This window comes from Chlorocebus sabaeus, chromosome 21 (assembly GCF_047675955.1).
Source record: "Chlorocebus sabaeus isolate Y175 chromosome 21, mChlSab1.0.hap1, whole genome shotgun sequence".
Taxonomy (NCBI): Eukaryota; Metazoa; Chordata; class Mammalia; order Primates; family Cercopithecidae; genus Chlorocebus; species Chlorocebus sabaeus.
Window position 1 is genome coordinate 58922195 of NC_132924.1, and position 72089 is coordinate 58994283.

General features: G+C 36.5%; 3 protein-coding genes across 4 annotated transcripts in view; 1 reads left to right on the forward strand and 2 right to left on the reverse strand.

Annotated features, from left to right (window-relative positions):
- GNG11 (G protein subunit gamma 11) overlaps positions 1–2568 on the reverse strand; it is a 4833-nt gene extending 2265 nt beyond the window's left edge. The window contains exon 1 of the mRNA XM_007982141.3: positions 2030–2568. Coding sequence (XP_007980332.1) covers positions 2030–2125 — 96 coding nt within the window. The 5' untranslated portion in view covers positions 2126–2568. The remainder of the gene's footprint in view (positions 1–2029) is intronic.
- Positions 2569–12926: 10358 nt separating this feature from the next.
- GNGT1 (G protein subunit gamma transducin 1) lies at positions 12927–17724 on the reverse strand. 2 transcript variants are annotated; one of them, XM_073008657.1, is made up of 3 exons: positions 17647–17724; positions 17449–17552; positions 12927–13398 (listed from the first exon to the last, which is right to left on the reverse strand). In XM_073008657.1, exons 2-3 carry the CDS (start codon positions 17542–17544, stop codon positions 13270–13272), a joined length of 225 nt encoding a protein of 74 aa, XP_072864758.1. In that variant the 5' UTR covers positions 17545–17552; positions 17647–17724; the 3' UTR covers positions 12927–13269. The 2 variants fall into 2 exon arrangements, with proteins under 2 accessions (XP_072864758.1, XP_072864757.1); XM_073008656.1 differs by having other exon boundaries at positions 17449–17555.
- A 16819-nt stretch (positions 17725–34543) lies between these two features.
- Positions 34544–39294, forward strand: TFPI2 (tissue factor pathway inhibitor 2). Its single transcript, XM_007982142.3, has 5 exons — positions 34544–34746; positions 35018–35200; positions 36128–36316; positions 37822–37992; positions 38357–39294. The coding sequence occupies exons 1-5, from the start codon at positions 34659–34661 to the stop codon at positions 38431–38433; spliced, it is 708 nt and encodes a 235-aa protein (XP_007980333.3). The 5' UTR covers positions 34544–34658; the 3' UTR covers positions 38434–39294.
- The last annotated feature ends 32795 nt before the right edge of the window (positions 39295–72089 follow it).

Sequence of the window (72089 nt, forward strand, 5' to 3'; positions counted from 1 at the left end):
GATAAACATTTAACTACAGCCAGAATGGAACCTGCAAGTTTTGTCTGGGCCTGAGTTAAGGACTGAACACGTAGCCTAGATGTTAACTATTTATTGACTGAATAATGGACTGGGCATGAGAAGAAGAATGTTTTAGTACCTGCCCTATCACTATCTATCTCTGTGGTCTTAAATGAGGAGCTCGTTAGCCTTTGTGGGACTCAAGTTTTCTTTAATCCTTAAAGTGAGGGAGATGAATGATCTCTAAGCATTCCAATGCTAGTCTAGCAGTAACAATGTATAATTCCAAGTGTATAATCAAATGTCTTAATATTATTTTTGAGATTTAGATGCCTCTTTCTGTATTTCCTAAGGATACACATGTACCCAAAGTTTTTTCTCCCTCTGGCATACACTTGAGGTTTCTGGAGGTGGGAAGTTGATGCCACAGGCCGTGTCCTAAAGGGTCAGGCTGGCTAGCAGGGAGAAATTGCTAATGAATGATACAGTCAATTTTTACATAGTCAGTTGCATCCACATCCCTGTTCAATAGTTAACTTAAAACTCTGAATAAGTAGAAGACACTTGTCTTTTTTCCTAAGTTCTGCACAGTGATACCAAATATTAAGATATTAGAACCTTGCATAGGCAATGCTGTACTTCAGCATATGAAACTCTGTTTAATATGTAACTCCTAAGGTTTATTGTGTGAACATATCTAAGTGGCCAACACTTGCTGTACCGGGAACTTTGCCATCCATAAAATGGGTCCCTTAGGGTTTCAAGAAGCATGCTTATTGAGTGGGTAGTGTAACTTCCTTCTTTTCCCCTTTAAACACATTGGTATTTTTAAAGTTACAAACCATTAACATGATAGAGGGGACATCTCATTATAAAAGCTAGGAAGAGCAGGGATTTGGATGTGAAAGGTTAAATTTGAGAAAAGAAATATGTAAAAAGTAAAACACAAAAATGCCTGCATCTTCTAATCATCACTCAAGAGTAAAGACTCTTGCCCTTACCAGATTCATTACAACTAGAACAGGAAGGCAAGTGAGCATATTATAATGCTTCATTTCCATTGTTTTTCTTAATTTTTTTCTAGTGCTAAACTATAATAAATAAGATCAGTTCAAAATTTTCTTGCTGAAAAGGAAAGGTTAATTATCTTTAAACAATATCTATTCAAAGACTTTTCCTAGTCTACAGGATGCCTGACTGAGTTAAAACAGGAAGAGGGATTAGTGTCTAAAGGAAGGTCCTGATGACCGGTAAGAAATTGAAGTAAAACTTACAAAACTTATAAAACCAAGACGTTTCAGTGGAGAATATTGAATACTGGGTCATATGTTCTCATTGAAATGGCAATCTCAATCAATAGTCTCTAAAACTTTTAAATTGTGATCACTAAAAAATTTTTCATATACACCTCAGTATATGTATAATTCTGTATAAATAAGTACAGATACTACTGTATTAATCGCATACTTATAAAACATAAAGTGAAAATTATAAAGGGATGAGATTTACAAATAAATAAAGATAGAAATTCTAATATTTTACTCCCAAGTTTCGGTGGACTGTTCTTTGCATATCACTGAAGGCCACTGGTGAAATTCAAAATTAAATAATGTACTTGTAAGACTTTAAAATATGGTTTTAGAAAATTTCTTTCAAATATCATCCTTTCTAGTAGTGTAAAAGATGAAAGAACCAAGTAGCTATCCACTTTTTTCCTACAAGTGAGTTTTGAAAAACAGCTGTCTAATGGAAAGCAAGATTTCTTGTCTATTTTCCCCTTCCTAGGCATCTTAAAAAGTTAGGACATTTGGCCTTAAATTCCTTATCGGATCCTAGACCTCTGCTCTACCTCCTACGATTTCCCCACATCAGCTGGCAGTCCCCAGGCACTGTCAAAGGGGTGGTGAGAAGAGAAGCTACAAAGAGGGGGAAAAACTAAGCTAAACTATTTGCTTTACTGTTACTAAGCAGGACAAACCGGACCCTGCTTCATTTCAGAGAAGGAAATATTCCGGAACAGCCAACTTACTTGTTGTCTCTGCAACTTCACTTCTTTGCGAAGCTGCTCAACTTCCATTTTCAGTTTTTCCTTTTCTGGCAAATCTTCGATGTGAAGGGCAGGCATTTTCGACCCAGAACTGGGCCCGGGCTAGCTCGGGCAGCGGAACCCCTGGAAGAGCTGCGAAGCTCGGCGCGTGTGGAAACAACTGCCGGGCCTGGCCCGCCGCTCACTCGCACAGGATGTGACTGCAGCCCTGCTGCGGTCCCCAGCTCCCCGAGGGCTCCGCTTCCTCCGGGACCCCGTCACGCCAGCGCGCCCCAGCGTCCTAGGACATGAGAACTCTGCCTTTTCTCAAGTCCCCGCAACCTAGGAGGCCTGCTTGGGTGCTAGGTTAGGGTTAACTTTGAGACTGGTTCAAAAGCAGCTTCCCGCCGCTCAATCGCCCAGCAGGGATGCTGGCCCCGGACAGGCCCTGACTCAGGACTGCCACGCCCGCGGGGGGCGGCTGGGCTAGGGCTGCCTTACTGGGCACGGCAGAACTTTTACTTTTTTTACTCCGCGCCCCCCCGCCCCCTGCACTCCCCCCCCCCTTTTTTTTCCGTTTCCAAGTCACATCCGGGTTTTGTTTGTGAAGCAAGGAAAAGGAGTACACTACCCAGCAGGAAATAACTACCCTTCACCTCTCAAAAGAGTTTTAAAAATATGCTAGATATAGCTTTTCCCTAATTACATACATAGGTTGGTGCAAAAGTAATTACTTTTCCCTAATTACATATATAGGTTGGTGCAATTAGTTTTGCATCAACCTAATAAATGCATAGTGGGCAATGTGGACGCTTAAGAAAAGGCTCAAAAGAAAATGAAGCTCAGTCTTAATCCCAGAAATGCCCACCAGTGCTCTGTTGATTTGTGTAGATCAAGGCCTAATATGGGTTTACACATTTTGGGCGAGGAGGGGGCAACAGGGTGTGAATATCGTTTACAAGTTGCACGGACATTTTTTGTCGTTAAATAATCATCTGCATCCTCAGCAGCAGAGTTTTTACTTTTTTACTTTTTTCGGGGGAATGTTTTGTAGAGTGGCGCATCAAAGGATGATATAATAGAAGACATAAGCAGGAATCTTAAAGTTCTTACCAGAAAGCCTTTCTCCACTCCCCAGCCCCAAGGTTTGGGTGACACTTGACACCAAGGATTTTGAATTCCTGACTCCTGAACCTTCCTGGATGTAGGCAGTGGATTCATTTAGTATTAGTTTCTTAACTTTCTGGAAAGCAATATTTATCGCGCTGATGCTCTGGGAAGCTAGGAAAAGTGTCAGATGCGAAAAATGTTTACATGTAATAAAACTTTCCCTTTAACTATAACTAAAGTCTTGTTAATAGTGCTCAAAAGAATAGAAGAAAAATCGAACATGAATGTTAGAAACCTCCCTAGCAGTTGGATATTTCTCTTTCTTTCCAGAGATAACCTTCTGTCTCACAGAGTCAAATGCAAGTGAAGAGTGGAGGCATTAACTGAGTATTTCGAAGTAGCTGACCCTAGACACCCATGACCATTCTCTGTTTAGGAAGCAGGAGTTTTTGTTCGTTCCTAGTTTCTTACCATTCTCCGCTCATCCTCAATGAATGAATTAGAATGAAAAGAACAATGAACCACTTAATGAATACTCCTGACTTGTAGTCCCAGCTCTGCCACAGGCCGTCACTGAAAAAGTCACTTAATTTTTCTGAGTTTTGGTTGTCTAATTTGCAAAATGTACAGTAAGGCAGTGAAGGTGGTGAATCAGCTAAACTATGTTGTGTCTCTAATTGTATTTGTATGTCTATATATGATAAATCATTTTCACAAAGCAGATGTTTAAGAGCTTCACTTTCAATATTTGAAATACCAGCGTTTCCCAGGCTCAAAGTAGTTAGATCATCAGCTGAAATTTACGTGTGAATAAGCAGGGAGACAAATATCCATATCTGTCTTCTGCACTAATTCATTTTTAAAATTTTCTATTAAATTTAAAAAGTTGGTTTAAAATATCTTAAATAAATTAGTGAAAGTAATCAATGTGAATGTGACCAAAAATTAAATAGGTTCAGCCCCTAAGTTAAATAAATTGGTTAAATAAATTAATGTGTGCTTGTTCTAAGTCATAAATATAGAATTATTTTGGCTTAGAAATTTCTTTTCCATGAAATCATCTAGTTGCATAGAGGGATAAATATTTATAAGCCCCATATTGGTTCTTTGACTCTTCCCACCGTATTATGAGACATATTAGAAACAAAATACTTATTAGTCTTCTTTTTTTAATCATTCAATAGTTCCTATTCTAATATCTTAAGTAAATTGCTTAAACTGAAGTGAATTGCAAAATGTTGCAATTGCATGATCACACAGCATTCTGAAAAAGCTTTTTTTTTAAAATTTAATTTTTATTTTTTGAGACAGTCTTGCTCTGTCGCTCAGGCTGGAGTGCAGTGGCATGATCTGGGCTCTCTGCAAGCTCTGCCTCCTGGGCTCATGCCATTCTCCTGCCTCAGTCTCCTGAGTAGCTGGGACTACAGGCGCCCACCACAACGCCTAGCTAATTTTTTTGTATTTTACTAGAGACAGGGTTTCACCATGCTAGCCAGGATGGTCTTGATCTCTTGACCCCTTGATCCACCCACCTCGGCCTCCCAAAGTGCTGGGATTACAGGCTTGAGTCATCGCGCCTGGCTCTGTTTGGTTTTAAATAGTAAAACGATGATAACAGTTTTTTTTTTTTTTTTTTTTTTTTAACAAAAGGACGTGTAGTCTTCTATGCCTAGACACTGAATTTACTTCCCAGAGAAGAACCATGTTAAGCAATTTCTCATGTATACTTGCAGAAATAATTTATCAGCAACATTCAAAAATTTTGAATAAATATATTTTAAAATTTGTTTAGTTATGTTCTAATATTTCCTTAAGTTTTTACTTATATTTTACGTATTACCCCAGTAAAAGTTATTTTACAAGTAGTATGAGTAGAAATCACTCTTTAGTAAAAATGACAGGTGCAACCAGCAAATAACATTGATTAGTTAGCCCACTGTCTTTTCACAAATGTTTTATAGAAATTAGTTAATAAAAATGAAAGTAACCATTTTCACTTTTAAATTACAAAAGAGTAACAACCATGAAATTTTTACTTTGGTATGCAAAAATAGGAAAAACAAGGTTTTGACAATTTTTCTGATTTATTATGTTGTTAAAAATCTGTATAAAGAAAAATAAAACATTGAAAGCAGTTAAACTGGAATTGAGCTAATACTAACTTGAACTCAAAACAGATCAGGATTCTAGTCTTATTTTATCTTTATGATTTTTGCAAGAAACACATTATTTCAGCCTTTTTATTTGGTATGTGAACTAGGTTACCTTTCAAATTCTGCTCTTCTAAAATTTATGGAGTGACTTTGAGAAACTGTGGCAGGAGGATCACATGAGACCAAAGGTTCAGGAGTTTGAGACCAGCCTAGGCAACATACCGAGACCTCCGTCTCTAAAAATAAATAAATAAATAAATAAATAAATAAATAAATAAATAAATAAAATTAAACAGTGCATGGTAACTGTTTAGGTCATTGAAATTATGGTTTCTTTAAAGAAAGTATATTTTACATGCTCTTGGTTCATTTCATATTTGTTTTCCTCTGTTAAAACAATCATGAAGCAGTTTTCAGGAGCTCATTTGTTTCCTGTAACTACTTACCTAAGATTCCTTTTCTTTTTTCTTTTTCTTTTTTTTGGGGGGAGAGGCGGGGAGAGGGAGTTTCGCTCTTGTTGCCCAGGCTGGAGTGCAATGGCACGATCTCCACTAACTGCAACCGTCGCCTCCCAGGTTCAAGTGATTCTGCTGTCAGCCTCCCGAATAGCTGGGATTACAGGCACGTGCCACCATGCCCAGCTAATTTTTTTTTTTTTTTTTTTTGTGTGTGTGTGTGTGTGTGTATATATATATATATATATTTTTTTTTTTTTTTTCAGTAGAGACGGGGTTTCACCGTGTTGGCCAGGCTGGTCTCGCTCCTGACCTCAGGTGATCCTCCCACCTAGGCTTCCCAAAGTGCTGGTATTATGGGTGTGAGCCACTGCATCTGGCCCTAAGATTCCTTTTCTAGGTGAAGAGAATGCCAAGTCAAAGGATGATCTGTGTCTGATGCTCTGAATATCTTAGCAACTACTTATAATTCATGATATCAAAATGATTTCTCTGGCTGAGAGTGGTGGCTCTCACCTGTAATCCCGGCACTTTGTGAGGCTGAAGCAGGAGGATCACTTGAGGTCAAGAGTTTGAGACCAGCCTGGCCAAAATGGTGAAATCACTTTTCTACTAAAAAGACAGGGAAAAAAAAAAAAAAAAAAAAAAAAAAAAAAAGCCAGTCGTCGTGACACAAAATTGCTTCAACCCAGGAGGCAGAGTTTGCAGTGAGCCAATATCATGCCACTACACTCTAGCCTGGGCGAGACAGTGACACTCCATCTCAAAAAAAAAATAAAGTAAAATCAAATAAAAATTTAAAAAATGATTTCTCTTACCAATTTTTTTCTATATTACTTTAACTCCAATCATACATAACTGATCATTCTCATTACTTAGTTTACTATTTTCCTCATGTAAACACATTATTTAGGCATTTAGGAAGTTTGATCCAATATAAACATTTTATAAGCACCAATCTTGCCTGCTTTTTAAGTCAATTACATTATCCAGACAATTTGTTTGTTGATATGACAGTTTCAAAGATGAATAGTGCTTCTGATTTGGGAAATTTCCAATACAGCACTGGAATTAAGACAACTGTAGAAACTGTAATGAGAAAAAGTAAAGTAATGCTAAATGACTTAAGAGACACACAAAATACTCCTGAGGTAGAATGGGAGAGAGAGTCTCATAAGAAGAGTAGGATTTTGAAATGCCGAAACGGGGTGGAGTGGAGGGAGATTTCAGGTGGAGAGATCAGTATGATCAAATTCCAGATGGTGGGAAAATGTTCACAGGCAGTATAATAATAGAGGACATTTATTAGGCTTCTTTCTACATACCCATTTCTGATCTAAGGGATTATAAGTATTCAGATAATCTAGCCTAATCACTAATTTTATATATGGAAAAAAAAAAAAAAAACCATGTTCAAAGAGTTGAAGTCATTTTTCTAAAGTTCTCAACTACAAGGTGGAAGAGTCGGGGTTATAATTTTGAATTGTTGGGCTTCAAAATTTGTCTCCAACGGTAAACTGAAAGCTAGAGATGTTGGTTAGGACCATCTTCTACGTGTTACTGAATGCCATAGCATGTACTTACTTTGTATTTGTTTCAGTCAGAGAAAAGGGGATACACTGAACACTTCACTAAATAAATACTAACTTGCAGATGGAAAACTTCTAGAGACAAACCACAATTCAATAAACAAATAAATTGTAGTATGCCAGACAGTGACGGTGCTATGGAGGAAAATCGAGTGGGAGAGAGAGACAGAAAGCGCTTGGTGGAGGTTGGGAAGGCTGTATGGAGAGGGTTTTGTAAACTTAAATAAGAGGATAAAAAGCTTTTCTTGAGGAAAAATAGAAAAGACATTCAGTAACGAATCCTGGAATCCCTTAATATTCAAAGCATATTTGATGAAGACACATGGTGGGGTATGATGCTGACCGTTCAGCCAGAAGCCCAGAGTCTTGACTGAAGAAATTTGTCAGGTGACTTCTCTGAAACTTTATTTTCTCCATTTCACAATGAAGGGGTTAGACAAGAGTCAACAGATATTTGTTGAGCATTTATGATGGTCAGAGTGGGAGGGCATGGTGCTAGGAGCCAAACTTTGGTACAACTTTCAGACTCCCTTCCAGACCAAACAATAGATAATTTTAATGTTTGCTTTTTTTTTTAATGGATGACAGTCAATTAGTATTTCTGAGTATTCTGTTCACTGAAGTATACAAAATAGCACTGTAAATGTGAGACAGCAACAAGAAAAACACTGACAACAAAAGTGATTTCTGATTTGGGTAATTACAACTTGTCATTTTGTTACAGAAGCAGAGGCAAGTTATCTCTTAGTCATTAACACAATGGTAATGAAATGTGACTCATGCATACTCAGTAGAATGCCAGAAGGACCTGATGTAGGTGATGGAGATTTCTCCCTCATGTGTGCTCACCTTATTAAAGACTGTGTTGTTGACAGTCTTCATGAGGATAGGGTAAAATAGCATATATCTTAAAGGATTTTGGAAATTTTGTCTAGATCCTTTCTAAGTAAGTAATAGTACTAGTTAACCCTTATTGTATCTTACCATGGGTCAGGTAATATGCTGAGTGTTATAGTTGGATTGCTGTATTACTTAACCCCCATACAAAACAGAAGAGAGAACCATTATTATCTTCATCCTATGCTAGAAGGAACAAATTTAGAAAGAATTAAGTAGCTTATCCAAAGTGAGGTAGGCAGTACAGTGGCAAAGCCAGAACTGTCTGGCTCCTAAGTGTATGCTTATAACTGTGAATCTGGTGCTGGTTAAATTCACTGTGCTCCATGACCACAGACTGAACCCTCAACCCAGTTGGCATTCTGGGGAAAAGTCACAAGATAGGTGAAGTGCATATCAGAAAAATAAGCTTCCTAATTCCATAAACAAGAGAAAGTTTGGGAAGGAAAATAGAAACTTAACCATAAAATTTCTGGGTAGAAAACTGTACATGTTGAAAGGGAAGTGAAAAGACATAAAACAGTAAATATATACTGACAACTCAGAATAATATAGAATCATTTATAAAACACAGTTATTTTTAAATAACTTTAAACAATATTTATTGGCAATTATTGTTGAACAGTGTGCCAGATATGTTAAGAAAGACATAGAATGATGGGTTACTACATCCCAATTTTTATTAAAAGTTTACATCTATAATTTTAAAAATTCATGTACATGCTTAGTAGTACTATTATGTATGAGAAAAATCCATATTGTTATTAACATTTGAGATATTCCCTACAATTTAATTTTTTTTTTCTGTATTTTGAAATCACACAGCCTCCTTTGAGCTCCTTGAAGGGATTTTTGTCCTCTGGGATGCCCTTTACCAGTGGATCCTCGCCAGATTATTCTTCTACGTAATCTCTTCTTCACAACATTTGGATACCTTAAGGGGAAGGAAAAGGGATGACTCATTTGGTTTAAAACAGAATACTCCAGGTGCCAATAATTTATTTATTGCACTAAATTTTCAGGTTGTATATTTTCAGTTTAATTCTCTCTGTTTTCCACCAAAGCATATGTACTTTGTAGGAAAGAAGAAAGTTGCACCATCCCACTCCTTCTACATATATCTCCAGACAAAGGAAAAACAGCTGGTCATGCTCCAGCTAAAGATTCCCAGCAGACACTGCCTCCAGCATTGAAGGAGACAAGACCCAGGAGTCAGAACACAGCTGGCAACAGAAGTCAAAGGTGTCATCAGATTTCATATTGATTAAATCTTTTTCCTCATTCCAAAAATGTGACTCGTAAAGGTGGAAGAGAATGAATAATTATTAAATTCCAGGCTTATCACCATCCCTGAATTCTCAGAAGTATAGACATGGCGTGATCTCTGCTCACTGCAACCTCCGCCTTCTGGGTTCAAGTGATTCTTCCGCCTCAGTCTCCCGAGTAGCTGGAATTATAGGCACGTGCCACCACGCCCAGCTAATTTTGTGTATTTAATTTATTTCTTGTTTTCGCAGTGACACGGTTCACCAGGTTGGCCAGGCTGGTCTCGAACTCCTGACCTCAGGTGATCCTCCCATCTAGGCCTCCCAAGGTGCTGGGATTACAGACATGAGCCACTGCACCCGGCCCTAAGGTTCCTTTTCTAAATGAAGAGAATGTTAAGTCAAAAGATGATCTGTGTCTGATGCTCTGAGTGTCTTAGCAACTACTTATAATTCATGATATGAAAATGATTTCTCTGGTCAGGATGGTAACTCAGGCCTGCAATACCAGTACTTTGAGAAGCCAAGGCGGGAGGATCATTTGAGATTAGGAGTTTGAGACCAGCCTGGCCAACATGGCAAAACCCCTTCTTTACTAAAAATACAAAAAAATTAGCCGGGCGTGGTGGGACGGAATTACTTGAACCATGGAGGCAGAGGTTGCAGTGAGTCGAGATCACGCCACTGCACTCCAGCCTGGGCGAGAGAGTGAGACTCTGTTTCAAAAAAATAAAATAAAATAAAATAAAAAATAAAGATTTCCCTTACCAATTTTTTTTTCTATAAGACTTTAACTCCCATCATACAAAATTGATCATTCTCATTCTCAGTTTACTATTTTCCTCATGTTTACTCACATTTTAGGAATTTAGGAAGATTGATATTAGCTTGGTTTTAAAATTTGGCTAAAATAAAACCAGTACAAATTAAAATAACAGTGAGATGTTTTCCTTTTTTTTTTTTTTTCTTACTAAAGCTTACACTCACCTATGTGTGCAAAATACCTTTGAAGTCCAAGTAGCTCATATGATATATTGTAGTCTCTATAATAACTCATTCTCATTAATGACATCAGAAAATTTTGTTAAAAAGTCACATGTTAAGTTTGTGTTGGGAGTGGTTTTTGTTGCCTTGTAGTCTTACTTCATTCTCTTTAACCTGGTTATCCCAGTCCTGAAATAAAAAAATTCTGAACAAACCAAAGTCACTGACAGTTACAGCTCTGTAGCCTGTGGGACAGTCATGATTTCATTTCCTTCTTCCTGGACCATCTTTCTCTATACTTCCTTCCTGTGATTTCTCTCTTACTCAAAACCTGCTGACAATCTGTGTTTTAAGCAACAGGAATTGTCCCCTACTGGTGATTTAATCATTAATTAAATCAATACGAACTCTGAATTATCCAATATAAACATTTTATAAGCACCACTCTTGCCTGCTTTTAAAGTCAATTACATTGTCCAGACAATTTGTTAGTTGATATGACAGTTTCAAAGACGAACAGTGCTTCTCGTTTGGGAAATTTCCAATACAGCACTGAAATTAAGACAACCATAGACATTATAATAAGAGAAAGGAAAGTAATGTTAAATGACTTAGGATATACACAAAATACTCTTGAGGTAGAATAGGAGAGATAGTCTCATAAGAAGAGTAGGATTTCAAAGGGCTGAAATGGGGTAGAGTGGAGGGAGATTTCAGGTGGTGGGATCAGTATGACTAAATTCCAGATGGTGGGAAAATGTTATCCACAGGAAGTATAATAATAGAGGACATTTATTAGGCTTCTTCTTATATACCCATTTGTGATCTAAGGGATTACAAGTATTCAGATAATCTATCCTAATCACTAGTTTTATAAAAAAACAAAACAAAACAAAACAAAAAAAACCAAAACAACAAAAAAAACATGTTCAAAGAGTTGAAATCATTTGGTCATTTGTCCAAAGTTCTCAATGACAAGGAGGAAGAGTCGGGGTTTTAACTTCGAATTGTTGGGCTTCAAAATCTGTCTCCAATGGTAAACTGAATGTCATAGCAAATACTTACTTCGTATTTATTTTAATCAGAGAAAAGGGGATATACTGAACACTTCACTAAATAAATACTAACTTGCAGATGGAAAACTTCTAGAGACAAACCACAATTCAATAAACAAATAAATTGTAGTATGCCAGACAGTGACGGTGCTATGGAGGAAAATAGAGTGGGAGAGAGAGACAGAAAGCGCTTGGTGGAGGTTGGGAGGGCTGTATGAAGAGGGTTTTGTAAACTTAAATAAGAGGATAAAAAGCTTTTCTTGAGGAAAAATAGATAAGAGATTCAGTAACTAATCCTGAAATCCCTTAATATTCAAAGCATATTTGATGAAGACACATGGTGGGGTATGATGCTGACCGTTCAGCCAGAAGCCCAGAGTCTTGACTGAAGAAATTTGTCAGGTGACTTCTCTGAAACTTTATTTTCTCCATTTCACAATGAAGGGGTTAGACAAGAGTCAACAGATATTTGTTGAGCATTTATGATGGTCAGAGTGGGAGGGCATGGTGCTAGGAGCCAAACTTTGGTACAACTTTCAGACTCCCTTCCAGACCAAACAATAGATAATTTTAATGTTTGTTTTTTTTTTTTTAATGGATGACAGTCAATTAGTATTTCTGAGTATTCTGTTCACTGAAGTATACAAAATAGCACTGTAAATGTGAGACAGCAACAAGAATAACACTGACAACAAAAGTGATTTCTGATTTGGGTAATTACAACTTGTCATTTTGTTACAGAAGCAGAGGCAAGTTATCTCTTAGTCATTAACACAATGGTAATGAAATGTGACTCATGCACACTCAGTAGGATGCCAGAAGGACCTGATGTAGGTGATAGAGATTTCTCCCTCATGTGTGCTCACCTTATTAAAGAAAAGACTGTGTTGTTGACAGTCTTCATGAGGATAGGGTAAAATAGCATGTATCTTAAAGGATTTTGGAAATTTTGTCTAGATCTTTTTTAAGTAAGTAATAGTACTAGTTAACCCTTATTGTATCTTACCATGGGTCAGGTAATATGCTGAGTGTTATAGTTGGATTGCTGTATTACTTAACCCCTATACAAAACAGAAGAGATAACCATTATTATCTTCATCCTATGCTAGAAGAAACAAATTTAGAAAGAATTAAGTAGCTTATCCAAAGTGAGGTAGGCAGTATAGTGGCAAAGCCAGAACTGTCTAGCTCCTAAGTGTATGCTTATAACCGTGAATCTGGTGCTGGTTAAATTCACTGTGCTCCGTGACCACAGACTGAACCCTCAACCCAGTTGGCATTCTGGGGAAAAGTCACAAAATAGGTGAAGTGCATATCAGAAAAATAAGCTTCCTAATTCCATAAGCAAGAGAAAGTTTGGGAAAGAAAATAGAAACTTAACCATAAAATTTCTGGGTGGAAAACTATAAGTGTTGAAAGGGAAGTGAAAAAAGCATAAAACATTTAGTATATGCTGATGACTCAGAAAGCTATAGAATCATTAAAAAACAGTTCTTTTTAAAGAACTTCAAGCAATATTTATTGGCAATTATGTGTTAAATTGTGTGCCAGATATGTTAAGAAAAAACATAGAATGATGGGTTACAACACTCAATTTTTATTAAAAGTTTACATTTATAAATTTAAAAATTCACGTATGCGCTTAGTAGTACTATTATGTATGAGAAAAATCCATATTGTTATTAACATTTGAGATATCCTCCATGATTTTTTTTTTTTTTTTTTTTTTTTTGTATTATGAAATCACACAGCCTCCTTTGAGCTCCTTGAAGGGATTTTTGTCCTCTGGGATGCCCTTTACCAGTGGATCCTCGCCAGATCGTTCTTCGACGTAATCTCTTACTTCTTCACAACATTTGGAAACCTTAAGGGGAAGGAAAAAGGGATGACTCATTTGGTTTAAAACTGAATACTCCAAATGCCAAGAATTATTTATTACAATAAATTTTCAGGTTGTATATTTTCAGTATGATTCTCTCTGCTTTCTGCCAATGCATATGTACTTTGTAGGAAAGAAGAAAGTTGCAGCCTTCCCAATCCTTCTGGATATATCTCCAGACAAAGGAAAAACAGCTGGTCATGCTCCAGCTAAAGATTCCCAGCAGATATTGCCTCCAGCATTGAAGGAAACAAGACCCAGGAATCAGAACACAGCTGGCAACAGAAGTCAAGGGTGTCATCAGATTTCATATTGATTAAACCTTTTTCCTCATTCCAAAACTGTGACTCGTAAAGGTGGAAGAGAATGAATAATTATTAAATTCCAGGCTTATCACCATCCCTGAATTCTCAGAAGTATACACATGTAATTTTCCTTTACACTCATCTACAGTGATTGAGCATGGTGGTGCACTAGGTGAGCTCCAAGGGGTTAGGGACCTCTGGCTGATTTGTCCAATGTATCCCAGCCATCTAGAATAGAGGCTGGGTTCTTTAGTGGTCAGTGAATAATTTGCTGGACTGAATTATTCATGTTGATTTTGATTTTGCTCTTCACTTATCTGCAACATTATAGTAATGATTTAGTAAAAAATCAGGCCTTTCAGCTACAGTCTGTTGGGTACCACTTAACGTGCCTTGTAGAGAGAGGTGATGTTCTATACATATGTAAATATACATATATATATGCACACACATGAAATCTAATTATTTAAACTCTCTTACCTTCAACTTGTTTGTTTTCAATTAGTGTATCTTTCATGATAGTAACACCAAGCTACTTTATTTTTGTCAGTCTAATAAGTGGCCATACCATAAGTTATTTAACCAATTTACTGTTTTGTTTTGTTTTTTTAAATGAAATCTTTGGGCCACTTTTATGGAAATTGCAAGGAACATTTGATAGAAGACTTAAGATTAGTTCACAACTATGCAGACTCATTCATTACATATTAGAACCAATTCTTTTCAGCTGGGGCCAGGACGCATTTGTCAGGTTAGGTTCTTCCTTCAAAGGATGATACTTGCAGATTTACACAACTTTTGAAATATGCACTAATTTAGATTCATTTTTTTCCCTCTTGCTCAGTGGTCCCACACTCTCCCCCTAAAAGTCACTACTTTTGCCTTCACCAGATGACAGGAACAGAGGTGTAAATTGTTCTCCTTAATTCAGTAGTCCATAAGGGGTTGGTTTTGAAGGTGTCTGGCTGGGATCTGCGTATGTGAGAATGAAAGGAACAATAAATTACCTAAAATTATATATGTGTATAGGTTTAAAAATTATTTCAGTGAGGCTTAATATAAATATATGTAGTTTACATAGGATTGCAAGGCTCTTCTCATTTACTAGCTATTTAGTCTTAGTTAAGGTAATTCATCTAAGGTTCATTTACTACATAAAATACTACAAAATTACTACATAAATTAGTTTTGCTACATAAATTTACTACATAAATTACTGTAAAATAGGAATAGCTACATTGGTTGCCTTAAATGCCTAACAGGTGCCTGGCATAAGAAGATGCACAATCAAATGATAACTATTTTTAGCTATTACTACAATGATTGTCTTTAGTCATTGCCTATTACATTGACTTATAGTCATTGCAAATCTGTCAGCTTTAGAAACTGGAGGCAAAGACTTGTATTACTAAAAAAAAAATCAGTATAATGTGAATCAGTCTGGTTCATAGAATCAATAATAATTTTAAGGTAATAATAACATAATGACATAAAGCACTTGCTATTACCAGGCATTGTTCTCAGAGCTTTGCGTATATTACCTTGTTTATTCCTCCCAATTATCCTCTGAATTAGATGCTATTACTATCGCTGTTTTGAAGAAACAGAGGCACAGGTAAGTTAGTTAACATAGATGAGGATTACACAGGCAGAAAGTTGTTGTGGAGAAAGAATCTGAGCTGGGAATATGGTTTCAGAGTATATCCACTTAACCATACTGTACTGATTACACATCAGAGCTGGGGCCTCAGGACCTGGAAGTTCCATTTTATGTATAATATATGTATTATTATCTATTATATAGAGAAATTATATTTCTATATATTACATATATATTTCTATATATTATATATATAATATGTGTGTGTGTGTATATACATATCATATATATGTATCAGGCTGAACAATTGTGTCCCCTAAAAACTCATTTGTTGAACTCCTAACCCCCAAGGTGGGGTTTTTGGTAGGTGATTAGGTCATGACGACAGAACTCTCATAAATAGGATTACTGTCCTTATAAAAGAGACCCGAGAGAGCTTCCTCACCCCTATCACCAGGTAAGGACAAAATGAAAAGACAGGCATTCATGAAGGAGGGAGCAGGCCCTCACCAGACACTGAATCTGCTGGTTCCTTAATCTTGGATGCCCCAGCTTCTAGAACTGTGAGAAATACATTTCTATTGGTTGTAACTCACCAGTCTATGGTATTCTGGTACATCACCCTGAGAAGACTAAGAGAGTACATGTATATGTATGTGTATCTATATGCATGTGTGTTTGTGTGTGTACGTATATGGAGTTTTTGCAGTCTGATATTAAATTGGTTTGACTTCCAAGAGCAGAGAGACATTGAATAATGGGGAAAAGGAACCCCAAAGCCTTATTATTGATGATGTAAGTGATGTTTACCCAAAATAAAAAGTCCAAGGTGAACTTACCACAAGTGAATAATAAACATGAAGACAACCACCTTGCCTACAAGACAATAATCCTGAGTACATAAATAATAAAACAGTTTTTGGATACTTCAACTTAAGAAGATAAAACTTTCCTTTATCCCAAAAGTTCATTTTATTTACCCTGAATTGTAAAAATAAGGACTTTAACTTGTTTGGTGTATGTTCTAAGCCTTAGTACTGATTTAATTTTATCTTTACAGCAAAACGTTTGCCTATATGGAAAGGGCAACAGGGTAGTTTGAGATTATTATAAACATAGAAGAAGCCAAAAATCCCAGTTTTGACTGGGAGTAGGCATTTTGAACCAAGTATGAAGATAACACAAACTCCTTTTTTACTTTGTCCTGATAAAATGAGATGTTTCGAAAATATAAGGTTATTGTTACCACTTGTGGAGGTTTTGTTCTACTATTAATAATTTTCCTAAAATGAAGGGACCTAAAATACATATCTACATCCTCCAAGCTTTCATCACTGTTTGTTTGGTGGTTTAGTCCTTTGCCATTTCTTCTCCTTCTAATGGCAGTGAACTGTTGGTAACCCTTTCTAAGATTTGTCAGATGTTTTTAGGAGGAACCAGTGAGTTCTTATGTTTGAACTCATCTTTATTTGCCAAAGAAGAGTAGAATGTACTCACTTATTACTGACCATGACAGTGCAAGAGGGCATGACATCATAGCTTAAAGTATTGCAGCAATATCAAAATATTGTATCAAAATATCAATATCAAAATATTGCATTATAAAGAGAAGTTTAGAAAAGTAAAAGCAAAATGTCTATATTATTGTATGCACATATTTACTTTATTGTTTATCTAAAATATGGTTTTTGTCTCATACTCTCCTGCTTTCTTTTTCTCTCTTTCTCTCTCTCTCTTTCTTTCTTTCTTTCTCTTTCTTTCTTTCTTTCTTTCTTTCTTTCTTTCTTTCTTTCTTTCTTTCTTTCTTTCTTTCTTTCTTTCTTTCTTTCTTTCTCTTTTTTCTTTCTTTTTCTCTTTAAAAACGTAAAAGCATTCTTATCTTAGTGGTCATACAAAAAGAGACTAAGGATTGGGCTTGGCCAGAGGAAAATGGTTTGCCAACCTCCTCGATTTAGAATCTAAATCAAGAGATAGTTGTGATTGATTATCAATTTTCTTAATCTTTGATACATTTTTAGATGAACAATTTATTTGTAACTACATTTAGCCTTACCAGCCAATGTTTTCTAACCTGGTACCACCACAGTATCTCTAGCTTAAAATAAAATTCTAAAGAAAGCAGCAACTTACTAGCATTCTTTCCAGTGTCACTTCTTTCTTGAGCTGGTCAACTTCCATCTTCAATTTGTCCTTTTCTGTCAGGTCCTCAATATTGATTACTGGCATCTTTTTGCCTGCTGAAGGTGTAGAAGGTTAGCACCTACACATGAATTGCTGCAGTTATTTCAAATCAGTCTTAGCCAACAATTCCCTCAGCTCTTAACTTACAAAGTAAACTCTTCTTTGTTGTATTTTAAATATCCCACGATAACCAATTTCACATGAGCTCTCTCTCTTAACAATTCTAGCAATGCACACTAGTCTTGGGATTTTAAAGCGTCTTCCTAATCTTCACTAATACGATTAAGTCAAGCATTTGACCCTAAACACCTGTCAACAGGTTTGTTGGGAGGGGTGAGTTTAGTCAGTATATAATCTAAATACTTAAAGCTGCTTCTTGCCCCTGGTCTTTCGTACAGTGTAAAATTTGGGGTTTCCAATCCTTACTGTCAATTCCAAAACCCTCCACTACATGTTTTATGTCATCTAACTTAGTTTGAGGTCATTTGGAGGACGGGCCATTAATTCCCTAAATCTCTAGAGTATTTAACCTGGTATTAAAAGGGAACCATATAAAAAGTATCACTATAAGTTCATTATATATAATGGATTGTTTAAATGGGTACCTAGTAAACAGTGTTTGTTTTTTTTTTGTTTTTTTGTTTTGTTTTGTTTTGTTTGAGATGGAGTCTCACTCTGTCACCCAGGCTGGAGTGCAGTGGCCTGATCTCAGCTCACTGCAAGCTCCGCCTCCTGGGTTTATGTCATTCTCCTGCCTCAGCCTCCCGAGTAGCTGGGACTACAGGAGACTGCCACCTCACCCGGCTAGTTTTTTGTATTTTTTAGTAGAGACGGGGTTTCACCGTGTTAGCCAGTATGGTCTCGATCTCCTGAACTCGTGAGCCACCAGTCTCAGCCTCTCAAAGTGCTGGGATTACAGGCTTGAGCCACCGTGCCCCGCCGTAAACAGTCTTCTTAATCAAAAATAAACTAGTGTATTACTTGTAAGTGTTTTTCCAACAACACCTGGAATTTGCCTGTAACTGTCACAATGAATCTGGTAACAATGATGACCAAATTTAGCAGGTTAAGGGGACATGGCAGGTCTGATCTACCAATAAACATCCTACTAGAACAGACTTTTTCTTCTGCCCTCTTCGCAATTCCTTTTCTCCCCAATTAGACCAGTGAGTAATGGGGAAGAAGGCTCAACAGCTGGTGATAATGCTATGAAATTGAATAATGGGGAAAAGGAACCCCAAAGCCTTATTAATGATGATGTAAGTGATGTTTACCCAAAATAAAAAGTCCAAGGTGAACTTACCACAAGTGAATAATAAACATGAAGACAACCACCTTGCCTACAAGACAATAATCCTGAGTACATAAATAATAAAACAGCTTTTGGATACTTCAACTTAAGAAGATAAAACTTTCCTTTATCCCAAGTGGCCCAGTGGCATTGTGCCTATAGTGTCTCCTCCTTCTCCCTAGTCCAATTTTTGTAATGAAGTATTATTATAAAAGTAAGTGTATTCATATTTCAGAGAACCACATAACATTGTACATCTACATGAAAATACTCTGCTAATAATATATCAGCAATTAACCTATTTCCTTGTATTTAAATGATGTTTTCATTTCCAAAACCTTTGAAGAAAGACTGTTTCCCTTCCCAGTCTTAAAATATCCCGTTCTTCTCTGGATAAGTAGTAGTTTAAGATTTTTTTTTTTTTTTTTTAGATGGAGTTTCACTGTGTCACCAGGCTGGAGTGAAGTGGCCCAATCTCGGCTCACTGCAACCTCCGCCTCCTGGGTTCTAGTGATTCTTCTGCCTCAGCCTACCGAGAGCTGGGACTACAGTTACATGCCGCCACGCCCAGCTAACTTGTATTTTTAGTAGAGACGGAGTTTCACCATGTTGGCCAGGATGGTCTCGAGTTTAAGATAATTTTAAGGGAAAAATGTCTACCTAGACCAACATAGAGGTAGAAAATAACACACTATGGGTACCTGAGCCCCGTGATTCCTATGTTTTTATTTTTGCTATTCCATTCTTTAAGAAACAATATAATTATACAAAGGTTATTTCTTCCTGTATAATCCTGTTTTGTATTTGAGAGCCCAAATTTTATTCTCATCTTCCTTCCCACTCTTTTAGACTAAATATAAAACTTCATTAAGTATTTTTGATGATCATTTTTACATTTTGACAATGTTCTTTGCACAACTTTTCTTCATTTTGGAAAACTTTTCATTCCTCTAGGCAATGGCTCTACACACTTCAGTGTGTGCAGGAATCACTTTAGGAAACTTGTTACAGTTATGAGTCCAACCTTGGAGATTCTAATTTAGTAGATCTTGGGTTGGGTTTAGAATTTCATTTTCTCTGTTCCAGGAAGCCCTCTCACATACTTATCAACAAAATAATCATTTACTGGTACTTGCTAGCTGTGTGACCCTGACCAAATTACTTGACCTGCCTGTGCCTTAGTTTACAGGGAAAGAGGGGCAATAATATTACCTACCTTGTAGATTTGTTGAGAGGATTAAATGTGGATAACGTAGGTAAGGACTTTGTAACGGCGTGTAGAACAGAGCAAGCACTTGCACGTGTTAGCTGGTGTTATTAACTCTGTTGTACTTCCAGAATTTCAAACTGTACTTTCTTATATGGCCCTTGCCATATAATATAGGGGAACTTATAGGTACGCTAAAGGACATAGGTGATATTACCGATACACTTATAGCAGATCATGTGTACATCATTTGGCTCCTTTAATATCATGCATTCCAGATGCTACTGCCCAGCTCTCTTTTTTTTCCAGGGTAAGGTACTGAGTCCGCAGCAGCTGCGGGTGTTGACTGTCAAGAGCAAACCTCTTGCACAGGTTGGCTGTTGTCTGATGGGCAACACTTTTCCTGATGATGCCTGGGAGATTATGCTCCCATCTGACTCCTGAGGTTGACTTGGAGCAAAAGGCTGGCTAATGTGGGGTTCTATCAGCCTAGCCCCCTTGCTTCTGGGCTGAAAAACTTTGTTGTAACTGGGAAACTTTCAGAGCTTTCCATGGGTTTAGAATGATGCTAGACTTCCGAAACCACTTTTTACTAACTTCTCCTCTTGCCCCAGCCTTACTCCTTTAGCAGTTTCTCCTGAGAGCTTGCCCTGGAAAAATGTCTTACACAAGAATTCCTGTCTTAGGCTTTGCTTCTAGCAAACCCAACCGAAGACACAGTGGAGTTTTAGAGGCTTTACAAGACAGGTCATACCTTGCATAACTTTTATGTCCTCATTACTTTCTATTGTTCTGTATAGTGTTTGGTGTATAGAAGAGATCAGGAAGTATTGACAAAGTCACCTAACCTATGTCATATGCATTTACCTAAACATAGAAAAACATGCAATTTTTCTAACTTCATTTATCGGTAAATGATTTCTTAACTCTAAAATGCTGTGATACACCATACTCAATAATATTAAACATTTAAAACACTTTATTTAGAGCAAATATATTATTGGCAGATTCTAGAATTCTTACCAAATTTGATGGCACAGGTCTTATATATATTAAAAAAAAAGGACGAAAATTTTCACTTATTTCAAGGACACAAAGAAGAACAGTGAATATTGTCTGCATGGAGATTCCAAATGTTTAGTGTCATATTGAAGTCAATGGTTCAAATAATTCAAATTTAATATCATCTACTTTACTCCCTATTCCATTTTGCAGATGAGGCAAAAGCATTCCAGGGAGTTTGAATGCCCTAAATTAAACTGTGAGAGGCTGTGGAACTGAGGTTACAACATAGGTGTTTTTCATTCCAGCACGTCTGAACCGACGTATTTTTCATTGCAGCACATATTCTCAAACTAGTGTAAAGGAGTGGATTTGTTTCTTCATACCCCAGAATTACATAGAAAGTCCAGAGTTGATGACAAATAGCACTAAAGCTGCCACTCATATTCTAAGCTTTCAGGTTGGTCCGCCTCTCCACAAAAAAAGTCCTAAGAGACTAGATCAGATTATTGAACCTATTGCCAACCATCCCCACCCCACCTTTAGTCAAAATTTAAGGGGAAGACTGAAGACCTATAGACAAACAAGCTAAGATTGCTGTTACAGCCAGCCTGGGGGAAAGCATACCCTAGATAAGGAGATGTTTGCCCTTTCACGTCTTCCTCCATCCTGCCCTACCATCAGAATATCTAAGGTCCAATAAAAGGCAAGAGGAGGGCAGGAGTGGGGGAAGTATTTCTGAGTTGTATCCCATCCATAGATCCCTGGTTCTCAATGGGGGCAATACTGCCCCCTAGGGGTCCTTATGAAAATACATCAGCTTGTTTGTAACAGTATTCCATAATTTTTGTGGGTATGGATAAGGAGTATCAGGTATCTTGCATTTTCTGGGATCTTGCAGCATAAGATGAAATGTGACACATTCAGCATGACTGTCAGATATGCCAGACTTCCACATGGGCAAAAGCCATATTTATGGTTATTTGAACCTTGAAACTCACTTCATTTTACATAGAAACAAAATATTTTTTCCTGGCTATTATGTACACTTTTTACAATAATGCATATAAATAAAAGGAAGACCATGCACCAATAATTTTTTGTTTCTCTTTCAGAACATCATATCACTCTATGTAGCCATGGGCTTGATATATGTGTCAGTCTCTATTCTCAGTTGCTGTGTCTATGGTGATTCTATACATTAAAAAATTCTAGTTCATTATGTATAGTCATGGTGAATATTTTCATATTGTACTTAGTCTACATAATTTGCTGCTTTTTTGTATTTTATACATTTAATTTAGGTACTGTGATGGCTAATACTTAGTGTCAACTTGATTGGATTGAAGGATGCAAAGTATTGCTCCTGAGTGTGTCTGTGAGGGTGTTGCCAAAGGAGATTAACATTTGAGTCAGTGGGCTGGGAGAGGCAGACACACCCTTAATCTGAGCAGCACAATCAAATCAGCTGCCAGTGCAGGCAGATTAAAAGGCAGGCAGAAGAAGGTGAAAAGCCTAGACTGGCTTAGCTTCCCAGCCTACATCTTTCTCCTGTGCTGGATGCTTCTTGCCCTTGAACATCTGACTTCAAGTTCGTTAGTTTTGGGATTCAGACTGGCTTCTTGCTCCTCAGCTTGCAGAGAGCCTATTGTGGGACTTTGTAATTTTGTCAGTTAATATTCCTTAATAAACTCCCATTTACATATATATATATATTTATGATATATATCTCCTATTAGTTCTGTCCCTCTAGATAACCCTAACACAGGCACCATACTGATGGGCTTGGTGAGTTTCTTTTGAGACAGGGTCTCACTCTGTCACCCAGACTGGAGTGCAGTGGTGCAATTTCTGCTCACTGCAGTCTTGACCTCCCAGGCCCTAGTGATCCTCCTACCTCACTTCCTGAGTAGCTGGGACTACAGGTGCCACCATGTCCAGATAACTTATTTTTTTTTTTTAAATAGAGATGGGATCTTGCCATGTTGCCCAGGCTGCTCTCAAACTCCTGAGATGAAGTGATCCTCCTGCCTCCCTAGATTGGTGGTTTTAAACAGGCCATTATGAAATATTTCTTGTACAAATGAATCTCTGGATTAGATGAAATTCATGGTTATAGAGCCCTAGAAGTGGTAGAGGAAATGTACATTGCCTTGAATTTTCTTGATCTTAAATACTAGAATGAGTTTTTATTAGCCAAGTATGGCCCACAATGATGATATCAGTTTAAATGATTGTTAAAGAGTGACTGCTCATTAGGAAATGCCAGTTCAACATAGCATAGTTGCTGAAGCAATTTCTGTAAAAACAAATCATTTTTAATGCTTGCATCTCAATACATTGAACATTCTCAGGAAACATTGTTACATTGACAAAGTGTGAAAAAGAAAGGTAGATATGCTTGGCAATGCAAGCAGATCATGGAGGTCATAAGTAGAGGGGTAGGAAGCTTCCTTACATGCACCACATTTTAGTGTTTGTTAAACACTTTGGGAAGAGAGAACTCTATAGAGTAGGTTAAGTGTCTCATGATGTCTTTCAGAGCTTCCATTACCTTTCTTGCTAATTTATTTTAGAATTAAAATGAGCTGAGGTAAAGTTAAAAGGCCACCTGTTTTTTGTTTGTTTTTACACATTATCCATAAGTGTATTTTGAAGTACAAATACCTGATAAATAAAATATTTAATTTACGAAGGGCTAGATTAGGAAGAAATTATTCGAATTATTTTTAAAACTTATTTGTTTTAGAGAGGATTAGTTACAGATTATTTGAAATAGCAATGTTACCAGCACACTTTAATTATTTGATTTATAAACATGTAGTTTGACATGAAACTATATTTATAAACATGTAATTCTGACAATTTTTCAGAAACAAATCCACTGTATTATGCACAATAAGCTTATAATCATATGGATGTAAACTTACTTATTATATGCTATTCTTTTTGATCCTGACATTGTACTTGACATTATAAAAATATAACAGCTAAGAATTTTTATTGAATGCCTACTGTGTGCCAGATATGATTCTAAGTGCTTGAGGTAGAGCAGAGGGAAAAAAAACAGATAAAAACCTTTCCCCTCAACTTACATTCTAGTAAAGGAGAGAGACACTCACAAAGTTACAAAAGTAAAATATACCAAATTTTGATTAAGTGCTAAGGAGAAAAATAAAGCAGGAAAGGAATAAGAACAGTGTTAGCAATGTTTCAATTACAGAGAGGATGGCCAAAGGAGCCCTTCCTGTTGACAATGCTACTTGAGTGAAGATCTGAGGGCTGTGAGAGTTGGCTTTGTAGGTATCAAAGAGAAAATCGTTCCAGGGAACAGCAAGTATAAGGCAACAGTAGACAACCATGAATATAAGGAGCCCAGTGAATTCAAGGGAGAAGTAGTATATAAAACCAGTGACCATATAGGTCTTACAGGCCACTGTGAAGACTCTTGCTTTACTCTGAGTGACTTAGGGAAGATTGGAGGATTCTGAGTAACAGAGTGACATTATCTATCATATACTTTAGCAGGGTCAATCTGGCAGCTGTTTGGAGGCTAGTTCATAGTGGGCAACGGTGCAAGCAGAGAAGGGGCAATTGCAGTCAAGGTGAAATATGAAAGTGGCTCAAACCAGTGTGGTGCGAGTGGAGGTGGGGACAAGTGCTGAGATGCTAAATACGTTTTAAAAGCAGAGACATCAGGGTGTGCTGACGGTTCAGATGTAGAATGAAACACACACACACACACACACACACACACACACACACAAACAAAGAGAAAAGAAAAAAATCAAGATGATGCTATTTTTTTTTTTTTTTTTTTTGGCCTGAGCAACCGAAAGAAGGGATTTGCTATTTCCTGAGATCAGAGACTATAAAAAGGGAATACTAAGTCTCAGATACTTGCTAGCCATTCATTGAATAGGTGATCTGGAGTTTAGGGAAGAGGCCAGAGTTGGGGGAGAACAGAGGAGAATACCAAAGTAAACAGGAAAGAGAAGAGAACAAAGGACTAAACTTTGGAACACTTGAAAGTGAGGGAGATGAGGTGAAATTTACAAAGGACAGTGAGTTTGCTGTCCTGAGGACTAAATGAGATGATATTAGCTATTTTGGAACATTTATCATGTAATAGACACTCTGATAAATACTCAACATGCAAATGCCTTTATCTCTATGTATCTACTCTTTTATCCCTCTGTCTTTCTGCCAAGGCCAATAATGTGATAGCAGCTCACATAGTATTCATTTATTCATCAAATATTTGTTCTGTAATTCACACGGGCTAGGCACTCATTTGATTGCTTGAGGTTAAAACAGCAAATTCAGCTTTCTTATCTCTTGCTTTGTTTATAACTCCTCAGTATATATCATATTCCCAGCTGAATTTTTATGGTCAAATAAAAGGTAGTTTTTGTTTTTGTTTTTGTTTTTTTTCCAACTGGTCAGGTTGATCATAAATTTTATCATAGCTGATTTTTTGAAAACCAGTTGCTTTTGTATCTGTTGCTATTTTATTACATGGATACCATTCTCTCTCAACATGTTAGCTTATTTTCAAGGTGCATGCGACTTATAGACAACCAAATATATTCTATGACAACTCACTTTCTTTCCCAGAACAACTCTATTTCTCTGTTTCCACTGTGCCATTTGAGTTTTCAAGACATTTGTAAAGAAGAAGGTTAGTGGTAATAGAAAGTCATTTGTTTATTTCACAGATGTTCATGAGAGCCTACTTTCCAGGTCTCATTCTTGGCTCTGTGATACGGTGGTAAATAAGACAGGTAAGCTTTATGCTCTCACAGAGCTTATGTAACAATGAGAGGATAAGACAAGTAAAACATGTATTTTTTTAACTTGCTTGACATACTAAAAGTACTCCAAGTTCTGTGTGGAGTTAAATGGGAAACAAAGGTAAAAACAAGGAGTTTAGGTAAGAATTTAACGTAATGGTTCCTTAGAAATTGCAGACTTGAACTACCTTGGCTGTTGTGGCTATAAAGAGATATGAGCAGATGAAAAATGTGATTTGGTTGTAATTCCAGCACTTTGGGAGGTTGAGGTGGGTAGATCACCTGAGGTCAGGAGTTTGAGACCAGCCTGGCTAACATGGTGAAACCCCATCTCTACTAAAAATACAAAACTTAGCTGGGCGTGGTGGTGGGCTTCTGTAATCCCTGCTGCTTGGGAGGCTGAGGCAGGAGAATCGCTTGAACCAAGAAGGCAGAGGTTGCAGTGAGCTGAGATTGCGCCATTGCACTCCAGCCTGGAAAACAAGAGCAAAATTCTGTATTTTTTTTTTTTAAAAAAAAAGATTTGGAGGTAGAATTGAAAGGACTGCCGATGAATTGCGTTGTTAAGCAGTGGTAGCTCTCAAGAACGACTCCAGAGATTTTGCCTTGAGAATCTAAGTAGAAGGGTCATTTACAGAAAGCAGGAAGACTGGGGATATATAATAAAGACTTCAGTTTAGGACATAAAATGTTCGAGTTTCTGTTACACATTCAAGTGGAGATACTAAATAGATATGAATGTTTGAAATTTTGAGGAAAGATCAAGACTACACACAAATACATGTATATGTATATGCGTGTGTAAATGTGTGTGCAAGGTTTATATATATATTTATTTGAAATGACATAAGAAAATAATATAGTTAGAAACGAATTCTCAGGGTTGAGCCTTGAGTCACCTAGCCTTTAATGGTTAGCCACAAAAGGACAGATTGATTGAGAAGGAGAGGTCAACAAAGTAGGAAACAAACAAAAGAATGTGGTATCATGAAGACTGAGAGAAGACTGGGCGGATCACAAGGTCAGAAGATCGAGACCATCCTGGCTAATGCGGTGAAACCCCGTCTCTACTAAAAAATACAAAAAACTAGCCGGGCGAGGTGGCGGGTGCCTGTAGTCCCAGCTACTTGGGAGGCTGAGGCAGCAGAATGGTGTAAACCCGGGAGGCGGAGCTTGCAGTGAGCTGAGATCTGGCCACTGCACCCCAGCCTGGGCGACACAGCGAGACTCCATCTAAAAAAAAAAAAAAAAAAAAAAAAAAAGAATGAGGGAGTATTTGTAATTGTCAAACAATAAAAAGAATTTAGATAAGATGTTGATGGAAAATGTGATGTTGCGTGATTTTGAGGACAGTTGCTTTGGGTGTCATATATTGAGAGGTCTAGTAGCATGTGTCAAGTTTGCTCTTGACAATAGCATTTCCTGTTCTTCCTCTTCCTAAAAGGAAGTTTAATTGGAGTGATCTGGGAAAAACAGAAGATGAGGAAGCGGAGGGAGAGAGTAGAGGTAAAATTTTGGATAAATTTGCCTAGAAAATGGAGCAGTGAAGTGGGAACACTGATAGGAGAAGGATATAGAGTCAAATATAAATTTTAACTTTGGGTTGAAAAGTCAGAGATAAAGCATTCCAGATGGAAATTATTAAAATCTGGGTGTCTTTCCCAAAGAGTAAAAGGGGACAGAGCTGATGCTGTTGAAAACAGGAAGGAGTAAAGTCATTGAGAAAACAGGAGAAAAAAGGATGAAGAGCAGTAGACAAGGGGTTGGTCTCTGATAGGTCCTGAACATTACTTCCATTGTAAGAGAAAGGAAGACCAAAGATACCTGAGATTCAGTTGACCAATAGAAACAATTCACCCTTCCCTGGCTGGTTCAGAATATGTAGTCGAGGTTAACATATTCTACTCTCTTCTAACGTAAACTTTTCAGCTCCACTCAGTTTTTCTTCAGTTAATAATCAGTAAGAGAAAAAACATAGTTAGAGTCCTAGGAGATGTGTGCTTCTTTCAAATTTCAGCTATTGCCTCTTCCTGCCCCAAGTAGCAGATTGTCCCTCATGTGTGATTTAAGATACAAAAGCTTTTCAACATAAGCCAGAAAAAAATGAGCATTTGGAGGGCATATGGCACTGCAGTAATTAATGTATAACTAACATGGGATTTTGGCCATGTTATAAAGGGACAATATATTTGAAAGAAAAGATGTCTTTACATTTGAAAGGTCAAGGTCCATTACTTTCTGCTAAATATAACCGTGAAAATGAGGACTTTAGTGATTAAATTTCTCAATCCTCTAATCTGATTATCAATTTTGGCAGATGTTCTTCTTAGAGCATTATGGCAATGTATTTAAATTGTAGCTATCCTTTGCCCTATGAATGAATTATGAACTTTATGTTTTCTTAGAAAAGAAAACTGATATAGCGCTGTCCAGGTACTGAACCAGGGTTATGAAAATATCTATAACAAGCTTGATTTTGGCCTCTGTTAATGTGGAAAAAAAGAATGTATATACAGTCAATGAGACCAGGGGATCAGGATTTAGACTGTCTGTGCTAACTGAATAGCTTTGGGAAAGTCACACATCTATCCAAATGTTCAGCTTTCTCATTGCAGAGTAGGGAGAGTATCGTATCTCCCTCAAGTGGTTATTGTGTGGGATTTAATGAGCTAATAAATTCAAGGCACAATGCAAAGTTTCACTGTTATGTCCACTAGTATAGTGATTGCCAAGGAGATTTCCACATGATTTCCTTCCACAGGGAGAATTCCACAGGGATTAGGGGAACATTTCTCGTCCTTTCTCCATTCTTGATGTGCCAGGAGCTTAGTAACCCAGGCTAGAATTTTGGCTAGGTGGTGAGACTGCACTGAGTTGAGAAGTCTTGGATAAAAATCATCTAAAATTTGCCATAATCTTCTGGATGCCATACACTGTTAAGGATGTAGCAATCTGAGTGAGATTAAAGATGGTCTTCGTTGTGAGTAGACATAATGACACTTGAGGGAATATACATCCAGGAAGCAGAGAAAGTTTCTGAGAGTCTGCTCCTCTGGAAGAAGGCAATACTTTGTTAGAACCACAGCACCTAAAACAGCCAACCAAAACAAATAGATTAAGGAATGAGTCTCTGTATTGCATAGGCCTAGAAGATATAGTGTCAAGCATGTTTGCATATTGTGGATTTTATTTGGAATTGAGCTTTGCTTACGTTTTATTTACTTCCTCCTCTATAATCCTATACAATCTAGTACATATTTTTGATGTTATACTAAGAACATTGTAATGTAACTGGGTTATATAGTGTTCATTCGTCTACCCTATTATGCTCCGAGGTCCCTCATATTTGTATCCCAAATGTCTAGCATAAAGTTTGTCATACTTCAAACATTTAATCAGCGCCCTTTAAGGTAGATTAATGAAGGAATGAACACAGTAAGAGACACATTATAAACCCTCATTATCTCTTTCTAGGGAGAAGTGGATTCATAAAATTAGGCACAGAGTATACCCCATCCTTTCATGTGGCTTCATCTTATTATAGAACACTGTCAAATGCACTCTGTGCCTGACAGAGGGTGCATTAGAGTAAATGTTTCTTACATGGGCCAGCTAGTTAGAAAAATACCTAGCTGGTGAAGGAGTTGCTTAAACTTTAGCAAAACCCTCATGACCATTTATTGCTCAGAAGAGATTAACTGCTTTTCTTAGCATATGTGTAAACTCCCTTTAGTGCCAGCTGGACTCATTTCAAGTTTTATTTTGGCAGGGCTTAAACTAACAGGCAGCAAAAACTGCATTTGTTTATTAAGGAGTTAACAGCGTAACTCCTTAAATAACTATGTTACATAATATGTATCTCCAAATCACTGGACTCGATTAATTCTCATCATTCATTCATAAGCCAGACACGCTACCTCTCTCTAAGGTATCTGAAAGAGAGGAAGACCATCTGCCACAATCCCTTTCTTAAATTCTTGGTTCACCTACCGAGACTGCAGGGCTCTCAGAGGATATAGCATCATACTCAAGGCATGGGAGGGGCTAAACAGTTCAAAATCAACTTCATTTGTTGTGGGGTCCAGGGGTGTAGTGGTGAGAAAGATCAGAGGCAGCAATCTGACACATGCAGAGGCGCTCCTGGACTCACTGTAGCTTTTGCATTTTTAAATTCTGGTATTTCGTATTCTACTTTAAGGTCTTGGTATGGTAGAAAGAACTTAGGCCTAGGTGCAACAGAAAGAATATAGGACTAAGAATCCAAAACTGTGGATTCTAGTCTCAGGTCTGCCAACAACCGTACCAGGTAAACCCGACCAGATACTTAACCTTTCCAGGTCTCAGTTCACACTTCTGTAAAGTGAACACACTTATAGTTCCATTCAGCATTCAGAGTATAACAACTCCATGCCTTATTGTTACAGAACTCCAGACTCTTTTGAGCCTTTGTCTTTAGCCACAGACAATTTAATTATCAATTGGTATAGCAATGATAAATCAATCTGGATGACTGTTTTTCTCAATTATCTCTAGCCTTGCACTTCCTGTTGACTTTGGACAAAGGAATTACTTTCCTCAGCCTTGTGGCATCATTTTGGCCTAGACACTGTGTTAAGGAGATTCAAGTGCTATGACATCCCTTTGGAGGCTGATTGTGGTGGTCATGTTGCTCCTTCCAAAATATTCTAAGTGTAAATTCGGTAACGTCAAAGTAGTCTCCAGGAAATTTAGATTACCCTTATATTGGAAGATGTCTTTTTCATGGATATAAAAACACTCAATTATTCTGCAATTAAAAGAAATACTTTTTTTTTTTTTTTTGTAATAACCTGGCTTAGTAATCTCAAACTTCTGCCAATTCCACTTGTTTAATACTCCTCCATCTGTGGTCATAGAGGTTTTAAGGATGCACCCTGTTTGACATAGTAAAGAAGACGGAAACCAGCATTTCTAGAGCATTTCTTGGGACTGATTCCAACCTGCATCTACAGACCACACCGCAGAAGGGTGAGAGGCCCGTTTTTGCCCCTCTCCCATTTCCACTACATGCCTTTTACAGCAGCCCTGAGTGGGCTGAGGATTCTGCTCTGAGAACCCCTTGAAGCTCATTTCCCTAGAGAAGACTACCAGGAAGTCTGACAACTTTGCCAACAGAGAGGTGACCTGTGAGCTTAGTTAAGAGAAGAACTGACAGGAGCAAGGCCATGGGCTTTAATTCTATAAGGCCAGTTCAAGTTGCTCTGTTTCCTGATGGGAGTTTGATGCTCCATCTCATAATTGTGTGCCAAGGCTCTCAATGGGAAGTAGGATATGGGATGATCTGCATGAAATTTGTGTCACTGTGTGAGGGGCTAAAACAGTATCTTTGAATGCATAGGCATTTTCCATTTAATCTGCATAACACATCTGTGAGGTAGAGTTATTATGTCTATTAGAAAAGGAAACTGAGGCTCAGATAGTTTTAAATGATTTGTCCAATGTAGCAAGGAATGAAATCCAGGTATCCTCTGAATTCCAACTCTATTTTTCCATGGCACCATGCAATTTCCCAAAATGTCTGTCTTGATTCAAAAGGGCTAATCTTATTTTTTTTTTTTTTAGGTCAGATTCAGAGTTTCACTCTGTCATCCAGGCTGGAGTGCCATGGCACGGCCACAGCTCACTGCAAATTCAAACTCCTGGGCTTAACCAATCCTTCCATCTCAGCCTCCCATATAGCTGGGACTACAGGTATACACAACCACGCCCAGCTAAGTTAAAAAAAATTTTTTTTGTAGAGATGGAATCATGCTGTGTTGCCCAGGTTTGTCTCTGACTCCTGGCCTCAAGCGATCCTCCTGTCTCAGCCTCCCAAAGTGTTGGGATTACTAGCAGGAGCCATTGTATCCAGTGGTTCATTTTTCTTTGTATGAGCAAAAGATGATCAAAAAGTGTCCAGCAGTTGAGAACAAAGAGAAATGACAGAAGAGAGTGCTGCATGAAAACTGAGTATCAGCCCTTAAATTTTATTTTAGTCTGGTTTAAAAATATATTTAATTTTATTGAGAAGATAGAAATAGGCAAGTTTGAAGCTGAGTTAACTTTTCTCCTCAATATGATTCTCAGTAAATGAAAGGTAAATTCCCTCTCCTAATAATACTTTGAAAGAACTGGGAGGGTCTAATCTGACTTTACTCTGAATGTGTCATTCCGAAACTGGCTGTCTGTCTCAGTGGTTGGTGCATTAGAGCCAGCTCACACAGATTTTGGCTATGGGGAGCTCTGGCTCTTGGAGATCTTTTCCCATCTCAGCATTCAGTGATTCTGCAGTGGCAGCTTGAAACTGACCTTAGTGAGAGCATTTACCCCCAGAAATCAGTGAACTATATAAACCATCTCCCTCCCATTTTATTTTTTCCCTACTGGAGAGGTGATAATTAAACATTTACCCTTATAGTTTCAACTACCATTCTTAATCATAGATATCTGCTCATCAAAGCTGACAGCATTTCCAGAACAGGCTGGTTTTCCTAGGACTGTGACCTTGTAACATGACATCAGAATGACTGAAAACTGGCACAAGGATATAATGTGCAAAATATCTCAGATTATTAACCCACTTTGAGCAAGTGTATCCTATACTTCTCAGGGCTTCCTGGAAACTTGAAAGAGAACTTCTATAAACTACCCCCAGTATCCTCAGAAGTCAAGAATAATTATTTACTTGAGAATGTTGAATAGAACAAGAGAAAAGGGGAAGGGAAGACACGTATATTAAAATGTCTTCAAAAATATCTTTAATATTTTATGTAAAATTTCACTGTAGGTAATTGTTTGTATTAAAAAAAAAAGTAGGTCACAAGCTAATATGTCAAAGGAACAGGGAACTTTAATAGATGTACTAACATTAGGAAACGTGTGGCAAGACACTGATCTGGCCAAATCTTCAGAACTCCCCAAGGCTATCTCTCTGAACTACTATGTTTCATCTCGAAAAACATAGCTACATACAAAAACGTAGCTCCATACATGCTTGGTTGGGGTGTAAAATGGTACAATCATTCTGAAAAAATTGTTCGGCAGTGTCTAATATTTCTAAGTATTTTATCCAAGAGTAATAAAAATTGCAGGTCCACACAAAGCAGCTTTATTCATAAGAGCCCCCAAACAAACTAGAAACAACACAAATTGCAGTAATAAGACATTTGTGATATATTAGAATATTACTCAGTGATTTAAAGGAACAGACTATTGATACACACAGCAACATATTTATACATTGTGGGATATTCATACGTTTTGTAAATTCATACCTCGGACTACGAAGGAATTAAAAGAAACAGATTATTGATGCAATGACCTGGGTGTAGCTCAAAAACAGGAGGTGTGAGAAAGAAATACTACACAGTGAATGCTTTATAATTCCATTTATATGAAATTTAAGAACAGGCAAAACTAATGTATGGTAATAAAAATGAGAAGAGTGGTTGTCCCTGGCCTGAGGATGGAAGGATTGATTTGGGAAAAAGTCTGCAGGAGCTTTTTGGGGTGATGGAAGTGTTCTAATTATTTCTTTTCCTTCTTTCTTCTTTCTTCTTTCTTCTTTCCTCTTTCTTCTTTCTTCTTTCTTCTTTCTTCTCCTTCTCCTTCTCCTTTTCTTCCTCTTCTTCTTCTTCTTTCTTCTTCTCCTCCCTCTCCTCCCTCCTCCTCCCTCCTCCTTCCTCCTCCTCCTCCTCCTTCTTCTTCCTCTTCTTCTTCTTCTCCTCCTCCTCCTCCTTCTCCCTCTTCTCCCTCTTCCTCTTCCTTCTCCTCCTCCTCTTCTTCTTCCTCCTCCTCCTTTCTCCTTTCTCCTTCTTTCTTCCTTCCCCTTCCCCCTTCACCCCTCCCGTTCCCCCTCCCCCTCCCCTTCCCCCTCCCCCTCCCCTTCCCCCTTCCCCTTCCCCTTCCCCTTCCCGTTCTCTTCCTGAGACAGAGTTCCACTCTGCAGCCCAGACTAGAGTGGAGTGGCGCCATCTGGGCTCACTGCAGCCTCCACCTCCTGGGTTCAAGCCATTCTCCCACCTCAGCCTCCCGAGGAGATGGGACTACGGGCGCCCGCCACCACGCCCAGCTAATTTTTTGTGCTTTTAATAGAGACGGGGTTTCACCATATTGCCCAGGCTGGTCTCAAACTCCTGATTTCAGGTGATCCGCCCGCCTTGGCCTCCCAAAGTGCTGGGAATACAGGCGCGAACCACCGCACACCGCCGAAATGTTCTAATTCTTTATTGGTGGTTATACAGTTGTCAAAATTTACCAAACTGTCCACTTACGATATATTACAAGACAGTATTAAATGTAAATTCGAACTCGGTTGAAATCTGTGTGTATAAATATAAATATACACTTATTTACATTTCTAATCTAATCTGAAGGTCTATTGCAACGAATCCCGCTCCGCTCTGACCCAAGAATTCCTCACTTTCTCTCCACCAGTCCTTCAAATACCTGGACTTCATGCCTTCAAGAAGTGGATTCAGGCTTCTTTACAGCACAGTCACCAGCAGGTCATTCCCGTCTAGCTCGCCGATTTCCCATCACTGACACAAACCCTCCCTCAGGGCGTCCCCGTCTGGACTACAGGAGAAAGTTTGGGAGGCAGGTTCAACTTTTCAACTTGGCGGGGAATTCCTCTCCCTCTTACACAGTTTGTAGTGCGGGGGCGGCGGGGTGACAGCCCCCGTGCATGAATCAGCCACCCCTCAGGCTCCGCCCCGGGGGGGTCGGCCGGACGCTCGCCCCGCATAAAGCGGGCACCCGGGCCGCCTGGAGCAGAACGTCGCGCACCTCCTCCCGCCAGGCGCTTTCTCGGACGCCTTGCCCGGCGGGCCGCTCGACCCCCTGCACCATGGACCCCACTCGCCCCCTGGAGCTGTCGATTCTGCTGCTGCTCCTGACGGAGGCTGCACTGGGCGATGCTGCTCAGGAGCCAACAGGTATCTGGCTACTTCCGGGAGCCTCTCTCCCCAGCCGGCGGAGAGGGCGCAGCGGGCATGGGGCCCCGTGCACCCGCCCTCCAAGCCTCGCTTTCTTCAGGTCCCTGCCGCGCGCTCCGCAGGCAGGGGGGACTCGCTCCCAAGTTTGCACTTTCTCTGCAGAGGCCTTTCCGCTCGGAAGGGGACAGAACTCCTCGGGATTCTGCTTCCTCCTAGGAGCTACGCCTGACCACTTTTCCTGTCTTTTGCTCTCCTTCTGCCCCTTCTTCAGGAAATAACGCGGAGATCTGTCTCCTGCCCCTAGACTACGGACCCTGCCGGGCCCTACTTCCCCGTTACTACTACGACAGGTACACGCAGAGGTGCCGCCAGTTCTTGTACGGGGGCTGCGAGGGCAACGCCAACAATTTCTATACCTGGGAGGCCTGCGACGAGGCTTGCTGGCGGATAGAAAGTAAGTGCCCCGGGCGCACCCAGGACTCCCGCGCTCCTTGCGCCGGCGGCTGGTAGCAACTTCGCCAGTTTCCCACGTCTCGGTTTCTACTGGAAGTTGTAGCCTGGGTTTTCTCAAGTGTTAAGCAAACCTCATGGTTTTCAGTTTCTCAAAAATAATCACAAATTTACAACCACTAATACATTTTCTGTCTCCCAGTTGACATTGATCATAATTCAGTGCCTATGCAGACTCAGGGAAAGATTTGTTCCTTCACCATAGGGTATAATAAATGCAAGAGAATAATGTGTTTAGGTGCAACGTAAGTGCTTCCCTGTGTTTTTCTTTAGTTACAAACCTATGATTTTTATCTCTCCTACAGTACATCATTTTCTCCTGTCGATTATCCATCAATCTGAAATACTTTTAGTGGATTTTATTATTAAAGTGTGACTTAGCTCATTATATAACTCTACTTTTGTCCCGATACCCAAACATGTGTTGGATTAGTTGCGGGATATGGTGGAGATTCATAATACTGTTATATTTTACTTTATTTTTAATTTTTAGATTATATCTGTTAAGGCCTGTAAGAGAACTTGGGGCTTTCCGATTCAAGGAACTGAGCCAGGGGAAAATGCATATTCATGTGAATAAGCTTTGATTAACTGCATATGTACAATCAGAGAACACCCAGAGAAAACAAAGTGTCTTTCTACGGAACATGAAAGATACATCACAGCTGAGTCAGTTCTGAATACACTCTGTTAGAAAAAAGAAAGAAAAAAGTAAATATCTGGATTCATGGGAGTATTCTGGGGATTTACTATTCCAACACTAGTACGACTTCTCTCCCCCCATAAAATGTTGCTGAATATACAGTGAAGTTTTGAAAGTAATAAGAAGGCTACTTTGACTAACATTGTTCTATTACTCTCCTTTTCCTAGAAGTTCCCAAAGTTTGCCGGCTGCAAGTGAGCGTGGACGACCAGTGTGAGGGGTCCACAGAAAAGTATTTCTTTAATCTAAGTTCCATGACATGTGAAAAATTCTCATCTGGTGGGTGTCACCGGAACCGGATTGAGAACAGGTTTCCAGATGAAGTTACTTGTATGGCCTTCTGTGCACCAAAGAAAAGTAAATATGATTTTTATGGTACTTCTATTTCACTTTTTTAAAAAGACATTTGGGTGGAAAAAACTCAATTTGATGCGAAATTAACATGGTGTGCATTCTCATGATTTCACATTACTTGACAAGTTAATGACTTGTCAAACTCTTAGGACTGGAAAGTGACAAAGCCATGATTCAAATTTTTGCTTTCTGCTTCTTCTGATTTGTTGTTGTTGTTGTTGTTTTGTTGTTTTTGAGACGGAGTCTCGCTCTTTCGCCCAGGCTGGAGTGCAGTGGCACAATCTCGACTCTCTGCAACCTCTGCCTCCCAGGTTCAAGCGATTCTCCTGCCTCAGCCTCCTGAGTAGCTGGAACTACAGGTGCCCGCCACCATGCCTAGCTAATTTTTTTTTCTTTCTTTCTTTCTTCTTTTTTTTTTTTTTTTTTTTTTTTTTTTGTATTTTTAGTAGATAGGGGATGTCACCGTGTTAGCCAGGATGGTCTCGATCTCTTGACCTTGTGATCTGCCCGCCTCGGCCTCCCAAAGTGCTGGGATTACAGATGTGAGCCACCGTGCCCAGCCCTGAATTGTTTCTTTAGAACTATTTCTCATCTACTCAATTTACATATAAAAGATTAAAGTATTCATTAATGAATGTTATGACCTCAGATTTGTACAGAATCAGTTATACATGTGAGATAGTGGAATATATACAGAATTAAGATGGTGAAACTTGAAAATTTATTTATAAAGTTTTCGGTTAGATTTCTGTATTCTTTAGTAATTGCAAATTGCAGCACAAACATCTCTACACTTTCCTGTCCTATCCATTTGTTACCTCTCCCACCACCACACCTGAATCATTGAAATGATGGTCTCTTGAGTAGTAGTTAATATTGGCAGAGGGAGACAATACAGATATTTCCCCCAGACACAGAGATTTTTGAAAAGTTCAACAAACAAGGAAAACTTGCTTTAGCAGAGAATTTGATGAAGCTTTATGGCTATACTGTGTTGAATATGCAAACTCTAGCGTTAATGTGGTGATGGTTGCTGTGGATGTTCTCTTGTTTGTATAGATATAAATGTTTTGCTCCAGTGGTTACCTGGAAATTAGTATGCATATATTCTTGATTAATAATGGAATGAGAGCTGTTAAAAACATTAAAGCAAAACTACCAACATGACAAAATGTACCAAATCATGCCACATATTGTCCTTGAAACTTACCCCAGTTTTACCTAACCATATCTGGTATTTGGGTTTAACTTCTTTTTACATTTAAAGGATACAAAGATGTAGCTTCAGAAGAAATCCTATCCAGTTTACAAAAATTTAGAATTACCAAAATATAGCATGTAAGCTTACCTGAAATTTGAAGCACATCTTTTTAAAGGTTTAGTATGATATTTTGGATTCAGACTGAGGCTTCTATGGGATTAGATTTTCTTCAGTTACTTCAGTAATCACCATACTTTAAAAATTCTGGTATTATAACATTTCTAATTTTCTTCTCTTTTTTATAAAGGTCCATCATTTTGCTACAGTCCAAAAGATGAGGGACTGTGCTCTGCCAATGTGACTCGCTATTATTTTAATCCAAGATACAAAACCTGTGATGCTTTCACCTATACTGGCTGTGGAGGGAATGACAATAACTTTGTTAGCAAGGAGGATTGCAGACGTGCATGTGCAAAAGGTAGTGAATGTTTTCTTATTCTGCCTTTAGATAAACTTTATAAATAACTTATCAGCAAAATTGTATTTTTATTTATCCATTTTACTAATAGCAATTTGCCATTTCTAGACTACTTCTACATAAGTATCTCCACAGTGTTAATCAGTTTTGTCAAAATGCTTTTACTGGCTAGCTGCAGTAGACAGTAGCCATATTTTCATATCTTAAAGGTAAAATATTATTAACTGAGCGTATAATGAGTTTTGACTTCACAGTCCTTAAAAACAAGATGAAGTGAGCTCAATAACCGTGTCAGAAATAGTGATTTATAGTGAGCCTACAGACTGGAGATGTATGATTTTCACTGTTGTTTTATTGATTGTAGCTTTGAAAAGGAAAAAGAAGATACCAAAGTTTCGCTTTGCCAGTAGAATCCGGAAAATTCGGAAGAAGCAATTTTAAACATTCTTAATGTGTCATCTTGTGAATGCTTATTTGCCTTTATGGTTATATCTGAAGAATAATATGACAGCATGAGGAAACAAATCATTAGTGATTTATTCACCAGTTTTTATTGACACAAGTCACTTTTTAAAAAATTTGTATGTTTTTTATACATAGCTAGCTGCTATTCAAATGTGAGTCTACCATTTTTAATTTATGGTTCAACTGTTTGTGTGACTGAATTCTTGCAATGCATAAGATATAAAAGCAAATATGACTCACTCATTACTTGGGGTTGTATTCCTGATTTCAGAAGAGGATAATAACTGAAATAACGTAAGACAACATAATCATGTGTTTTTTAAGATATTTGAGAATATAAAGGACTAGCAAATAAAACTCATTTTGCTTTAAAAGTTGGATTATATTTTAGGCCCAAGAAGATGAAGTCGCAGATTTACCAACACTAAAAATATTACTCCCATTTTATTGTGTTAGATTGCAGTACAGTGAGTGAATAAGGGGATTTATTTAAAAGATCATAACTTTCTTGACTGATTTAAAAAGCTGATCAATTTATTAAAGCCAGAAATGTTGTCCTCTGGGAAAACAATTTCTATCTATTTATCTACCAATCCCCACTCACATGTATATGTTTGTGTTTACATATAGATAGATGGAAGGATTTTCCTGGTGTTACATTATTTCCTAAGACATAGTAGGTTGGAGACCACTAAAGTTATAAAAAACCAAGGAAAGTAAAGTTTTTCAAATGTTTGTACTGTTTAAGGTGTTTATTTATATAAACCATGCATAAATTTAATAATTTAAATTTAACCAGTAAATTATCATTGATTAAATATGGTCATTCCAATGAAACAGCTTTTTTCTTTCTCTGTAATAAAATAATTTTTCAAAATTCTTACATTTTCATGGCAAGATTAACGTATTTAAAGGTATGCCTCTTATTTGGCAGAATTACAAATGCATTTACCTTTTGCCTGAACAATCTTTCATTTAAAAATTTATCCCAGTTATTTTGACAAATAGGTATATGCCTGAGAACTTTGAATGATGCTGAAAACTAGAAGCAAACCAGGTACTCATCAGTTGGGGACTGGTTGAAGATTTTATGGATGAGGAGTTAGCAAAATATCTATATATGCGTATATTTGGACTCCCAGGATACATAAGAAATACAGGGCCTAGAACAGTATGAATAAACATATATACAAACATCACAGAAGATACTAAAGATATTAAAAATGTTTACCTGTAGAGGGATGGAGGGAACAGAGGGGTGGACAGTTGTGGAGATAATATTTATGTAAATATACCTGTTATATAGTTTTGATCTTGGACCATGTAAGTATTTGACATAATTCATTATCAAAATTAAATAAAAAAGAAAAAACATTTCTTTAAACATTCAAACCCAACTGAATACCAAATAGTGGCATAACTACACAAAGGATATGTACTTATTTTCAATGACTTCAAAAATTAATATGAGAATGTCATTTGGGAAATATAAAGGTCAAAAAATTCTGAAGATATTTCAAAATGCATTTTAAAATTTATTATTACTTTTTATTTGAATAGTTTTGGAGTTACAAGTGGTTTTTTATTACATGGATGAATTATATTGCAATGAATTCTGAGATTTTAGTGCACTCTGAAGATGCATTTAGTAGTCTCATTGTTAATAGTAATACTGGTGTTATTTTGAACCTATTGTATCTAGAATACTATGCTGTAAGAAAACAAGTAATTACATTTCTTTAGAAGTCAGGATTTTCAGCGTTAAGAGAAAATGAGATACAACTATACAATGAAAGAAATTAAGTAAAAATCTTTGACTTAAATTGGAGTTAGAAATACTCATATAAATTAATAACTGATTTTCTCTATCAAAAAATCTGTATATCCCACTTTTCCATTGAAAAGTCCTTGAAGTAATGACAACTCAGTAGCAGTAGTTACAATTACCATGCAGTCTGTGGTCTCTCCATACTATTACCCACTAAAAAGAACCAGTGCTCTTAGGAGAAGAGCTGAATCCAGGTCTGGGGCAGGAAATATGTAAGATAAGCTTGGGCCATCTTACTCCAGTAATCAAGGAAGCTATCAAAGACTAATGAATCATGTCACAAAAACAGAAGAGTAATATTAAGGAGCTCCCACTAGCCTACAATGAGACAATATGACCATCAAAACAAATAATGACCACAATGTATATAAATACATGGAAATCTGAATTTATGATTATGCACACACACTCACCTCCTTCATACCTTTTGGAGGTTTCTAGGGCATTATCTCATTAATTTGAAAACTGATGAATTAACAGAAAGAATAAAGCATTTATCCTTTTTTTTTTGTTTATTTTTAAAGACTGTACCACAGGGAAAATAGTATATGGATGTCATTGATATAATTCCACCTAATATGCATTAAAATGTTAGAAAATACCCCTAACAAAAGTATGAATACAGGTAACCATCATCATTGGGTGCTGAAACCATTGTATGAAAGGGGACAGTCTCATGGGAAATCAGGCTAATGTCTCTGAACTCACAGATCATTCTGACATCCATAATAGTTTAGTCATAGACATTATTTGCTTCCTGATATGATACAATAATAAGTGGACCCTCCCCATCAAGTATTCTTGGAGAAATAAAATACAGTCAACCCAAAGATAGTCAAGCTTCTAGATCTCACTATCATATTGCCAGATTGTAGGGAAATACTAGGGATATAGGAACAAATTATAAGAAACCAAGGAAAGTAAATCCTTAATGTTGGACACTCTACAGAACAAATACCCTGGTTTCTCCATACAAGTCAATAATTTTTTTTTTTTTTTGAAAAAACAGCAGAGCAGAGGCAGTGCTTTAAGAAAAAAGATAATAGATAACAATGACAAAAAGCAGTATGCCATTAAAAGATTGGTTAAGGCCTGAATTTATGACTGTTTTTGGTGGGAATAATTAGAGGAGAAGGATCTCGTGTGTGTTATGGGGATGCAAAGTGAGTGAGTCAGAGCCTTTGAGGATTCTGGGGGCTCCTAGAAACCCCAAAGGGAAGCTGGATTTGGTATTTGCTCCCTTTATCTCCCATGTAGCCAAAGCCCTTAAGGGATCATGGATCCAACTCAGCCTACATTTACATCTCTTTGATCAGCATGGATAGGAAGTAGATATTTTGGATGAAATTATTCTAATGCCCTATTACCTCTGCAGTGTTAGTTTAATTAAGAAATATATAAAGTGGTCACAGGACATTCGGCAGTCAAAGGGAAATTCCTTCTTGCCACAATCATTGTGAAGGCAAGTCGTAGCTGTGGTTTCACAGATAGCCTAATTAAAAGGAATGTCTCATTCTGTGACACAAAAAGTCAAAATAGGAATGGGATGGCTTTTAATAAGACAGTATTTTTTAAATTACCCTGGACTACCACTGATGTGTCCCCTCTGCACACACTTTGTCACAATATTTAACCATAGAAACTGCAACGGAGGCCTCCAAATTGCCTGGATCACAGTACCCTCAAGTGTGCATGCTGTCTCCCGCAAAAGTCCTGTTAGGCTTTTAGCCAACAATCTTATCCCATCAGAGAATATCCTGTGGAGTGTCTGTCCATACATTGTAATAATGTCTGTAGACATTTTAGCTCTGGTGCATCCAGAGATAAATCTCTAGGGTGTCCCCAAGGATCTGACCTAAAATAATCAGCGTAAGAAGGATGTCTCTTCATCCTTCATCAGCCTTCTTATGACCTGATGGACTTATTGTAGTGGCAGGAACTTATCTTTACAAGCTTCAGGTTTCCAGTAAAATTAGGTCCTGTGATAAAAATAAGGAAAAGTAGAAAAGTACAGAGTTGTAGATTTAAAATATCCTTTGTCCCTATATATTGTTATAAACTTAGATATGGAAGCAGGCAAACATGGGTATCAGAATCATCCAAAATTATTTCTTCTCCCTTCATCCACGTAATCAATTGTTCACCAATTATACCTAAGTAAGCCTTTCCTAATCCTTTCTTATGCCGGAAAAATTAAAACACTCTGGAGTTTTACTTCCAATCTATGTCTGCCTCATATCCAGTCATCTACACTGATGCCAGGGTAATCCTGGAAAGAAAAAAATATGATCAGGTTACTCCTTTGCTTAAAACTCTTCAGTGGTTTCCTCTGGAATCTTCATATACTGTCCAAGCCCCTTGTGTGTCATTTAAGAATTCTTATGCATGTACCATAACATTCTTTTCCAGATTCATCTCTCATTATCTGTAACCTATAATACAGTTGCACTAAATTATCTGAAGTTTCCAAAGCATGTCATACTGCTTTACTTTTCCGCAATGTGGTTCTGAAATTTTGTGCGTGAGAACCATCTTTAGAGCCAGGTACACAGCAGGCTTTTATGCCCTGTGCCCAGGGGTTTTTACTTAGTGGGTTTGAGCTGGTGCTCAAAGATGCACATTTTAAACAACAACTCCAGACGATTAGGATGTACACTTTACTTCGGACTTTAAGGAACACTTTTTTTAAGCTTTACCATAAGTTTCTTTCTTTGAAAAAAATGTCATTCCCTCCTTGCAACTATTTAGCAAGTTGACTCTTCTCCTTGTTGATGAAGTATTCCTTGCCCAACCTGAAGCAGGTTTAATCATTTATCCTACGGGCTTGCCTAAACCTAGAGCAACTTCCTAGTTGTACTACTGCAGTATTTAATTATTTTCCTTGAAGTTTTATTCTTAGGATATCTAAGTCTTTCATGTAAAATTAATGTTATTTTATATTTCAAAATATATTATTAAACTAATTGTATACTGTATAGAAAATTAAATACATAAGGATAAAAATAAAAGCAATGCAGAATTTTACCACCAAGTGATGAATAACTCCATTTCTGTTCTCTTAAGGTGGAAATAACTTAGTAAAGACATATACACATTTTAATGTCCTTAGTTTACACTGAGAAAGTGTATTACAAATTATATCAATCTATCCCCAAATAAAAATGTATGAAAAAGGCCAATACATTAGGTATAAACAGAAAAACATTAATAAATCACTTTTCATTTTAATTAAATGGTATTTTAGTTTATCTTTGTTTTATTTGGTATTTCCAAGATTATTATAAAGGTTGAACTTTTTTAGTTGTGTAAATTTAGGTTGTACAAAATTGTATATTGATATACATATTTGTAATGAAATGACTACTACAGGTAAGCAACTTTAACATGTCCATCACGTTCTGTAGTTGCTAGTTGCTTTTTTCTATCTTTACTTTTTGGTAAGAGCACCTAAAATCTACTCTCGAGCAAATTCTCAACATGCAGTATTAATAACTGTAGTCCTCCTGCTGATATTAGATCTCTAGACTTGTTTATCTTAACATAACTACAAGTTGGTACCCTTTAATCAACTTTGTCTCATTTTTCTCCCCTTCCCTGTCCCTGGTAACCACTACTCTACTGTTTCTATATATTCAACTTTTTTTCTTTTTCATTCCACACATAAGTGAGATTGTGCAGTATTTTTCTTTCTGTATCTGGCTTATTTCACTTAGTATAGTATCCTCTAGATTCATACTTGTTGTTGCAAATAGCAGTATCTCCTTTTGTAAGACTGAATAATATTTTACTGTATATATGCATGTATATGTGTATATGTATAAGTGTATGCCTGTGTGTATACATATCTCACAACTTCTTTATCCACTTACTCATGGATGGGCACTTAGATTGTTTTCCTATCTTGGCTATTGTGAATAATGCAGTGAACATGGTAGTGCAGATATGTTTTTGAAGTACTGACTTCATTTCTTTTGTGTATATACCCAGAAGAGATATTTCTCGGTCATATGGTGGTTGTATTTTCATTTTTTTGAGGAACATCCATATTATTTTCTACTATGTCTGTACCAGTTTAAATTCCCAACAGTATACAAGGGTTCCCATTTCTTCACACCCTTCCAAACACCTCTTGACTTTTTCATAATAGCCATCATAACAAGCATAAAGTGATATCTTTATTTATTGTTATTTTTTCATTACAAAATATTTTTAAAGTCCAGGGGTACAAGTGCGGGTTTGTTACATGGGTAAACTTGTGTCATGGGGGTTTGTTGTACAGATTGTTTCATCACCCAGGTATTAAACCTAGTACCCATTAGTTATTTTTCCTGATCCTCCCTTTCCTCCCACCCTACACCCTCCAAAAGGTCCCAGTATGTGTTGTTCCCTCTATGTGTCTATGCATTCTCATCATTTATCTCCCACTTGTGAGAACATGCAGTGTTTGAGTTTCTGTTTCTGTATTAGTTTGCTAAGCATAAAGGCCTCTAGCTTCATCCACATCCCTGGAAAGGACATGATCTCATCATTTTTTATGGCTGCATGGTATTCCATGGTGTATATGTACCACATTTTCTTTATCCAGTCTGTCACTGATGGGCATTTAGGTTGATTCCATGTCTTTGCTGTTATGAACAGTGCTAAAGAGCTTCTGCACAGCAGAACTGATATCTTATAGTGGTTTTGAGTTGCATTTCCCTCAGTAGTTAATAATGTTAAGCACATTTTAATATACTTGTTGGCTATTTTTATGTCTTCTTTGGAAAAATGTCTGTTTAGTTCTTTTGCTCATTTTTTACTAGGTTGTTTGGTTTTCGCTTTTACTGTAGATTTGAATTGTTACATATTTTGAATATTAACCCCATGAGGTGTATGTTTCACAAATATTTTCTTCCCATCTGTAGGCTTACTTTTCATTTTGTTGATTGCTTCCTTTGCTGTGCAAAAACCTTTTAGTTTGATGTAGCACCACCTATTTATTTTTGCTTTTGTTGTTTAATCTTTTGGGTTGATATCCAGGAAATTATTGCCAAGTTCAATATCAACAAGATTTTCCCCTATGTTTTCTTCTAGGAGTTTTTTGTTTGTTTGTTTCTGGCCTTATGTTTAGGTATTTAATCCATTTTGAGTTGATTCTGGTGTATGGATATCCAGTTTTCTCAACTCCATTTATTGGAAAAAGCTAATCTTTCCTCATCATTTCTTCTTGGTGGCCTTGTTGGAAATTAATTGACCACATGTGCTTGGGTTTATTTCTGGGCTGTCTATTCTGTTCCATTGGTCTATGTGTGTATTTCATGACAATACCATACTGTTTTGATTACTATTGCTTTGTAGTATAATTTGAAATAAGAACGTGTGATGCCTCCAACTTTGTTGTTCTTGCCTTCATTAATAGATTTACTAACTGTACTTATAGTAATAAAAATCCTTTATTGTCTTTATATGCACCTGTGCCAACATACACAAATTAATGTAATATACTATATTCAGGGAATGAAAGATAAAAATTATATAATTATCTCAATAGATGCAGAAAAATACTTAACAAAGTTCAACATATTTTCATGATACAAACTCTCAACAAACTACATATAGAAGAAAATTTCCTCAACATAACTAAGGCCGTTTATAAAAAGCCAACTGCCAACATAATTTTATTTGAAGTTTTAATGACCATGGATTGATTTTTTTCTTTTTGTAACCTAATCTGATTTTTATATTCATATCTCTTAAGGCATACACAATAGAAATTTTATGTTGACATTACCTTTAAAGCCCAGGCTCCTTAACCTATACATGCATTTGTAACTGTATCTTACCTGTTATTTAATGTTAAAAGATGGAAAGGTTTTCCTCTAAGATACGGTACAAGGCAAGGTAAAAAGTTGCCTACGCTTTGCACTTCTATTTGACAGTTCTATTAAAATTGCTGGAAATACTAGCAAAGACAATCAGATAAGAAAAATAAATAGAAGCCATCCAAATGGGAAAGAAAGTAAAATTATCTTTGTTTGCAGGTGATATGATCCTCTGTGTAGAAAATCCTTAAAATGCCACAAAAATTGTTAGAACTAATGATTGAATTAGTAAAGTGGCAGGACACAAAATCAACATCAAAAATCAGTTGCATTTATTTACATCAATAATGATATATCTGTAAAAGAAATCAAGATGATCAGTTTTTATAAGATAATCTATGGAAAAATATGTAAAAGTTCTTCTGATATTATACCATTCTTGAATTTGAAAGATACCACCTATTTGTATATTATTTTTTAAATGCATTGCTAGAGTTTGTTGGTTATATTTTAAGTATATTGAATCTGTACTCATACATAACATTGTTAGATGTATTCGCAATGAAGTGCAACTTTTACTATTATGTTTTTAGTATTTGCTGTATTTTTCTTTTTATTGAACTATCAAAGAAGTTTTCTAATTATTTTTATTTATGTATAAAATCATTTATATATAACATACATAAAATTATCTTATATAAAAATTATACATAATTTATGAATAAATGATCTTACATTATTTCTATATTAGGGTTGTAATTGAGATTTTCTTTGTGACTTAATGTAAGATCAATTTACATTTGCTATTGAGAAGAAAAGATATTGCTTTCACTGGAATATATATTTGTTATTACTATATATGCATAATTTTATACTTATTTAATATATATATACACACACACATATATCCAAATATGTATATATCAGCCAGTGCTTGTTAATGATTACAGACTTTATATTTGAATGTTACATCAACATTTTTCTCTGTTGCATATTTTAGGACTATTTTCATGAAATTAAACAACTGAGTTTCACTTTCTTTTTCTTACACTAGTTGTACGTAAATGTTGCCTGACTTTCTGTTCATTCTAAAGTGTCTTGGATTTTCCAGGATCAGCAACAACAAGCATTCCTATGATACATTATGAGGGATTTCGGCAGCTTGCTAGGTTGCTTAGTTCAAGAGCACTCTCTTCTGAGGGTGCATGGAAGTACAATGCCTTTAATAAATGATGACTTTTTTACAAGTTGATATGTCTTCCACTTGTTATTTTCTTTTTTAACTTTCTATGAGATCCTTACTTTTCACCACTTTATTTTTTCTTTGCATTCACTATCAAGTCTCTTTCCAAGGGATATCTACTTTTTTTAGGTTGCGTCACACTCCACCCTAAGCAATGCCTTCTCACAAGGTTACCACCTCTCTGGTCCTGCAACTTGCATGCCTCTCCCACTTCCCGCAGTTCCTCAATAGCCATTGCTTTGGTCCACCAGGCCACACATCTTAGTTGGGGTAAGGTTTTGTCTTATCCCAAAGAAAACACCAAAGAAAAAGAGTGTTTTCCTTGGGGTAACATTATCTGTGTTTTACCAAGTCCAGGACCCTACTGTACTCTCTTCTTTTTCACATAATTTTCATATTATTTCCTCACTTATGTGTAAATAGAAGTCTATATTTTCTTTTTCTTAGTTTTGCTCTCTAAGTAACTTATGAGTGGTTTTATTAAGGTCTCCTGATGCATCTGTATGGTTTGGAAAATTACATGAAAAGATTATTATTTCTGTACATATCCATTATTTTCTTAAGGGAATTGGAAGTCTCAAACAATGTGTTAAAATTTTCCTTGAAGTGTTAAAGACCATGGATCGATTTTTCTCTTTTTGTAGCCTAATCTGATCTTTATATTCATATCTCTTAAGGCATACACAATAGAAATTATATTTTGACACTACCTTTAGAGCCCAGGCTCCTTAACCTATAAATGCATTTGTAACTGTATCTTAGCTGTTATTTGATGCTAAGACACAAACTGATGTGGTTCTAGACTAGAGTTTTGCAGTAGAGGCCAGCTGCTTCCCTCTAAGTCTAAAATGGAAGTTAATCTCATATTAATCTTGCATCGTTTGCTTAGCCAGCTCTTTAGATATTTGATAATAAAGAGGTCTGCCCTCTGTTCTTAGCCATCCTCTCCTGGGATTTTTTTTTATCTGAATCATGGTACTATAATTCTTTTGACAAATTGATATTGTGCATTGTATATTAAAATTAATCTTTTAGGAAAACTTTATTTTTACTTGTAAAATACAAATCCTTTTTTTATATAGAGTTCTTAGCTATAGGTTTTCATTTTAAAAATATAGTCTCAGTCCTTTTTTATTTATTGAGTTCATTACAGGTAGATAAATGTTAGTATATCACCAGTTTAATTATTACATAGTAAAAACAAATGTGTTTTGAATACAATCTACAATTTTCAGTGAGTAAACAAAGCTGTTTACCACTTTTTAACAATATTTCTATCTATAATAAAATGTGGTAAAAAATTTTTTCTGAATCTGACTTTTGTGGGAAAATGTCATTTCTCATAAGTAATAATCATGGTAGTTTAACCTCAAACTTAAGTGTTATGCTCCATGGAGGCAATTATGTTTAAAATAAGGATATTTCAAAATTATTAAGTTAATAGTCTTAACAAACATTAAAACAAACATTTAACTGCTAATGACAGGTATTTTCCCTTTTTGAAAAATAAGCAAATGGTTATTTATTGACTTTCTTTTTCTAGGATTTGTATTGATTTTTGCATATTACAGTGTTTTATTTCTCTTTAATAGTAATTTCTTAACCATATGGAAACATTCATTCAGGTTTACTTTATGATCTATTTTCAAGTTAAAACCAATACCATCCCACTAATTGGATTTGTATAATATCTATGTTTTCCTTCACAAAGTAATCATTATCTCTAATGTAAGAAAGTTATCAATAATACAAAGGATACAGATAGGGTTATATTTATGTCTTCTTTATTTTATTGCCTTTTTATTTATTATTTATCAAATTACAGACTTTTGTATTCTACTATTCTAAGACCAATGGAAGGTCTAGTACCAATGTAGGATAATGCTTTTGCTTCACTTGGATAGTTTACTTTGAGCTAGGAGACATCTTTGATTACAAATGAAAGCTCTAGACATCCACCTTTAGAGATAAGGAGAACCCTTCTCTCTGTCATTAGTACCGCTATTCTTTCATGAAATAGGATATACTATCAAATAATTACCTTCACCTATGGGAAGTTTTACTCCTCTGTGCTGTGATAGGGTTGTTTTGCTAAGCCACTTGTCTAAATCAACTGGTCCTTCAGAGGAATGTAGGTCCACCTTGAATCCATATTCTCTCTGGTATTTTGCTGCCAAGATGTTCCTCCTTCAGACACATCTGAGCCTTATCAGCTTACTCACAGCCACCATCTTCTGAGATATGTCTTGGAGGTGCTAAGTCTGAGAGGAATCATGTTTCTATCACAACACCTATAACCCTTGCACTTTTGCCTGTGTCAGTAATTTCCCAGCATTCCATGCTTTATTTGTTAAGCCTTGTGGAAATAAGAGGCTGACAGTCTTTCCCTGCAGTGGGGTTAGGCCCAAAATTATAAGGATGGTTGCGATAAATCCGTGGTTCTCATTCCTTTCCAAGACTGACAACTGGAATACCTACCTGCATTCTTCAAACACAAATTCTCTTTACTATGTTAAAGGTGAAGAAAGGGGTAAAACTAAATGAGCATTTCTGGTAGGACACATTCTCAGATCCACATCTTTCGTGGTGTATTAGTACATGTTCACACTGCTGATAAAGACATACCCAAGACTGGGTAACTTATAAAGAAAAAGAGGTTTAATGGATTCACAGTTCCACATGGCTGGGAAGGCCTTGCAATCATGGCAGAAGGTGAAAGGCGTATCTTACATGGCGGCAGGTAAGAGAGACAATGAGAGTCAAGTGAAAGGGGTTTACCCTTATAAAATCATCAGATCTTATGATACTTATTTGCTACCATGAGAACAGGATATGGGAAACTGCCCCCATGATTCAATTATCTCCTACTGAGTCCCTTCCACAACACGTGGCAATTATGGGAGCTAGAATTCAAAATGAGATTTGGGTGGGAACTCAGCCAAACCATATCATTCCACCCCTACCTCTCCCGAATCTCATGTCTTCACATTTCAAAACCAATTATGCCTTCCCAACTTTCCTGCAAATTACTAACTCATTTCAGCATTAGCTCAAAGGTCCACAATCCAAAGTCTCATCTGAGACAAGGCAAGTCCTTTTTGTCTATAAACCTGTAAAATCAAAAGCAAATTAGTTACTTCCTAGACTCAATGAGGGTACAGGCATTGGATAAATATACCTATTCCAAATTGGAGAAATTAGCCAAATGGAGGGATTACAGGCCCCATGCAAGTCCAAAATCCAGTGGGGCAGTCAAATCTCAAAGCTCCAAAAAGATCACCTTTGACCGTATGTCTCACATCCAGGTCACACTGATGCAAGATCGGCGTTCACATGGTCTTGGGCAGCTCCACCCCTGTGGCTTTACATGATACAGCCTCCCTCCTGGCTGCTTTCACAGGCTGGTGTTGAATGTCTGCAGCTTTTCCAGGCACACAGTGCAAGCTGTTGGTGGATCTACTAGAGGATGGTGGCCCTCTTCTCACAACTCCACTAGGCAGTGCTCCAGTGGGGACTCTGTGTGGGGTCTTCAACCCTACATTTCCCTTCTGCACTACCCTAGCAGAAGTTCTCTGTGAGGGCCCCACCACTGTAGCAAACTTCTGCCTGGACATTCAGGCATTGCCATACATCTAGATGGAGCTTCCCAAACTTCAATTCTTGACTTCTTTGTACCTGCAGGCTCAACACCACATGGAAGCTGCAAGTCTTGAGACTCACACCCTCTGAAGCCATGGCCTGAACTGTACCTTGCCCCTTTTAGCCATGGCTAGAGCTACTGGGATATAGGGCACCAAGTCCCTAGGCTGCACACAGCAGGGGGTCCCTGGGCCTAGCCCACAAGACCATTTTTTTCCTTCTAGGCCTCTGGGCCTATGATGGGAGCAGTTGCCTTGAAGGTTTCTGACATATTCTGGAGGCATTTTCCCTCTTGTCTTGGTGATTAGCATTTGGCTTCTCATTTCTTATGCAAACTTCTGCAGCCAGCCTGAATTTCTCCCCAGAAAATGGATTTCTTTTCTACTGCATCATCAGGCTGCAAACTTTCCAAACTTTTATGCTTTGTCACCTCTTGAATGCTTTGCTTCTTAGAAATTTCTTCCACCAGATACCTCAGATCATCTCAAGTTCAAAGTTCCATGGATCTCTAGGGCAGGGACAAAACACCACCAGTCTCTTTGCATAGCAAAGACCTTTACTGTAGTTCCTAGCGAGTTCCTCATCTCCATCTGAGACCACCTCAGCTTGGATTTTATTGTCCATATCAGTATCAACATTTTGGTCAAAGCCAAACACATCTCTAGAAAGTTTCAAACTTTTCCACATGTTCCTGTCTTCTGAGCCCTCCAAGTCTCTAGGAAGTTCCAAACTTTCCACATTTTTCTATCTTCTTCTGAGCCTTCCAAACTGTTCTAACCTCTGCCTGTTACCCAGTTCCAAATTCACTTCCACGTTTTTGGGTATCTTTACAGAGGTTCCCCACTACTGCTACCAATTTACTGTATTAGTCCATTTTCAGGCTGCTGACAAAGACATATCAGAGACTGGATAATTTATAAAGAAAAAGAGGTTTAATGAACTCACCATTCCACATGGCTGGGGAGGCCTCACAATCACGGTGAAAGTGAAAGGCACATCTTACATGGTGGCAGGCAAGAGATAATGAGAGTCAGATGAAAGGGCTTTCCCCTTATAAAATCATCAGATCTCATGAGACTTATTCATTACCATGAAAACAGTATGGGGGAAACTGCCCTCATCATTCAATTATCTCCCACTGGATGCCTCCCACAACACATGGTAATTATGGGTGCTAGAATTCAAGAATGGGGACACAGCCAAACCATATCACCTAGGTATGTTACTTTTTATTCAGATATTTAATATTTAAGATATACCTTTCATTAGTTTAATGTTTTATTATTTTTGTTAGTAGAACTGTTTTATGAACTATACAATCTAACTGGTGATTGCTATGAAATAAGAAAACTATGTTTTTGCCTAATTATCTTCTGATTAGCCAAATAGTAAACTTTTCTTATAAGTTATATTACTCTTACAGTTTTTTCTTAGTGTTTCCAAAGGCGGAGTCACAAATTTTACAAATAATAGTTGTATCTCCCGTTGGCAATATCTAAACTCCTTATTCTTTTTTCTTTGTCTTGTCACATTGGCTGAAATTTACAGAAATAATGATACATAATAATGGGGAAAGTATTTTTGTTTATACCTGACTTTCAGAAAAATACTTTTTATATCTTATAGTTAACTATGCCGTTAGTCACAGGTTTAAAATAAAAATTATTTATCAGATCAATAATGTATAGTAATGTTCCTAATTTACTAAGATTTTTTCCTTAAGTCAAGAATAGCTCATGAATTTAGATAGATTTTCAGCATATAAATGTGATTTTTTTAACCTTTTGATATGACAAATCAGCTAATAGATATCTCAATATGGATTTATCTATAAATTCCTCAGGTAAATTTTATATGGAGGTTAGAACTTTTAATATAGTGCTGAGTTGAATTTGTTAATTTTAAAATAAATATTGCCTAGAATCTCAGTTTTTCTCTTTTTAATGCTCTATCAAATTTTGACTATAGCCCATTGCTAGACAAAAATATATATATATTATATATATATATTTTAAATATTCCATCTTTTGCTATGCTCTGGGATTGTATAATACATTAATAATTATTTATTTGATTTTTGGTGGATTTTTATAACTCACATATTAGATTTGCTCAGTGTAGCACTATTTTAGAGAAAGTTTTGTGCTAACTTCTTCCATTTTATTTATGAGTCTTTATATACTTGGTTTTGCTGTATCTTTACAGTTGATTTTGGTAATCAATTTTTTTTTCTGTAAAGTAAATCAGTAGACTTTCAAATTATGTCATATCTTTTAAACAGAATTTTTCATAATTTTATTCTTGATAATAGCTTTGTCTATTTTATCAGACTTTTAAATGAACAAATACTTAAACATAATTCTACTGTTTTTAAGTTTGTAACAAGTAGATTTTAAAATTTTAACCTTTTTAAATCCACTATCTTGTTTATTTAAGTTCTCTTGTTTTTTTTCTTAGTTCAAGTGGCCTCAAATGAAAGTTTGAAATGTAATAATAAATGAACTAAAAAAGTGAAAATATGTGGTTAAAATCAAATAAACTCATGTAATAAGCAATAATAACAATTTTACGGAGGAAGGTTAAATTATGATAGAACTAAAACTGAAAAATAATGTTTAAGTGGAAAAGAAACTGATTGTCATGAGAAATTCTAGGAGAGCAATTGTATTTATTGATATTTGATTTTGTTAGGTTAAATATAATTATTAAAAGTAAGTAGATATCATGTCATTTCTAAATTATTAAAGATGAAAAATAAAATTAAAATATAATCAATTCAAAAGAGGGCAAGAAAGTAGAAATAAAAGAGTCAATAGATACAAAAGCCAGGACAAATAGAAAGCACAATATTTGCTTATAGAAATAAATTTAAATATAATAGTAACTATGTTAAATGCCCGTGGAAGAAATTCTAAATACACATATTATTTTTCTGGAATAAACAATAAACCCCACCTCTTTGTTGTTCAACAGAGATATATGTAAAACAAAAAACAAAAAAAATTGACAATAAAAGTAATGAAATACATACCAGGCAAATACTAAACCAGAAAATTGGCAAATGCCAACCATTAAAAGGCCACTAATATAGATAGAATTCCATTTAATATTCAAATTTGCAAAATACAGTCACCAGGAAAATGTAACTATTCTGAATTTCTGCCCACCTAATAACAGAATTTTAATCTATCTATGTGTCTATCTATAACAAAACTAACAGAATTTTAAGGCTAAATTAGCAAATATACCACCATAGCAAGAAATCTTGATACACTTCTCTCAGTAATTGATAGATCAAGATAGAAAAAAAGTCCTTAAGAGTATGTTGACTATTTAAATAACTAAAAGTTAATAGAAGTTTTATCCAACGGTTACATAAAACATTGTCCCCAAACAGTAGAATACATGTTCTTCTAAAGTAAGACTCAGGACACTTTTTTCTTTTTTCGTTTTTGTTGAGGTTTTTTGTTTTTTTTTTTTTTTTTTTTTTTTTTTTTGAGACAGAATCTCGCTCTGTCACCTAGGTTGGAGTTCTTTGGCGCCATCTAGGCTCACTGAAAGCTCCGCCTCCTGAATTGTGGCCATTGTGCTGCCTCAGCCTTCTGAGTAGCTGGGACTACTGGCGCCCAGCACCACACCGGGCTAATATTTTGTATTTTTAGTAGAGGTGGGGTTTCACTGTGTTAGCCAGGATGGTCTTTTTTTTTTTTTTTTTTTTTTTTTGAGACGGAGTCTGGCTCTGTCACCCAGGCTGGAGTGCAGTGGCCGGATCTCTGCTCACCGCAAGCTCCTCCTCCCGGGTTTACGCCATTCTCCTGCCTCAGCCTCCGGAGTAGCTGTCTTGATCTTCTGACCTTGTGATCTGCCCGCCTTGGCCTCCCAAAGGGCTGGGATTACTCAGCACACTTTCTCTGCAAAAACCAGATGGTAAAGGCTTTGCAGGACATGTGGTCTCTGATACGTTGCTCAATCCTACCATTGTAGTGTAAAAGCAGCCACAAACCACACATAAATAAATGTATGTGGCTGTGTTTCAATAAAATTTTATTTACAGAAGCAGGTGTCTGGCTAGATTTAGCCTGTGGGCCATAGTTGGCTCTAAAACATACACTGAGTATTAATAAAATTATCACCTAGGCCAGGCACGGTGGCTCACACCTGTAATTCCAGCACTTTGGGAGACCAAGGCATGCAGATCACGAGGTCAGGAGTTCCAGCCCAGCCTGACCAACATGGTGAAACTCTGTCTCTACTAAAAATACAAAAAATTAGCCTGGCGTGGTGGCATGTGTCTGTAATGCCAGCTACTCAGGAGCATGAGGCAGGAGAATCGCTTGAACCCTGGAGGCAAAGGTTGCAGTGAGCCAAGATCATGCCACTACACTTCAGCCTGGGTGACAGAGTGAGACTCCATCTCAAAAAGAAAAAAAAAAATTATCACCTAACCATAAAGCAAGACTGGACCAATTTGAAAATAGTGGTACCATAAAAGTTACATTCTTTGACAGCAATGCAATTAGGTTGATTATCAGCAATAAGAAGGTAACTAGAAAATCATTTTTGTTTGGGAATTTAGAAAAACACACATGGGTCAGAAAGAAATTGTTGGAAATTAGAAAATTTTTGAAATGAATAACAATGAAAATATTACTTATCAAAACTTGTAGAAGGCAGCTAAGAAGGTACTTAGAGAAAAATTATTAGCATTTAATGCATATATTAGAAAATATGAAAGGCTTAACTTTAATAAGTTGAGTATCTAAGAATTGAGATTATTTTTAAAAAGAAATGGATTGTCAAATAAAATTCGCATGAATAAGAGATAAAGCTTTATTAATCATATCAAGAATACAAATAATCAAAGAATACAGTCAAATCATAGAGAGTTTGAGAACACTTAGCTGGACATTCTGAGTCTTTTATTATTGCTTTACTTATTAATATTTACTTATTTATTTATTTATTTTGAGACAGTCTCCCTCTGTCACCCAGGCTGAAGTGCAGTGGCGTGATCTCAGCTCACTGCAACATCTGTCTCCCGGGTTCAAGTGATGCTCCTCCTCAGCCTCCCTAGTAGCTGGGATTGCAGACGTGAGGCACCATGCATGGTTAATTTTTGTATTTTTAGTAGAGAAGGGGTTTTTGCCAGGTTGGCCAAGCTGGTCTCAAACTCCTGGCCTCAAATGATCTGTGCACCTTGGCCTCCCAAAGTGCTGGGATTACAGGTGTGAGCCACTGCTACCGGCTTTTTTTTTTCTTTTTTTCCTGCATCCAAATTTCACTGGCCCAGAATACCCCCACTGAAGGAGTTATTTAAGTCGTAAACCATCTCTGCTTTATACTCACATGGTTGTAGCTTATATGATATTCCCCAAGCATTCAAGTACTATAAATCTATGGATTTCAAGTTTCTTTAAGCAATTCTAAACAACCAAGTACACCTTGCTGAGCCTTTTATAGATGAGGCCTTTCTTTCTATAAAACCATTTAGTTTGGCAAGAAGTCTGTCACTTGTATACAAGTGACAAGTCTGTATACAATATACAAGTCTGTTACTTGTATACTTACAATGAGAGACGAGACTACCTTCTTTTTTTCTAGTGGTGTCTCCCCCTCCAGCCAGGAGACTAAATGCATTGCAGACCTGACATTTTAATCAATTTTTATACAAAGAAACTAGAGTCAGAACAATGGAATAAAGCTGAAAAAACAATACAAGAATTAATGAAGTAGAAACAAAGATAAAATGAAGAGGAAAACAATGACCAATCCTGGTTAATTGAAAATATTAGTAAAACAGATAAACTTCTGGCAAGATTAACAACATCAGAATGAAGACAAATACAGTCAATATAAAATGACAAATGTACAGATGTGAAGAGATTCCAAGAATAATAAAAGTATATTTGCCACAATTCTTATGCCATTAAATCAGAAATCTTCAGTTGAATGGATGCAGTGCCAGAGGAGAATCTGCAGCCAATGAAGTCCTGACTGAGAGACTTGAGAATAAGGATTGTTGAAGCTATGCATGTTACTAACTGTAAAATGGAAAAGTAAGACTCAAAAAAATGAAACTAAAATGTAAAAGTAAGACTAAAGAAAAAAAGGTGAGAATAAGGGAATGGAATGATTTATTATATGTTTAGTTCATGTAGAAATGAAACGACTAATAAAAATCAGGAGGCAAAGGAAAGAGAAGACAAAGGGCAGAATTTCCTGTGATAGCTGGGAGTCAAAGAATATCACTTAAGTCTGACAAATCAAGTCCTGGAATTTCAATACATTCACAAATACAAGTACGTAAAAGTATGCAGTAAACTACTAGCAGAGAGTAGAAGATAGGAGTTAATTTTATTGTAGCTCATAGTAGGGAACAGCTACATAGGACCTAAGGAAAGAGAGAACCAAGAGCACAGTAGAAAAAAGTACAAAATCTCGGAAATACCAGAGACCTGAAATAAAAAGCGAAGATGATAGAACACAGTGAAATACATATATTTATAAAAAAGAATATACTCCTAGCTTCTAGTCTGACAAAGAACATGAAAGTTATTTCATCTGTCTTCACAATAAGATGTAAAAATAAAAATATAAAAGAACAACCTGAAAATCAACAACTCTTCTTAGAGCAGAGAATTGAGGTTATAGGGGAAATTGCCACCTTGACAACTGAAAAGAAAGGCGGATACACAGAATCAGTTTCCCAGGAGCAAAAGCCAAGGAGCAGAAGTCCACAGCTGAAGCCAGCACTTAAGTGGTAATTGATTAATTGCTGGAGACTAAGCATGGACTAGGTTGAGAGATTAAAAAATCCTAGATATCCAGTCATACAAACTTAAATACAGTTTAACTATAATCTAGCATTTATGCGCCTAGGTATTTACCCAATGAGTCAAACAGTATGTCATGGAATAAACACCACACAAATCTTTATAATAGATTTCCTTATATTTGCTAAACATTGGAAGCAATCCAGATGGCCTTTAATAAGTGAATGGGGATGGGCATGGTGGCTCATGCCTGTAATCCTATTACTTTGGGAGGCCAAGGTGGGTAGATTGCCTGAGCCCGGGAGTTCAAGACCAACCTGGTCATAGGCAACATAGCCAGACCCCATCTCTACAAAAATTAAAAAAAACAATTAGCTAGGCATGGTGGCTCATGCTTGTAATCCAAGCAATTTGGGAGGCTGAGGTGGGAGGATCCTTTGAGGCCAGGGAGGTCAAGGCTGCTGTGAGCTGTGATCCTGACGCTGTACTCCGGCCTGGATGGCAGAGTGAGACCCTGTCTCATAACAAAAACAAAAACTAACAAAAAATAACTGAATGCATAAACAAACTGTGGTACATCCAGAGACTGGAGTATGGCAGATAACTCAACAATAAAAAGAAAGGAGCTATCATGCCATGAAAAGACATGGAGGAAACTTAAATGCATATTACTAAATGAAAAAGCCAATCTGAAAAGACTATATGCCTTATGATTCTAACGATATGGAACTCTGGAAAAGATAAAACTAAAGAGACAGTAAAAAATATCAGTGGTTACCAGGGGTTTGAGAGGAGAGAGGGAGGGATAAATAGATAAAGCACGATGAAACTTTAGGTTGGTGAAACCATTCTGTATGATATTGTAATGGTGGATACATGACATTATATATTTGTAAAAACCAATTTAACTGTAAAACACGAATAGTGAACCCAAATATAAACTATGGACTTCAGTTAATAATAACGTATCGATACTGGTTAATGAATTGTAACAAATATACCACACCAATGCAAGATGTTAATAATGGGGGAATCTGTGTGCAGGGAAAGAAGAAACATAAGGGCGCCCTCTGTACTATGCTGTCTGCTCAATTTTTCTGCAACTCTAGAACTTCTCTAAAACTTACATTTGATTAATTAAAAAACAAAATAAGTAATATAATAAACTATGAAAGAATTCAAACATACCTGTCATAGCAATGAAGGTAACTTGATTTAATTCACATGGAAAACAAAAGATCAGATCACCAAAAAAAACCTACCTCTATACCATACACAGGAGACAAATCTAAAGTAATCTGATTTAATGTTAAAAATAAAAAGAGAAGTAAAGGCAGATAAAAATAAAATAGATTGTGTTCTTAGTGTGAGACATGGTACAATAAAAGGTAAAAAATAGGTCTAAATGAGATGAAGAATATAATATAATGTTAAAGGATATGATTCACAATGAAGAAGTAGCAGTTATGAATACCAATGCACCTATAACAGCATCAACTTTCAAAACAGCTGAAATTATAAGAGATGGTGGAGTGGGTAGTAAGTAACCAGTCAATCATGCATGTGAAGTCAGAAGACTGTACAGAACAGCTTTTTACTTTAGTTCCAATTTTCTCCAGGGCTTCCTAAATTATGTTTTTCATATGACGTATCTGAAACTTACAGAGTTTTTGAGAACATCTTTAGATAAAGAAGACAACCTAAAAATGCAAAATTAGATATGAAAGTGCATATTTAGAATGAGAAAGAAATCCCAGTAAAATATTAGAGCGTTGGAGATTCAAATTCCTTTTTCTGAGGTCTCTAGGAAACTCATGAGAAATACTTATACAGATATTCCTGACTGCATCCTGGCTTCCCTTTTCCCCAAGAACTTTCTGTAACTCCCAACAGTAGCCACTATTCACATGCCCAATGACCAATGCAAATGAAAAGCCCTGAATCTTAGTCTTCATCAGGATTGCAATAAAGCTACCACTGTACCATGACGATTCTTTCCAATACCTGCAATTCCACAGGACGTGGTGTTTCAGAATCTCTCCCAGCGTTCTTGACTGTTGGAACATCAGTTGTAGCCTCCTCACTGGGGTCACTATGGAAACGTTTTCTTCGTGGAAACTCCTTTTCTCATGGTCCTACTTGCAATAAAACCTTCTTTCCCCACCTCAGAGTCTTGCCTTCTAGCTGTGGCCTTCAGTTCTAGTTCATATCACTCAGTTGCATATGGCTGTGTTCCGGAAGGGATCCCGAGGTGGAGGTGGAAGGTAGCCTTTGGGTTCTATGAGTCTAAGGAGTCTAAGGAGGGCTGGAGTAAGAATAGGTCCTCTGAGTGAAGTAACTTCAAGATATTGGTCTCAGCTTTTCTGTCTATCAAATTTGGCCTTCCTTTAACATACCTCCTGAGTAAAAGTATATTTAACTTCTCTTTCTGTCTCTTTGGAGTTGTAAGAAAACAAAAACAAAACTTTACCTTACCCTCACTTTATTATATGATAGATTCCAGGAAGATGGAAAATAACCAATTCTGACACTATTCTTTATTCATATATTTTCACATGTTTATTCATCGCATATGTTCAGGAGATAGATTATATCTTGAAAACATTTTTTTTTTCAGGAAGGTTATTTCAGTGGTATGTTTTCTGAAAAACTCTGAATGTCTTTGTCTTCATGTATGTGGAAGAACATGGCTGTGATATAATTCTCCTCCAAATCATCTAGATGTTATTTGATTGCTTTTGTCATTTAGCATCTCAGAGAAGAAATCTGCATCTGTGGATCTCTGTCAGTTAATATTGCAGCAATTTAGGAGCTTTCCCATCCACATACTTCAGAAGGCTTTTTGCCAAATGAGTACCTATAATTCTAAGAAGAAATCTGAATATGTATAATATTTCTCTTCTTGCTTGTCTATTCACCACTCTCTTTTTTTCACATTCTAAAAAGCTTACATAGCTTATCCTCCTTTTTATTCATTTTATTTTGTCACTTTCTATCCTTTCATTTTCTTCTTCCAATTTTCCCTGAAATTCTAGTAATTTATTGTTAGTTTTCTTATACTCTTAACTTACCTTCCATCTTACGTCTCTCTGCTAATTGGGTTCTTTGCTCTTCTCATTACAGTCTGTTGTATATTTTTGGATTTTTTTGTTGTTTTTCAGAAAGTCTGTATATTGCTATAGCATTCTGTTTGCTAAACATTTTTTTTTCTGTACTAAATCATTTTCAGCTGTTTGCTTTTACTTTGAGTAAAAGTTTCTGTAACATGTTTCTGTAACATGAATTTTCTGCCTACTTTCATAGTGTGCATGCTGATTTTACATTTTATGCCTTTTGACATGAAAAGAAATCAAGGCCATCCTTTAAGATAGTATGTGTAGACTACCCTTAGCGTGATTCACTACCACTCTTTTTAGTGCTCAAATTCCCACCCCAGAACTGCAGCTAGAGATTGATTTATGTACATAGCAATTATCAAAATTTGTCAGAAAATCAACTAGCACAGATTTGCTGCACTGATATAGGTATTCTTATTTTCCAATTTTAATATGCTTCCTGACATTCTGACTTGGAATTAAAAACAAACAAAGACCAAAACAAACAAACAAAAAAGCAAAAAAAAAAAAAAAAAAAAAAAAATCAAACCTTATGCTATGGCTCTTCTCTCGGGTTTGCAGATAGCATTTACTTGAAGAACCATAACTTTCAAGATGCAATGTTCTATGCTCATCCCTCTTCTCCCTTCTCTACTTCCTTCTTCATTGTTTATTGGGAATCACAGGTTCTAACTTGTTGTAGAAAGAGTGTTACTAATAAGGGATTGTAGTATTCTGCCTCCAGGATAGCCCCAATACTCCCTGTTCCTTAGTATTTATCCCATTGTGCAATCCCTTCCTACACTGTACAAAAATTGATTCATATAATAGATAACATATAGCAGAAGAAATGAGATGTAATTTCTGAGATTACTAAAGTTTCCATCTTGAGTATTTTTTCTGTCTCTTCTCTCTCCTGGATTCTCATTAGGGTTGAGGCCAATTGTGGCATCTTGAAGACACGCAGGCAGCCTATGGAGAGATGATAAGGAATAGAAGCTGGCCGACAGCCACATGAGTGAGCTTAGGAGTGGATTCACCAGCACCAGTGAAGCTTTGAGATGACTGATGCCCTGGCTGATACCTTGACTGTAATCTGATATGAGATGCTAAACCACAACCATCCAGGTGAGCCACTCTCAGATTCCTGACACTGAGAAACTGTGAGATGAAAAATGATTGTTATTTTAAGATGCTAAATTTTGAGATAATTTGCTATGGGGTAAAATGTAACTAATATAGGAATGAAGAAAAATATTTTTGCTTGTCTCAAAAATGAGAACATACCAAGTAAACAGATATTTGACAAGTTTTGTGGTGGCTGAGCCAAGAGACTTCCCCCAGTTTTTCTAAACAAAGAAATAGAGATTGAGGGAGAAATAAAGTCTCTTTCAGAAAAAAAATAATAAAATAAAAAAGAGAGAGAGAGAGTTTTCTGTCTTCCAGCATGGCTGCACAAGTGGGCAGGGGTTTGTTTTCCAATCTAGCTCCTTTAGTTTTGCAGTTAGTCCAAATTTCTCTCAGATCCTGAAAACAGTTTTTCTAACAATTTCAGTTTTCAGTGTCATTATTTCAGTGTCATTATCTTTCTTTATTTCTAGATACTTTTGTGACATTTGGGAAAATCCATAGCAAGATTTGTTAGTATGACTCAATTTTGATGAAGAATTCCTATAATAAAGTAGATTGTATATGATTTAAATTATTTTAACTTCATTAATATTTGTTTTATGGGTCAGGATATGGTATCTTGGTGCACATTCACCAACTATGATTATAAAATTATCTGTTTCTTTTTTCAGTTCCACCAGTTTTTGCTTCATGTATTTTGAAAGTCTTTTGTTTGGTGTGCACACATTTAGCTTCACTGCAGGTTTCCGGTAGATTGATTCTTTCACCATCATATAATGCCCCTTTTGCTCTCTAGCAATTTTCTTTGCTTCAAATTCTATTTTATTAGACATTAATATAACCATACCTTCTTTCTTTTCAAAAAAATTTCATGTTCGAATGCTATGTCTTTTCCATCCTCTTACTTTCAACCTACCTGTGTCATTTAATTTGAAGTGAGTTTTCTATCAGTAGTATATAGTAGGGTCACAGTTTTATTTTTTTCACTTTTTCAATATCTGGTCTTTGCTCAGTAGATTTAGACTATTTACATTCAAGGTAATTATTCTTATTAAAAGTACTTTTGAGTGTAACTCTTTGTGTAGTTTCCTTAGTGGTTGCTTTGGGTTTTACAATATACATATGTGACTTACTATGGTCTACTAGTAGCAACATTTTATCACTTCAATTGAAATGTGAAAAGTTTATTTCTAATTAAGTACCTTTACTTTCCTTACCTCTAAATGTAGAGTTGTTCCTTGGTGTCTGTAGGGGATTTGTTCCAGGACTTCCTGCAGATATAAAAATCCATGGATGCTCAAATCCCTTATGTAAAATGGTTTAGTATTTGCAGATAACCTTTGCACATTCTCCTGTCGACTTTAAATCATCTCCAGATAACTTAATGCATAATACAATGTAAATACTATATAAATATTTGTTATACTGTATTATTTAGTGAATAATGACAAGAAAATAATCTTTATATATTCAGTATAGACACAACCATCCTTATTTTCGCCCCAAATATTTTTGCTTCTTGTTTGGTTGAATTCATGGATAAGGAACCCACGAATATAGAAGACAGACTGTAATTGTTTTGAACATCAGATGGTTTTATAATTTTTGTTTCAATTATCAAATGTGATTTATAAAACTGATGAGGGGGAATGATAGTTTTTTTATATATACTATTTCTTCTCTTTCTGTGGTTACTTCTTCCTTCCTGACACTCTAGGATTCTTTTTTTAGATGATTTCCTTTATATCTGAAGTAGATGCATTAGCCAGTCTTTAAGGGTAGGTCTGCTAGAAAAAATATTCTAGTTTTTCTTCATCTGAGATGACTTTATTTTTCTTTAATTTATAAAGGATAATTTTTTTAGATATAGAAGTTGCATTTGAAAGTTATTTTCTTTCAGCACCTAAAACACATTGCTAAGAAGTGTGTTTCTTCTTGCTTTTTCAGTATAGGTTATTTTGTGCAAGAAATAACTTGTTTGGCCTCCTTTATGTACCATATTTTCATTCTTACCTAGAGATTAATTATCACTACCTGAACCACAGAGGCTTGTACAGATAGTGCTTGTTGCCTATGAAACTTATGAATCAAATAGTACAAACAATTTTTCTTCCTGAGAGAAGTCAGGAGCAGTCCTGCTTTCTTCTGGCTTCCATGGTTTAAGATAAGAAATCCTTTGTCACACAAATTGATGTTCCATATGGACAATATTTCCTTTTGAGATGTTTTGTCTTTAGTTTTCAGAAGTTTATTGTGGTAGTATGGATTTCTTTGCATTTATCTTGTTTGGGATTCCTTAGCTTCTTGAATCTGTTCATCTGTTCAAGCATGAAGCATCTGTTCATGCTTTTACCAAATGTGAGAAGTTTTGAGCCATTGTTTCTTCAAATATTCTTTCAGTCCTGCTGTCTTTCCTTCCTAGATTCCAGTGGTATGAAATCTGTATCTTTTGTTATGGACCCACAGGTCTCTGAAGCTCTGTTTATCTTTTTTAGTCTGTTTTCTCTGTGTTTTTCAGATGGGGTGAATTCTATTAACCTGTTCTCACGTTTATTGATTCTATGCTCTTTCATCTCCACTGTACTACTGAGTCCATCCAGTGAATTATTTGTGTGTGTGCGTTTATTATTTTATTTTATTTTTGTTGTTGTTGTTGCTGAGATGGAGTTTTGCTCTGTGTCCCAGGCTGGAGTGCAATGGCACAATCTCGGCTCACCACAACCTCTGCCTCCCAGTTCAGAATTATTTCTTTTTGTTATTGTATTGTTAGTTCTATAATTACCCTGGAAGCCACTTATGGTTGCCTGGTCAATTCTATTTGTCAGTATTGTCAGGCTAACCTTATGTTAAAGGGATTTCTATTAAATTTCACAAAAGAATGAACCTTCATGAGCCGCCTTCTGTTGGAAAGTTGGAGTTCAGGAAATAATGGGTCTGATTTATCCTCGTTTGTTGCATGGAATGGATTTATGTACCTGTTGCTGTGTAATTCCTCTAATCCTAGGTCCCTAAATCGTCTTGCTTTCTTCATACCACCTTTCAGGGCTTCCTTTAGCTGCTCCTCATATTATCAAAGGGATTATACTTGTGCTTAGCAGAAAGGAGCAGGGAGAAATGGATCCATGCCAGCTTGTCTAAACTGTTAGTCTTATTCATCTACTCTTGATTTCATGATCTGTCTGCAGCCCTTGACATGGTACTTAAAATAATTTTCTCTTGGTCCACCTGAAACTATACTTCCTATTTATTCAGAAAATGTGTAGTGTTGGGCTCCTCTTTGTGACAGGATGGCCACTGGTTTGACAAAGGCATATCCAGACAAAGAGCAGTCTAAATGCAGATTATTGACTGTGTATTGGTCAAACATTGAAGAGTATTGCTCAATGGAGAAATTTCTTAATCAGTTTGGTTCAGTCTAAAAATTTTGAGCAGAAAATCTGTATAAAACTATATAATCAGCAGTTATAAAAGTCGGTACAAACATGAAGAAGAGAGTAGAAATAATAAAGGAGATTATGAGAGGCATGATAGAGAGATTGGTAAAATTCCATCTGCAGAGCTGCCTAGAAACTTAAACATCTTTTCCTTTTTAGTTATTGTCAATGTGTCTTCACATGGCCCTTCACTGTTCATCTCCAGAATGTGGCTTGGGGAAATGTTTGTTCCTCACAAACAGTATTGTCTCACTAATACAATCACACCATCGAAACAATGCACTATACTTAAAAACTCTGATGGGATACTATTTGGAAATATTCACACATTCTTTTGTCTTGATCTTTCTCCCCATTCACAGGAGCTTGATTGTGTGATATTTTCAGGAATAGGAGCTACAACAAAAAATAAGAAGAAATGTTTTATTGCTTCAAAAGCCTGGGTCCTGAGACAACTCATAACTATAGGAAAAGAATGTAGTGAGGCAGAGTTAGACTTCCAATTCCTAAAAGAAACACAAAACTTTAGATAGCCTCATATCTTACGGGAACAGCTGATGATTTCGCTGCACCAAAGAATGGGACTAAAATGTGAGGAACAGAGCCCAATCTGACAACACCTTGCAGTAGTAATGAGGAAAGATTCAAAGGGATCCATGTGGCTGGCCGTTGGGAACCACAGAAGAATAAGGAAATCTCAGCAGGGCAATGCAGAGTTGTTCATAAACATGGAGATCAGAGGTGCCCCTTCTAAGACTCTGGGATGGTATGAGCCTCCAGAAGCTTGGATACAACCTGAGAAAAAGTTAGATGAACTCCAAGATGCTAAGATTAAGTTCTATGACCTGATTACAGAGGGAATTCAGAAAGAATGTTATTTATTGACTCTCAAGTCCTTTGTGTGCCTCTTCCCAATTCTGTTCATTTTCTCTCCTCTCAGTTATAACTACTTTCATAATGTTGTGTTCATTATTCTTTTTTTCTTTATAATTCACTACATATGGGTGTACCTCTACATTTTGTTTAGTTTTGCATGTTTTTGAACTTTTTGTAAATGGAATTATACTGTATCTATTCTTCAACAAAGTTTTTCACTCAACATTTATCTTCTTGATTTTCATCCAAGGTGATATATTTGAATGAATTCATTTATTTACACTGCTGTATAGAATTTTATATAAATACATGACATTTATCTATTTTCTTATAAAGAACGTTTAAACTTTTTTCTTATTTTGTCTATTACAAACAATACCAATATGAATACTCTTCAACATATCTTCTCCTTCACATATACAAGAGCTTCTCAGAAGCAAACCGAAGAATAGAATTGCTCAGTGTATCATAGGGTAGATCAGCTGCTGATAGCTGATAGAAACTATTCCAAAATCTCACTAACTTAACACTACAAATATTACTTTTAGCTCACTGCAAGCCCCATGTGAATATTCCTGGTTAGTTGGTTCTCTTGGACAGATTGCCACAAATTGTGCTGCTAAAATCCTCAGCATTTGGTCTTATAGTAGCCTTGGAAGAGATCCTGAAGAAGACACAGAAGATCACCACTTTGGCTTGGATATAAGCTTACAGATTCTGTTCACACTCAATTGATTGGAAGTAACATAATGATCCTGACTAGATGTGAGAAAACTGGGAAATCTAGTTTCTGGCTGGACAGCAGCTTCCCAACCACAAATGTATACTATAGAAATGGAGCGTAAATATTTAGTGGTTCTGTTAGTGAGTTCTGCTGCAGCTAGGTTGTACAGACTGCTTATGTTCAATTTTGCAAGACAATTACCATTTGTTTTCTAAGAGGTGGTAACAATTTGCACCCCCATTAGCAGTGTAGGAATTCTAGTTGCTCTGTATCTTACGCATTCTGATACCATGTAAGTCACTTCATTGTATAATTATACAGATTTGTATTTCTTTTTGAAATACGTAAATTCCTTGGAGGTGTTTATTAAATAAATTATTAAACCATTTAAAGTATAGACTACATAATCTATTAAAGTTTGGCCAGTAGGGCCTAGACTTTATTCTTCATAGCCCAACCATCTCTTCTGAGGGTTTTAGAAATTGCCATCATATGCACTGAAAGCTTTCTTATTGTTTCTGCTTTTTCCTGTAAATTGAAATGCTTAGAATAGTACTATATAAATTATTAGCAATCAATACCTATTCTTTGAATGAATAAATAAATGAATTTCTAGGAAGCAATCACATTTCAAATCTTCATCATCTGGTTATATTGTGGACTCTTTTATTTCAGGTTGAATTCATTGGTTTGTAAATAAGAATTGAAAATCATATATTTAAGAGGCAATTACCTCATCATGTAAATGACCAAATATTCCTTTTGGGGGAATAAAAAGCAGAAGTTTATTTATTTCAAAGTGTGTTGCTTCTTGCTTATTCATTATAGTTACTTATTTTAAGCAAGAAATAACCAGTTTGGCTTCCTCTATGTGCCATGTTTTCATTCTTACCTAGAGATTAATCATCACTACCTGAACCACAGAGACTTGTACAGATAGTGCTTGTTCTCTATGAAACTTATGAATCAAATGCTACAAACATTCTTTCTTCCTGAGAGAAATCAGAGCAGGAAATATCAAGTTCATGACCATCAATCACACAGAAGGAGAGAGAAGATCAGTATAAATTCTATGGAGTTTCAGGTTTGTTAGGTTTATAATGAAGGTTCAAAGGGAAAGAGAGTTAGGAAGTACAAGTTAGCATGTAGTAATGATTGCTTTTTGCCTTTTCTTATTAAAGCTTTTCCTAGACTATGAATGGTGGATGATTACAAATAGATACTTTGATTTTCTATAGAAATTGCAAAACTACATTTGTTAGGAGAAAAAATCTACTTTGTTCTTTAGAATAACATTTTATCTTATGTTAAAAAGGGAAAAATACCTTTTCTTTCTTTGTAATGCCAAATATAATTAAAGAGAGATTTAGATTGCTCAGTGCTGAGGCTCATACTTCCCAATTCATAAATCATGTTTTTGTAGATCAATGAGTTTTGCATTATTTAATGGTATAGAAGCATAATCATCTCAGATCAGTTTGTTCAGCTTGCAAGGCCATGGGTTCAGATGCTATGGAACAGTCAGCTTTTCTTAGTTGTGAAACAAGCCTGAGATGGGTTGGACTGAAGGCAAGTGGCTGATCCACCCTCCCAGAGAGAAGGGCAGAGAGAAGGCATGACGAGGGGCACTTTCAGGCATAGTGAGAGGTTCTGGGACAAGATTTTATAAAGCCCTGGGACAAGATTCTCCAGTGATTTAGGGTGGTAGATTTGTGCAATTTCACAGGAATGGATATGTATCTTCCTGATAAAGGTGGTACTTTGGAAATAAATGCACCTGGTGCTGGTATAGATTCAGAGAGATCAGACGCTGAAGGCACGTAGGTATGAATGAAATGAGTTAGTATTTATCAGCCAATTCTTGGTGAAGGGATTAGTTTGGGTTCTCATATGAGGAGAGGGGGAAAGCCTTTAATGCTCCATCTACTACTTGGGTAGGAGACCACCATAGACAGCACATAGGTATCATCAAATTCCTGCTAAGCAAGGGAGTCTGCAAACCATCTCACCTAGGGCCTCCTCCTGCCTCTACCAGAGACATATGACAGGCGCAGATCCCATTTATGTTTGGATGCAGCATTAGTGTGTCAGGAGGTTGGTGACAGCAGTTATGCAGTGGTGCCAAAGAATTTTAGGTAATTATGCAGATTAGCACATTTTGTCATGCAGCAGACTAATGCCAAATAGAAAATTGCCCTGGGAGTGGTGGTGAATGTAAGAAGAAGCATGTCCACTGGGAGGGACCACTTGTAAACCTCCAGCTAGAGCATCAGGATGTGCTTTATTCAGTTCAGACAGACTTTTGGGGTGATGCTTACCTCCTGGGCAAGAGCTTTCCCTGAGGGATGTGCAGTCCGCAGGGACTCAGGTGAGAAACATGCTGAAACATCATTGCTGTAGCAGGAAGGGAAAACATCAGAAGTGGGGAAGGGATGAGCTCTGCCTCTGTCTCTCATGCCAGTATGACTGGAGAAGAAAGAGACTGAAGATCAGAGAAAAAAAAAATCCCACTTTTAAAATTTTTCTCCTGGGAAATGTCTCTAAAGATAGATTCTTAGGAAAATGAATACTCGGAGTTGACCTGTCATAAAATTGGATAATTGCAGCACACAGCCTTACCCTTTCTAGAAATATTTGAATTATTCTCTTATTTAAAATGATACAGGGTGAATAAGTTTATATATATGCTTGCAAAGATTTTTTTCTACTTATATCTCATGAAACAATTCTTCAAACTCTTCACATCTACAAAATTTGCGTCTTTCTAGGAAGCATGTTTTGAATCAATTACATTGCTCATATTGCATCATTTTCACTTCTGTCCAGATTGAGAAGTGGCACAGTAAATCTATGGGTGGTGTGGTCACTGAATAGTTTATCCTAAGCTATAGGTATCCATTGCATAGCATCATGACAGTTTTAATCATTCACAGATGTATATTTATTGTCTTCACAACGTAAGACCTACTCTTGTATTTATTCACTTCTTTTATTTTTGTTTCCAGTTTTCTTGAGGTAAGGTTTACATAAAATGAAATGCATAATTCTATAGAGCATAATATAAGTTTTGATAAATCAGTTGAATCATGTAATTCATACTTCTTACATGATAACAAAAAATATTTTTATCATCTAAAAATGTTATTTTCTAGACCTTATCACACAATTACACCCTCCCTAGGATACCAGTTATGTGATACTTCCCCCTCTAGTTTCCTTTTTCTAGAGCTTCACGAAATGGAGCCATACAGTATGCACTCTTTTGTGTCCAGCTTCTTTTACTTGACATAATATCTGTGAGATAGTGTATAGGAGTCCTTTTTCATTGTTGAGTACTATTCCATCACATGAATACTCTACAATTTATTTTTCTGCTCCCTTGCTGATGGACATTTATATTATTTCCTGTGTTTGGCTATTTTGAATAAATCTGCTGTGAATAATCTGTGCAAGTATTTAAAGGGTAGGTTGTATTTCTTTTGGGAAACCTTAAGAGGAAAATTATTGGGTTATAGGTGAATATTTAAAATTATTTCAAAAACTGCCAAACAGTACTCCAACATGGCTTTATTTTTTTATACTCTCAGCATCATAAAAACGTTTTGATTACATTTTTGCCAACACTTAAAGTTGTTAGTCTTTTTAATTTTAGTCATTCTAGTAGCACTATGCTTTTAATTGGCATTTCCCTAATGATTAATGTCATTGAACAATTTTCCAAGGGCTTTTGGGCCATTTTTATATCTTATGTGAAATGCTTGTTCAAATCTTTTTCCTTTTTAAATTAAGTTGTTGGTCTTTCTACTATTGAGTTGCAGGAGTTTTAAAATATATCCTGGATATAAATCCGTTGTCAGATATATGTTATGCAAGTATTTTCTCCCAGTCTGTGGCTTGACTACTCATTTTCTTAATAATGTCTTTTGATAAGTATAAGTTTTATTGTAAATTAAGTTTAATTTATCATTTTTTTCTTTTTTTTAAATTGTCTGTTTCCAGACTAAAAAATCTTTTCATAGTCCTAGATGGTAATGACCATCTCCTATGTTTTGTTGAGACGTTTTTTGGTTATTCCTTCTTGAATGAGTTTTGGTAAATGGTGTTTAAAAATGTTCTATTTCATATAAATGGTCAAATTTATTGGCATAAAACTGTTTATAATATTTTCTTACTTATCCTTAGAGTGCCTACAGAATTTCCTTTGTTATTCCTGATAATGGTTATTTGTGTTTGTTCTCTTTCTTTTAAAATCAAACTTCCTGTAGATTTAGCCATTTTATAAATATTTTCAAGAAATTAATTTTTGGCTTTCTTAATTTTTCCATTAGTTCTCTGTTTTATACTTAATTAGTTTCAGTCCTTATATTTATTATTTTTTAATTATGTTTATAGTAATCACTTATAACTTTATTGAAGTGTAACTGACATTCAATAAACTGCATATATTTATAGTATTCAAATATATACATATACACATATATAAAAGTATCACCACAATCAAGATAGTATCTACTCATCATATCTACTACCTTTAAGTTTTCCTTCTGGATGATTCTTTGTAATCTATCAGTTTATTCATCCATCCACTGCTCTGCTTCCCCAAGGAATTACAAATCTGCTTTTTTTCCCCCACTATGGGTTATTTTGTATTATCTAGAAATATATGAAATGTATATGTGAGTGTGTGTGTATATATGTATATATAAAATCATACTGTATATTATTCTTTATCTTTTTTCACTCAGCATTTTCATCTTGATGTTCACCTATGTTTTTGTGTGTATAAACAGATCACTCTCTCTTTTTTTCTTTTTTTCAGACGGAGTCTCGCTCTGTCGCCCAGGCTGGAGTGCAGTGGCACAATCTCAGTTCACTGCAACCTCCGCCTCCCAGGTTCACGCCATTCTCCTGCCTTAGCCTCCCAAGTAGCTGGGATTACAGGCGCCCACCACTGCGCCTTGCTAAATTTTTGTATTTTTAGTAGAGATGGGGTTTCACCATGTTAGCCAGGATGGTCTTGATCTCCTTATCTTGTGATCTTCCCGCCTCAGCCTCCCAAAGTGCTGGGATTACAGGCGTGAGCCACCG

Excerpts from the sequence above, each read along its gene's own strand:
- GNGT1 (XM_073008657.1), bottom strand. The coding sequence starts at position 17,544 with ATGCCAGTAATCAATATTGAGGACCTGACAGAAAAGGACAAATTGAAG. Across the intron at positions 13,399-17,448 it reads TGACACTGGAAAGAATGCTA|GTTTCCAAATGTTGTGAAGA; the intron begins GTAAGTTGCTGC and ends CTTCCCCTTAAG.
- TFPI2 (XM_007982142.3), top strand. The coding sequence starts at position 34,659 with ATGGACCCCACTCGCCCCCTGGAGCTGTCGATTCTGCTGCTGCTCCTG. Across the intron at positions 35,201-36,127 it reads GGCTTGCTGGCGGATAGAAA|AAGTTCCCAAAGTTTGCCGG; the intron begins GTAAGTGCCCCG and ends TCCTTTTCCTAG. Across the intron at positions 37,993-38,356 it reads CAGACGTGCATGTGCAAAAG|CTTTGAAAAGGAAAAAGAAG; the intron begins GTAGTGAATGTT and ends TATTGATTGTAG.